The sequence below is a fragment of the Gekko japonicus genome, unplaced genomic scaffold, assembly GCF_001447785.1.
Source record: "Gekko japonicus isolate JY-2015 unplaced genomic scaffold, Gekko_japonicus_V1.1 scaffold2173, whole genome shotgun sequence".
Classification (NCBI taxonomy): Eukaryota; Metazoa; Chordata; class Lepidosauria; order Squamata; family Gekkonidae; genus Gekko; species Gekko japonicus.
The window spans coordinates 4,320-57,025 of NW_015172070.1; the positions used below are offsets into that span (position 1 = coordinate 4,320).

A 52,706-nucleotide genomic window follows, 5' to 3' on the forward strand; every position below is an offset into this window, starting at 1 on the left:
GAGGGAGGGGGGGGGTCCCGTCTCCTCTCCTCTCTCCCAACTGGGCAACAGTCTCGCAACCCCCCTGCTAGCAGCAGGTTTGGCCTCGGCCTTAAAGGGCCGGAGGGGGGGAGGGAGGGGGGGTGTCCCGTCTCCTCTCCTCTCTCCCAACTGGGCAACAGTCTCGCAACCCCCCTGCTAGCAGCAGGTTTGGCCTCGGCCTTAAAGGGCCCTGGGGGGCTGCCGCCAGGTCCCTCTTCAGCCCCGCGGGATGGGGGACATTGGAGGGAGGGGTGCCCGCGAGGGAGCCCTTGGGGCAGGGGTGTGTGGCGGCATCAGCAGCAACGGCTGCGTGGGGAGGACGGGAAAGGTTCCCCACCTCCCTGAGCCCCGGGGTGGTAGCCTTATACTCCTAGGGGCAAAATCAACCTCTCCCGTCTGATGTCCGAAAGGCCTTGCCGCTGGGACATCAGACGCAAGACGTCATTCTGTCTCCCCCAGCTCTCGGAAGGGGCTCTTTAAACAGTTTATGGCTAATACCCGGGGTGGTGGCCTTATACTCCTAGGGGCAAAATCCACCTCTCGCGTCAGATGTCCGAGCGGGCCAGCCGGCCCAGGGTGAGGGGAGAATGAGAGAGATGAACTACAAGTCTGGGAGAAAAGCAAAATGAAAGAAAGCTCGCTTTCGGATTTAAAATCTCTCTCCACCCTCCCAGCTCAAGTCGCTTAAAGAAAGAAATAAACCACAGGGCGGACTCTTTCTTTCTTTCTTTTCTTGCTTGCTTTCCATCATTCCGGGAAAAGCTTCCCCTGTTGTCGAATTCCGAGGGATCAGGCGGCTGTCCAAGTCTATAAGGGCACAATAAATCTCCGGCTAGAAGTCCACCCCCTCGCGGCAGCTTCGGAGTCAGACCCGAACCCTAAACGTGTTCGATCTTCCCCAGCCACCGCTCCTGGCGGCTGCTCATGAGGTCAGAAGTCCCGTCTCCCCACCCCGCCTTTTCTAAGTCGCAGAGAGGCCACCGGGCTGGGCTGCCTTGGGAGATATCTGACCGCCCCCTTTGGAAACAATGCCGGGTTAGACCCATCCACCTTGAGCTGAACCCAGCAGAGCTCTTCTTACCCTCTTTCCAAAGGGTTATCATCTACACGCAAGTGTTAAGATTAATGATGAATGGTGAGAATGAAGGAGAGAACCCCCATGTTCCAAAACAGTCTACCCCATGAATGCTCGTTGTCAGGAACAACCGGGGCGGGGGGACCCGCGGGGCGGGGAGAAGGGATTCCTGCCCTGCTTGTCAGCTTTTGGGAGGCATCTGGCCGGCCACGCCCGGAAAGGATGCCGCGGCGCTGACTTGAATCCTTTGGGTTTTTCTTTTAACACGAAGGACGGGAACGGAGAGCTTCCTAGGGGGAACCTTGCGCGCGTTTAAAGACCGATGATTCCTTGCAGCATGAATTGTTCGGGGGCTGCCCTTCCTGAACTGGTAAAGCCTTTGCTTTTCGGGATTTGGATGCGAGGAGAGGTATGCAGCGCTTCAGTCCCTGCAGTGCAGGCAAGGCTCTGCTGTCCCGGAGGGCTGGATTCCTCCCACCGGGCATCAGCTGAGAGGAAGGGCCGGGCGTCGAACAGAACAGGACTGCGCACCGCAAATCGGATTCCCTGCGGAAGGCTCGGCTTGAAAGGTAATGGCTTGCGCGCGCATTCAGCCAGGGCTAGCCGCTCTAATTTAATTCTAACATGCGCATTTGGGGTTATTTCGTCTAGGCATAACTTTTTTTAAAAAACCCAAAAAAACACGCCAGCTGCAGTTGGTGCTTGCCTGTCTGTGTTTGCAAAATCCAAAACAAACTCTTCTCTTAGGACCAGCCAAAATAACACAAAACTGCCTGCAGTTGTTTTGAGTTCTTCATGGGGAGGGAGAAACCTAGGGACCTGAGAAATCCTGGGAGGTGGGTGGAATGGGGGGTGTCTCCCTGTCCTTTTTTTAAAAAAAAACATCCAGCCTGACAAAGAATGTTGGAGAAGCTGGAAGTTTGTGCAAGGGTTTGTGTGATGTCTGAGTTCTCTAGAACTCTCTTGCTTTCTCTAGAGCAGGGGTGGCCAAACTGTGGCTCAAGAGCCCCATGCGGCTCTTTCACACATATTGTGCGGCTCCAGGCAGGGCACAGCTGGGGAAGCGAAGGGGAGGCATACTTTCTCTCCCTCCCTCCCTCCCATCTATTTGCTTTCTTTGTTTCTCTCTCTCCCTCTTTCCACCTCCTTCATTCTTTCTTTCCACCTCTCTTTCTCTCTCAGACAAATATCATTAGCAAACAAATAAATATAATTGGACAGATAAATATCATTATCAATATCTGTTTTTATTCCTTTCATTTCTGGCAGTCTCGTTTAATGTTAATAAAAAACAAATCTGCATATTTGAAAATATTTGTTCATACCTTGCGGCTCTCAAACATCTGACGTTTATTCTGTGTGGCTCTTAAGTTGAGCAAGTTTGGCCACCCCTGCTCTAGAACTCTTGGTAATCAAAGAGGCGAGGGAACCTTTAGACACCTCAAACATCTGATTTCCCCCCCCCCCTTTGAAAAACATTCAGATTAAGGAAGAGTTCTGCGGAACTTGAGAGTCTTCACATTTTCTTCTGCAATTTTTGGTAGATCCTAATAAAAGTTACTACAAGACCTTTTTATTGTTTCTGTGAAAATTCAAAGCAAGTCTTTCCACCACCCATGACGGATAAATAGGGTTGTCAGCTCTGGGCTGGAAAATACCTGGAGATTTTGGGGGTGGAGCCCGGGAAGGGGAGGGTTTGGGACAGGGCAGGGACCTCAGTGGGGCACAGTGCCATAGAGTCCACCCTCCAAAGCAGCTATTTTCTCCAGAGGAACTGATCTGTGTCATCTGGAGATCAATTGTAAAAGTGGGAGATCTCCAGGCCTCACCTGGAGGTTGGCAGCCCTACTAATAAATGCATGGGGAAAGCACCCAACTATATATCCTATTTTTACCCCACCTTTCCCCCGTGGAGCTCAGGGCAACACAAAGTGTTCTCTCATTTCATTCTCACAACCACCCTGTGAGGTCAGACAGGCTGACACCATGTGACTGGCTCCAGATCATTCAATGAGTTCCTCGCTAAGCAGGAATTCGAACCCAGGATCCCCAGGATTCTAGGACGATCCTCGAAGCAAACTCTCAGTACCCAAGCTTGACAACATTCAGGTGACTGTCTCTTTTGACTTTCTCAGTGCGGCTGTTTCCAATACCTTAAAAAGGAACAATCAAGATGAGAGTGCCCCAGAGCACGCACAGAACGTGCTTTCCATTCCAGTGCTGGAAGTGGACTCAAGATGTGGCAAGAGTGTTTCAGAGCATGAGCTCCTTGCTTCAGGTAGCTTGTTTAAAACTCTCACAACCTGTTTACGGTGCCAAGCTCCTTTTGCACAAAGGCTGAGCATGTTTAGAAATAAGAGATCATTATCAGAAGGATTTATATGAAGAAATGAAGCCATAGGAGAAGGTTACAGAAACGGCCCTGCGTTCCAATGCCACAGCAACCACTCTGGCTTTCAAGGGGAAATATGCAGGAAGGCAGGACTTTTGACATTTAATGCATAACTGTGTTAACTTGCTCCTAAATAGTCTTCATTAAGTCCCTGGCAGGAACAGACAAAGCACCGCATTCTTTCCTTGCGGTGGAAACTGTCCCGTGGTGGTCGCATGATCAAGGGTGTGTGTGTGTGTCAAAACTGCACCTAACCCATTTCCAAACAGCGGGAGCCTTTGTGCAAGAGACAACGGCATCTTTCAAATGTATGGTGTGTGTTCCTCTTTGCTGTGCCCACGCTGTCTGAATACCGTGGAATAGCATGCCAAGTTCCCTGGTGTGCATTCTCACAGGGATCTCGGCTGTGTCGCACAAGGCAGCCCAGCAGAAGGAACTCACATGAGCAGGGATGGCAGCGTCAGCATCTGATCAGCGTCTGGGGAAGCAAGTCTAAGCCCTCTGAAGTAGAGAGAACTCTTTTGAGTGGCTGAAAGCTGTTTCAACAGGGAAACCAGAGCAAGCCCTGAAAAATTATAGGATCAGGCAGACTTAACATGCCTGAAGTCAGGCTGAGACTGGTTTTCTTCCACATAGGGAACCCTGTTCTTTGGCCACTGAGTGCCCCCCCCCCTCAAAAGTGTGTGTTAATTTCTTATTCGGCACAGACGTCTGCAAGCAGGCTACATATGGAACTCCAAGTCAAGTTTGTAACACCCAAATCATCCAACCCCATGACGTATTGCCTCTGGCACAAAGTTTTGGGTTTTGTGTATTATACTTTAACAAATGAAGCTTACAGGTAAATACCGAGAAATAAACTGGGATATTTGTACACACACACACACCGCTTTGGTCCAAGCCAATCATTCATGCACCCATGAGATGTCCTACTAGCACATTTGGGCCAAAGCTTTGTACATTTGTGCAAATTGCTAAATGTGATGTCTGCATGCCAATTAGGGAAGGGCAATTTGCAGCTCAAGTTTGCAGGAGTTCAGGGAAGGGGCTATAGGCCAAAGGTAGAACATCTACTTGGTGTGCAGAAGGTTCCAGTTTCAAGACCAGGTAGCCGGTAATGTGCAAGGCCTCTGCCTAAGACCCTGGAGAGCCACTCGCTTTGATAGACTATTAGTCTGACTCAGTAAAAGACATTACATTGTTATGCTTGCCCCACTTCTTCAAGTGCCAAGAAGTTCCAGAGGCTTAACCTGTACTAGTTTCCATTGGAGAAGAGAGTACAGGAGGCATAGTACCTTTTGCTTTGTTTACAGATATGCGGGCAGAGCAGAGCTAGAGGCACCAGATGCCCAGAGTTCCCATGTTTCAGCCAATTTCCAGCAGTGTCTTTCTGCCTTCTCTCTTCAGCTGAGCAGGGGAAGCCACTTCCTCCAAGCCCTTGGGTACTCAGGGCTTCAGGAGTGGTCAGAAGCATTACCATGCCATCTTCTGGACCCAGAGTTCCCTAACACATGCAACAGGTAAATACCGAGAAATAAACTGGGAGATTTGTACACACACACACGCTTTGGTCCAAGCCAATTATTCATGCACCCAAGAGATGTCCTACTAGCACATTTGGGCAAAAGCTTTGTACATTTGTGCAAATTGCTAAATGTGATGTCTGCATGCCAATTAGGGAAGGGCAATTTGCAGCTCAAGTTTGCAGGAGTTCAGGGAAGGGGCTATAGGCCAAAGGTAGAACATCTACTTGGTGTGCAGAAGGTCCCAGTTTCAAGACCAGGTAGCCGGTAATGTGCAAGGCCTAAGACCCTGGAGAGCCACTCGCTTTGATAGACTATTAGTCTGACTCAGTAGGAGACAGGTGCGTGTGTTCCATTACATTGTTATGCTTGCCCCACTTCTTCAAGTGGCAAGAAGTTCCAGAGGCTTAACCTGTACTAGTTTCCTTTGGAGAAGAGTGTACAGGAGGCACAGTACCTTTTGCTTTGTTTACAGATATGCGGGCAGAGCAGAGATAGAGGCACCAGATGCCCAGAGAGTTCCCGTGTTTCAGCCAATTTCCAGCGGTGTCTTTCTGCTCCTGTCATTTCTTTAAATACAGACACCCCTGCCTTCTCTCTTCAGCTGAGCAAGGGATGCCACTTCCTCCAAGCCCTTGGATACTCAGGGCTTCAAGAGTGGTCAGAAGCATTACCATGCCATGTTCTGGACCCAGAGTTCCCTAACACATGCCACTTTAGGCCAAGCATTCACAACCTCCTTAATACATTTTCTTTGTAAATATACCCTGCCTTTGTTCTCTGTCCCCCTCTGCTGGCCAGAAATTAAATATGATTTACTAAGCAGCAGAGAAAGGCAGCAACAAGCCTGCCATGCTTCTTTCACAAAACTCGGTAGAGGTTTTTCTCATCTGTTGGTCTTGGGTGTCTCTGAGCATTCTGGGCTGCTGCAGGTTGTGTTAATTCACTAGAGAACTCTGCATGTTGAGACCTGGAGCTACAGTTTGTAGCCATTTACTGTTGTATTTGTTGGGGCTCAGCTGGCTGATCTCTGGGTACTTGGGGGAAATAACCCTCCCACTGTTTGGTCTTTAAATAATTAATATTTTTTTAGTTACTTGACCAGTTGCCTTTGAAATATAACACAGGAGTCTTTTCTTAATTAACATTAACTTTTTACTTTGATTTTAGTCCGTATAACAAGGCAGTATAAAACTTTCTTATGGCATTGACCCATTTTCCAAAATACATGAACAGCAATTATTGGACCAGGATACTAGAACAGGGGTCCACGACGTGGTGCCCATGGGCACCATATCACCCACTGCCACCTTCCCTGGCACCCGCCAAGTGTTTTTTAGAAAACGGACGGGGCAGGTAAAGCTTCTGATGGGCTGTGCAGATTTTTTGGGGGAAATGTTGCTTTGGCGGCCGCTGCCACCCCCAGCACAAGGATCTGCACTGTGTGACTGAAGCTAAACTGTGGCAATCATTTTGTGGCAGTGCCGCCCATACCACGTCAGAACTCCAAAGGTACACACAGGCTCAAAGAGGTTGGGGATCTGCAGTCCTGAACACGCCCAAAACGGAGGCTGTGTTTTTCATGTAAACCATTCGTCCCTCCCTGCAGACCTGGAGAACACCGACTCCAAATATTCTGCAACCACTACAGTCACTTCGTCCTCATGATGGAAGAAGCTGCGCTGGTTAAACCATCATCGGTTATGCGTTGAGGGCCCACCCACGGCACACCTCCAAGACACACCAGCATTATGCTGGCCCAGGGCTTTTTGGCCATCCTAAGAGCGGCTTACAGTTTGCTCTCTAAAATTCAGCCAGATGATCCCAAATCCCTTCCTGACCTCTTCCAAATGGCCTGACCCCGCAGTGATAGGGCCCCACGTTCTGCCATCACACACACACACACCATTCCCAATGCGGCAGCTTTTCTCTCTGCCTCCCTCCTCCCCACTTCTCCTGAAACACTTATCTGTCTCCTTCCTGCTCCCAAGCCCTAATGGCTACACAGTAACTCTCAGAGATAAATACACACATGAAGCTGCCTTATACTGATTCAGACTCTTGGTCCATCGAGGTCAGTGTTGTCTCCTCTGACTGACAGTGGTTCTCCAGGGTCTCAGGGAGAGGTCTTTCTCATCACCTACATCACCTACAGCTGCGGTGGCTCAAGCGGTTAAGACGCTGAGCTGCAGGCTGTGGAAGGTCAGTAGTTCAGCAGTTCGAGACCCAAGTGTGCCGCATGACGGAGTGAGCTCCTGTCTCTAGTTCCAGCTCCTGCCAACCTAGCAGTTCGAAAGCAAGAAACTGCAAGTAGATAGATAGGTACCACTTCAGTGGGAAGGTAACAGCGTTCCGAGCGCTTTGGTGTTTAGTCATGCTGGCCACATGACGACGGAAACGTTTTCGGACAGCGCTGGCTCTTCGGCTTTGAAACGGAGATGAGCACCGCAACCCTAGAGTCGGATTCGACTGGCTTTCGAGCAAGGGAACCTTTACCTTTTTACTGCCTTAACTGGAGATGCCAGGGAGTGGACCTGGGACCTTCTGCATGCGAAGGAGATGCTCTACCACTGAGCTACATCCCCTTCCCCTAAATGCAAGGAACAAATGGTTGCTACTGGTCCAGTGGGCATGCAGGGTCCCCGTGGGGACATCTTGCTAAGCAAGTCACCACTTACTACTTTTATCTGAACCACTCTGATTCTCCTCCTCAGCCAGATGGGCAGCCTGTCTCACCCAAGGCCGTCTCCACAAACACTCTGCACCTCTTGCAGCCCATTTTAAACCACAGCAGCGACTGTGTTGGTCACCTAGACGATCGGCTCCTCCATCTGCCTTACTGGGGATTTTCTGGGAGATTTCTTCCACACGACACACGAGGGCCCGATAAAATGCAAAACATTTATTGGTGTGTGTTGTACAAAAAGGCTTCCAGTCATAAAATGTAAATTACAAATAATTCTTTTAAAAATACAAGACATTTGGCATGCATATTCATAAGGTCTTTAAAAAAACCACCCTGCTGAAAACTGAAAAAGTCTAGGTCGCAATCCTTACGGAGCGGTGCGGTCACCGGCTTCTTCTGTGCCGCTTTCCTAACTATGTTCTTAGATGGTGAGAGTGGCTGGCAGCCACACATCAGTGCTCTAGACACAGCTGCCCCTTCGTTAAAAAGAAAATTAGTGACAGATGCATCGTATACACAGAAGTATACTTGCAACTGGAAATGAAGTTGTGTTGGAAGTGTGCATCACAATCCCCCCCCCCCCAGCTTATTGCTTGTAAATTTAGTGTAACTCAACAAGGTGACTCTGTTCCAGTGTTTCTCGTGCAAAACCAAGGGCTAAAGCGGTATAGCTCTGCTACCAAATTCCCCTCAGCCAGAGTCTGTGGGATCCACAGATTTACAGAGAGTGGGAGTCCATCTTAGTGGATCTCACCCAGAATCTGGACATGGCAGAAGTCTTAGGCATCAACAGGAAGGTGAGATCCCAGGGCAGGGCTGTGTCAATGTGTCACCTCAACAGGAGGCCCAGTGCTTTTGTGCAGCAATCAACAGCTTGTTCTCTAGACTTTAGCGTTTCAGCAAGGTGTTTTTACCTTTACATGTAAATCATATGTAAGAGAAAATGTACATTTAAAAAGAAAAAAAGATGTAAAGCTAGGCATATTTCAAAGGGCAAAGAAAATTCTGTTTCTCAGGTCACAACCAAAAACACATCTGCTGCCCCCCCCCATCTACTTCAAACATATGCCCTTGAACTGGCAAGAAAAGTAGCCCTGTTTACATTTAAGATTAAAAACAAAACAGATGGGGAGAAGAGACTGGCATCCTACTGCCTTCCCAGGGGCACGCTGAGACAGGGGAAGAGGTTATCTGCTGGCTGCGGGGTGGCTTGAAGGGAACTGGGATATAACACTCCACAGACCATAACAAAGGGACTTTCTCTCCCAGCTACGTGTACACCGTGAAACTGCATATGTTTGAACTGGGCCCAGGGGTGCCTGTATAAGTCTGCGATGTGTGTGTGAGGGGGAGATGACGGCAAAGAGCAGCACTTGGCTTTATTTAAACTAGCAGTCAAAGACTTGCCCTGTTGATGCAAAGGCTGGTAGAAGAGTGGGGCAGATGATCTGTGGGATAAAAGGCAAGGGGGTGTGTGAATCCTGGCCAGGATTGAAGAAGTGGGACTTGATGCTGTATTCATCTGGGACTTCCGGCTCAGAAAACGGGGACATGAAGCCTGGCTGAAAGATCCCAACAGCCAAAATGCCGGCAGGCCTCCAATTAAACTGAAGATGTGACAGGATCCTGTCAACACTCGGAAGGCATCTCACAGTTTGAAACATCACTCGTAAGATTTCTGAATGGGAAAAGGCTTAAGAACGCAAAGCACTGGATCACAGCGCAGTTCACAAGTTACAGCGCACACAAGTACATCCTGCGCACACACATCTGTTTGTAAGAAAGAGGCAATGCTTGTTCACTTTACACATGAAACTGAGGACCAGTACCTGCATAAATGTGTGGCTTGGGGCTTGTCCATGTGACAAACACAAGAATGACTCAATGAGTGTATAAAGTATGCTGCACACAGACTGTACATGCGTTTACAGTAACTTGTGAGCAAGGCTACTGATTTCAGTGTGATTGAGACGTGCCCCTTCTAAGGTGTGGCGATGGAACGCGTGGAAAGGATGGAAGACGCTGCAGAGACCGTGGGCCCATGCAGCCAGGCAACTCACACTCTCCTTCGCTTTGGACTGGATCTGGGCCTCTTGTCTTGACTGGGGAACCACAATAATAGGTCTCCTCGGTATTCTCAGACCTCTACATGGTGGTTCCCCCTTTTTTTTCCAGTTAATGACTGGGAATTCGACAACAGGGGAAGCTTTTCCTGGGATGATGGAAAGCAAGCAATAAAAGTGAAACTATTCTGCAACTAAAGGGCAGCAAATTTTAAAATGCATGTATACGTGTCCTGCTGTCTCCGATCTCCTCTCCCCAGGGCAGGCCACGGTTGCAGGCTGCAGAGAACTGCACGCTCAATGACGGAGGTGGGCATGGTCAGAATTCTGGTTCAGGGAAAGGGAACGGCTCAGACTGCATTCACTCAGCTGCCTGCTTAAGTCAGCCTATTTTAAGTAGTACGTTTGCACTGAACGGCACATTCACATCTTCAGGACAATAAGAAAAAAAAAGAATCACAGGAGTATAGGAATTACTGGCTAGAATCAAGGAACCCAGGCCTCTGCAAATCTTATAGGAGACGTGGGATCGGAGACGGAGGCAACCGGGCAACCGGCAGGAACAACACAGGAAATACAGCCTCCCCCTGCCGTTGGGTGGGTTGTGAAGAGGTAGGCGAAGCAGTTTTTGGTTGTGCCCAAGAAACGCAATTTTAAGTAAAGAGATAAGCATGATCAACTACATATTCAGCCAACTATTCCAGCTGAGTGGGAAGATTATATAAGGGAGAGACAAAAGTTACTGACTTTTGTTCCAGGTCTTTCGCACAAATGGCTCAATCAATAAAAGAGAGAGAGAGAGAGAGAGAATGCATCAGGGTCTCTAAATCTAAACACTTTTACAGTAATTCAGCATTGGTAATCATCAACCCACCAGGCGGCATTGAAACATTTGTGGAAATTAGCACCTTTGATAGCTTCTTTTAAAATAGAAAGGGTCGACAGTATGTCTCCAATTTGTTCCCACCCAGCTTGTGCTGCAGCAAAGCCATTAGAAGTACTTGGGTCATTCTAAGTCGGTCTAAATATTCTGCGATCATAATATCGAACCACCACCCACCCCCAGCCACACAGTAAAGTCAGAGACATCCATGTGCCGCAGAAGCAGTGTGCTCGGCATCACACGGAAGTCAAATGCATTGGCAGAACTTGTCCCATTTACATCACAACAAAACAAGAGCTGCTGCCTCTGGTCTGCCTGCAGAACTTGTCACATCCCTGTAAACAGGTGTACTTGCACAAATGACTAGCTCTTTGGGAATATACTACAAGCTTCTTTTAGGGCCCATTCAAAAGGTGCACATATCCCTGAACGCAAAATCACAGGGTGACTTTCAGCGTCTGAAAACAGATCTGACATACTGCCACCGCGCACTGTTCTGCAGAGACAAGTCGAGAGCCAGAGGACGATGTGGTGTTGGGCAAAGAGTGACGTACACATGTGTGAAGCACGGCTCACGCGCGATGACATTTGCACAAGGGTATTTAAAAAAAAAAAGCAGTAGTGACCAGAAGCAGCCCAGACTGAGCTTCGATGCCAGCATCCAAAAAGAAGAGGGACGGTGCCAGGCACAAAACTTAAAGATCTTCCTGCCAACTGAGTAAATTCAACCATCTGTCTCCCATGGCAACTGACTGTTTAACTGGAGACCACGCAACTATCCAGAGTTCATATTTGTGAGTGGGAATGAGAGCGGCAACATCTCCCCTATCAGAATCTGAAAGAATCAGATTTGGAAGGGGTGACTTCAGCTTCAGTGGGTTGATGGACTTGGGTTTTTCAGCTAGAAAAAAATGGTCAGGAGTCAACGTTGGCAGACTGAATTCCGACACCGGATTCTTTTTCAATAGTCTTTCTCCTATCTTTTTGGCAGCCACTAATTTGGTTTTAAAAGCCCGCTTTGTTTTCCTTCCTTTCTTGTAAGCAGGGCAGCGGTTGCTGCCATGCTAAAACGAGACACAAAATTTTACAAACAGGCCCAAAAGCTTACATCCCCAAGCGGGATCCCCCAGGAATTCAGGGGCCATGGCAAAGACCTGCCCAGAAGAGGGTCCCATAATCCAGTTTACAGAAAAAAAGCTTTTAAGGACTCCACATGTAGTTAGTTGTCAAACGTGTTTCAACACCCACTTTGGGTGCGGGATTTTTGAGACATTCAATCTGTGTCCAGTCAGGGAGTGCCTGCTTGAAGCACACTGTAGCATCTGTCAGGAGATCACTCTGTAGTGCTTCCAGATTAAAATCCACTAAAAATGAAAAGAAGCCCTCGCAGCCAGGTAAATCTGCCAAAGTGTATATCTACTGCAGTATGCAAAGGCAGGGGGGCACAGCTACAACCACAGGATCCAGTGCTCCCCTGCCCAGGCATTCCTCTGCTGCTTCACCCACCCATGGCACAGGCAGCACTGGAGGAATGTGTTGGTCTGAAACGGGGGGGGGAGGGTGGTGGGGGAGGGGGGGGGGGGGGGGGGGGGGGCACCCAGAATGATGAAAATCGCAGCACTGGTAAGGTACAGAAGTTATGCAACAGGTAACAATATAGTTGATTTTTGTCAAGGGAATCTATTCAGGCCTGAGCCAGACACACACACACACACACACGTGGCAGGTAGGTTCTTCTTGTGAGACACGGGCATCAGGGTTTACCTGTTGAAGAACTACGGCATCTTCAATCAGTGTTGCATCTTGCAGGACGAGGGCACCAACAGAAAGCAACAGCTTCAGGGTGAGAGACCCACCTGCTTATCTTAGACACGCCACTTCCGCAGTGTTGGTTTGCACAGAGTTCCTATCAGTCTCTTCCCTCAAAGTGCCTGGCTGGCCGGGGCTAGAGAGATGGAAGGCTGGAATAGAGAGACCCTGGGCCCGATCCAGCACAAGTGCCTGATTATGCCACACACTTTGGGTATGCGTAGCCGAACACAGCAAAAGAGCCGCAGGCAAAGAGACGTGGGGGATGCTGAAGCATCCATTCATTGCCGGGCTTAAGCGGCACAGCATGAGCATGCGCTTATGGGATCTTCTGGCTTCTAGGTAAAATATGGAAGGTCTGGAAAATGGGGAAAGGGGGGGGGGGAAGAGACGAAGGAAGAGAAAAACTCTGGGAACCACAGCAGTTCTGGCCAATTAACATTTTTTTTAAAAATTAAGACCACAGAAACAATTCCGCTTTTTTTAAAAAAAAAAACCTTATGAGATATATAAAAATAGTTTTCAGTGGCTCTGGACAAAAAACAACAACAAATAAAAAGAGCAAATGAAAAGAGGAAAGAAGAAAAACGGCTAACAAAGGTGTTTCCTTTCACATGACTGTGCACCCTCTGGAGGTCGTCCTGGGATCCCCCTAAAACAAAAAGGAAAAGGAACCAAGTATGGAAAAGGATCCTGAACGTCAGCTGCTCCCCTGTCTTAGGGGGTAGGCTCAAGGCACTTCTCACTAGGGTAAGGCAGTTGCTAAACCTGAGAGCTGCTCAACCGCTTTTTGCTGTTCTAGCTAAACCCCCCCCATTGAATGGTACAAGCCAGAACCCCATCTGCATGCCAGGACTTAACAGGCCCTGCTGTGTACAGTCTACTGATTCCGTCTGTACTTGAAACGCCAACATTTCTGTTTCTGCCAGGACCTCAGTACAGAATACTGGGCTTGGGGGTGCTCAGCTTAACAAAGTTCACAATAGGCAGAAGCCCTGGTGGAGATGCAGCCTGAGGCTGCACAGGTATACACAGGCGTAGCAAAGAGCTGTGCCCTGAACTTCTCTGATACAGGCCGGGACCAAGAGGCACAGGAAGGCACTGCATAGCAAAGGCAAAAAAGGTAATACCAAATATTAAGGTAGAAATCTGCAATTGCAGGCATACCAAGGCTCATTCCTGTAATACTGGCTGCCTCTGTTAAAGGGGGAAAAGAGACACATGTTTGTCCCCCTTTCCCACCTCCACAGCTGTGGAAATATGTTCTGGGAAACCCAGAACCTTGGCTTTTTAGAGGCTGGTCACCGCAAGGCAGGCAAAAATAGTTTGCACCTTTTGGCATCGGACAAAGAACGCTCAGAGGATGGCCGCTGTTTTGGCCGGGAAGAGCAAAACACCCTTAGTGCTACCTGCTGGTGAAAGAGGTCTTCCTCTCCAAACTCCGCTTCATCTTCTTCCTCGTTCTCACGCAGGACACTGGACTGTGTCAAGCTCCTCACAGCCACTTCCTAAGAATGGGAGAGACACAACTTACGGTGCCATGCAATGACAAGCACACTCAACAAATCTGCAGTGATATGGCAAAAACGTCTGGACTCTCACAAGCTGGCTGACCCAGGAAAACGAAAGGAACTGCGGCATTTAGTTTTTATTCTCTCACACCAAGGTGACATTTTCCAACTACTTCTACGTCTGGAGCCCCTCCATAAGGATCAGATTCAACAGGAAAACTTTCTTCATTATTCTGGACACAGCAGTGGAGTAAGGCTAGATCTTACACAAGCAGGTTCTAGTTAGAGCCAATAGTTTTCAGAACAAGGAAGATAACACACCTTAAACTAGTGATCAGAAGCTATAGACGATGGTTTCAGATTGGCAGGAGGACTCTCTCTGGCCCTGCCCCAACAGTACCAGCTTGCCTCCCCTTCCCCTCTTTCTCTGCCTCATCCCAACTCCGACTCCCAAACCTGCATCGTACTTGACCATCCCCAAGCTGGCTTCTGCCTCAAGTCTCCCAAAACTGTACAGACACTAATTTCTGCAGTTAAGACAAAGGAGTCAAAAAAAAAAAATCTGGACAAACAGCATCACCTGTTGGGAATTTCCACACTTTTACAGCACAGAAGAAAAAAAAACTAAGACAAAATTAGACAAGGGAATGGTTATGGAGCTGCTTTAAGGATACACAGATCCATTCCCTTCTGTTCCTGTTCAGAGACATGTGGACACCCAGAGTTCATCAGCAACTCTGTCGTGTTCGGTCCCCTTTGCTCTCAGGTTGCTTTACTGTATCAACCTACCTCTCCATCAGAGTTCACCAGGTACGTGCGGATGTTAGCTCCGGTGCCCCAGCTCCCCTGGCTTTTCCACACAAGGACCGATGGCGGACTGTGGGCCACTCCAGCATCGGCAGCCCAGATCTAGAAAGGGGGAAAGACAGGCATCTCCCGAGAGTGCTCAACAGGGCGCTCTTTCTGTAGTTTTCCAGAACGACTGCAAAGACCTGCTCTCACTGTCTGGGGCAGGCAACGCCAGTCAAAGCCAGGCCATCTCCCCTTGCTGCAAGGATTAGCCGCTCAGGCCAGAATGCCAAACGCCTTATGAAGACAGGGCTTCTGCAGTCTCTCTCAACTGGGGGGGGGGGGGGTTTTACAAATATAGATCCTATCACCTGCAGGCAAGGTGAGGACCAGGGCTTTCTCCTGAGACTGCTGCAGATTAAGTGGCACTGGAGCTGTGCAGGAACGACCAGGCGCTACACAAAGAGGTTCATGCGACATCAGGCACACAAGACCGAGGGAAACTGGTGTGTGTGCTTGCAAACCCCGTCCCCACTAGCCTAACACAGCAGCGGCCGTGGGTCACATCCCTTCACGTACATGATGAAGAGCGAATCCAAATCAACAGGCACCAAAACGCGCGTCTCAAAGAGTTGTGACTTACCGTGACAGTCTGTCCGGCCCGGAGGACATACTTTGGAGTAAACTTGTAAGCAATCTCTTCCCCGTCTCCAATCCTCCTCTTCAGTCTCCAGTTACCAAGAGACTGGTCCTGACACAGAAGAACACAAGACAAAATGGAATCTCTCAGCAGCAACAGCAGGTGATCCAGAGTTTCATGACTAGCCGTACTTGGCCGGACACCAGGATTCCACCTCACCAGTGCTTTGGCTGGCCTGACGCATCACTGCAGGCTTCAGCAACAGCAAGTGATACATTCCCAAGTTATTCTACTCTCTCTCTCTATCACCAGAGCAAGTGTACCTTGTCGGAGCGGTTCTTCAGCTGAACGTATTTCCCTTCCGGGTCTATGTCCTCGATGCTGATGCTCCCTTTGGCTGAGGCCTGCTGGGACACTTGGAAGGCACTGCTGGAGGTGCTGCTGCTGCTCCCGGTCCCGATCCCACTGGAGCCGCTGCGGGAGAGCTCCTCCGTCTCGATCCGCTTGCGCTTCCCCCGGGAGGAGCGAGCCATGGGAGTGCTGCTGCTGCTGCTGGAGGTGGCCCGGGAACGGGTGATGTGGGACGGAGGGCTAGGAGACAGCTTCAACCTAGGGCGGAAAGGTGGAGACCAAATCGCACACTAGAGACCAGACAACGGCATGGGATTGTCCCCGTGGGTTATGCACAACTGTCCTTTAGGCACTGCTGGGACAGTCGTGCCACAAATATGTTTGGTTTCTGATGCAGTTAAAAAATGCATTTATTGAGGGGCATTCAAGTCACGCTTCTTGACACGATCTTAGCTCCAGGAGCAGATAGGGTTTGGTTGGGTTCGGGCAAGAGATTCAACACACCTTCCTCACAGATACCACATCCAATTCCCTTCTCAAAATGTGACATAACCCCAAAGACATGACACCCCCCATCTTAATGAGAGCCAGTTTGGTGTAGTGGTTAAGTGTGCGGACTCTAATCTGGGAGAACTGGGTTTGATTCCCCACTCCTCCACTTGCACCTGCTGGATGACCTTGAAAAAGAGCAGTTTCTGTCAGAGCTCTCTCAGCCCCACCTACCTCACAGGGTGTCTGTGGTGGGGAGGGGAAGGGAAAGGAGTTTGTAAGCCGCTCTGAGACACCTTTGGGTAGTGAAGGGCGGGGTATAAATCCAATCTCTTCTCTTCTTCTTAATGGGGCCTACTGCAGGTGCCTGGTCCATGAATAGCCCATTTGTCATCCACAAGGGGAAGGGCCGTCTCGGTGGCTGCCCCTGCCCTCTGGAACCAGCTCCCCAAGGAGGTCCGTGCCCTGCAAGTTCTATTAAGGTTCCATAAGCCATGCAAGGCTGCCTTTGTTTGGTGCAGCATTTAATAAACTAAGAGAATGGGTGAGCTGGCTGGCTGTCCGGATAGGTTCCAGAGCTGATGACCGGTTGAATTTTAATTAGAAACTGTTTTATGGTATTGATTTGCATTTACTGGTTTTATTATCTACTGCCTATACTGTGAACTGCTCCTGAGTCCTCTGTTGAGGAAAGGGTGCGGGCTATAAAATAAATAAAAGCTCCAATTCTACAACACACAGCCTATCAGAGCCTTTTCTGAGAATTCAAATGTGATTGATTCTAACATTTGCTGTTGGTTTACTCTGTTTTAAACATTTTGTACAAAATTTTGTCTCGTTTAAAAGCCCACATGCGGTATAGACAGGCCGGTTAATAAATGGAATGGAAAACAAGGTGATCTCAGTAGAGGGGCAAATGTCACAAACAGAGGGCAGTTTTAAAGAAAGATCAAGTCAAAAGACTAAGCAAATCTAACTCTAACCAAATCTGCTCAGAAGATGTTACATCAATCCTGCTTCACCTATCAAGAGTTGGGAGTGATCCTCACTGAAGAGACTAATTATTTTTGACTGGAATTTGTTTGATGCTGGCGTCTCTTTGTAATATTCCCCTGCACCTTCACTTTCAGATTTTAATAGAAGTACACTGGCCTGATGAATAAACAGATCACACATCTGATGAAGTGGGGCTCTGGCTCAGGAAAGCTTTTTGCAAAATAAGTTTTGTTACTTTTCAAATGCCACTGGAATTTTGCTGCTGCAGACTAACACAGCTATCCATCTGCCTGTGCCTGCGTAACTTAACAAAGGAGGGCTCTGTGTGTAAGGTCATCTCTACAGCACTTTTAGTATACTGCGTGTCCATAAGCATTGTTTGATTCATGGACGGGCAAGAGCATCCACCTGTCTGAGCAGCCATTCTCAGGGAGGGAGGGAAGACTGCCTTGCCCACCCACCCCCACGAAGCCACAAGGCAAGGTCTAGCCATAACTTGCATTAACAAGCAATGCGCCCCCCCACACACACTTGTGGCTGCATTTTCAACTTTTGGACTCCCTTTAGCTACTGCTGAGCAAAAATATAAGACTGTCAAGGCTGAACCAACAGATCCCAAAAACTCTCTGAAGAGGTTGTTGCCAGGCTGACTGGGGGGGAAAATCCCTCAGTGGGGCTCCTCCCTACCTCTCCTCTTCTCCTTCCAGGAGCTTCCGGTAAGCACTGATCTCCATGTCCAGGGCCAGCTTGACGTCCAAGAGCTCCTGGTACTCCAAGAGCTGCTGCTGCATCTGGTCCCGCATTTCCATCATCTCTCTCTCCTTGGCATCCAGCATCTTCCTGAACTTCTCGCGCTCGTTGGCCATCAGCTCTTCCAGCTCCCGGATCCGTTCTTCTGCAGCATTAGCCTGCCCCAGGGGAAGAGGAGGAGAGAGCTCAATGAGAGGAGCTTGAGACCGGGGCCTAGGAAGGGCGAGTCCTGGACGGGACAGGCAGAACTAGCCTAAATTTTTACAGCAAGAGGCTTGGCGTTCAGAGCTCCATGGACTATGGGGGGAGGAGAAACGCGAGTGACTCAGCAGTCTGATGTAGAGCATCGGTGTGCGCATCTCTTGCAGAATTGTCAAGTGGTAAGACAGAAAAGGCATGCACAAAGGTTTTTTTTTTTTTTTTGAACACTCCAACAACAGTAGTGGGAAAACTCTGAGTAGCATGATCTGAGACCCTCCCTCTAATCTGGGGGAGCACTGGGATCATTACACAGTTATGGCTAAGATGTTATTATGGTCAGTTATGAAGAAGTTATGGACTTCCACAGCGTCCTGACCCTCCATTCTTCTGGACTTACCGTGGGACATGGAAGGGTAGAGGGTAGAGGAAGCAGGGCAGGGGGTAGAGGCTGTTACAGAAGCCGCTGGGCAGAAAGAAAGGTCTGTCTGTTTCCCCCTCACCTGCTTTTGCAGCCCGGAAAGCTGGTAGCTGAGAGAATCTATCCTCACGCGAGCCTCCTTCAGTTCTTCCCGTGCGGCGCTGGCAGCCTTGTCGTTTTGATCGGAGGAGAGCTTGGCATTCTCCAGCTGGAACGACGAGGACAACCAAAAAACCCCACAAGATTACTACCTGTCTACAGCCTCTAAAGAGGGGCAGAATAAATCTAAACGGGCCCCTAAAAAGGGAGGGCTCCCAAGTGTGGGTTGGGATTGAAGCAGATACATGGACACCCAAGAAGCTGTCTTATTCTGAATCAGACGCTCGGCTGGTCTATCAGGGTCAGCACTGTCCATTCAGACTGGCAGGAGCTCTCCAGGGCCTCAGGTCCAGGTCTTTCACATCATGTACGGCCTGGTCCTTTCCACTGGACATGCTGAGGATAGAGGCTGGGACCTTCTGTGTGCCAAGCAGATGCTCTACCAATGAGCCGCCTGCCCCAGAATGTGTTCACTCTGACCGGACTCCTAGTTCTGAACGACTGTCCTGCTCCCAGCAAGCACACTTCCAGGTGCACCCCTCTTGTTACTCTCCAGAGGATCCAAGGGGCTCCAAGATCTCCTCTTCCAGCAGCCCCGACAGAAAGCCGAGTGAGGCCAGGCCTGGGAGCTGCTACCTGGTTGTGGGCAGACGTGGTCAAGGCTTCCCTTGCCATTAGCGTTCAGCCAGGACTTAATGTCTGCAGTGCTTCTCCTGGGGAGAGCCACCTCTGCTGCCCAGGCTATTTTCCCTGGGCTGTGTGTCCACACTGCAGGGGCCAGGGGCGGAAGCCGGCGGGAAGGTTGGCAAGGCTAACATCTCAGAACTAGGAGGAGGAGGAGATTGGATTTATACCCCGCCCTTCACTACCCAAGGGAGTCTCAGAGCGGCTTACAAATTCCTTTCCCTTCCCCTCCCCACAACAGACACCCTGTGAGGCTGAGAGCGCTCTGACAGAACCTGTTCTTTTCCAAGAACAACTGTGCCAGAACTATGGCTTGTCATCCAGCAGGTGCAAGTGGAGGAGTGGGGAATCAAACCCAGTTCTCCCAGATTAGAGTCCGCGCACTTAACCACCACACCAAACTGGCTCTTGAGTGCTGAGAGTGCTTAAATCGTCCCCAAATCTCTTCGTTCCTGGGGGGAACAAGCAAGAGGATTTCTGAGCCATGAAGAAAACTCTGTGGAAGTACCAAACCTGGCAGGCAGGCAGATCAAATGGGCCAAGACACATCCAAGACCGCACTGGCCTGCACTTTTCCCATTCATGGTGCAAACAGCCTCCCAAGGAGCCATATTTTACAGCTGAAAGACTGACCTCTCTGAGGCGTCAACGGAATGGGAGGGAGGCTGGGCTCTTGGGAGGGGGATCCTGTGCCTGCAGCTCATTTGGACGACTCACCTTGGCCTGGTAGGTCTGCTCCAACTCCAGCTTGTAGAGCCGGACCTGCTCGTCATGCTGGCTGCGCAAGTCCTCCAGGGCCTGGGCCATCTTGGACTGGTACTCATGCTGGTGGCCGCTGTCTACTTCCACCAGCTGGCGCTCGTGCCACTTCCGGGTCTCCCTCACTTCCTGTACGAAACCAATTCAGTCACAGTCCCCAGTTAAGGCGGCTCGAAAAGACAAGCATGGAAATATGGCTGGACTCCAAAGTGGGGTGACAGAACCAAGCCAAGGACTGGCACAAGGGCATTTTAAGGGGACATGGGGGGGTCACCCCTTCTAAAGCTGGAATGCCAGTGTGTGCTTCCTTGCGTATTAGGACTGAATGGCCTGTCCTGAAAATTCAGCTTAAATATTTCCCTCCGAGAAGCTCAACCCCAACTTGAAACCCAATCCCAAGGGACTGTGGAACATCCACTCCTCTCCCTACCCGCTCCAATTTCATTCAACACAGCAGGCTGGGTGACAACCAAACCGAAGTCTCTCAGTGGCTGCGTAGCCCCCATTCTTCCTCATGTCAATGCAGGCCCCACAACGGGGACCCTCCATGCCCTGCTTGTGACTCTGGAAACCCCACCTGCCAAGGTGCCACGGAATAACCTGTTGGAAATACGTGTGTTGCAGGGTCTAAAATTCAGTCATTATAGGGTTAATGTGTGTTTACCTCGTGTGCTATTGTTTAGACTGACCTGGAAGGGAACCCTGCACAGAGCCAATGGAGAGAAAGCCTGGGAAACGGAAGCGTATTTACTAACAATCATTGGTTAATACATTCAGGTATCTAGGGGTCAAGAAGAAGAAGAATCTCCATTGTTGTAGACTGTGTGGTCAAAGTGTAAAGATGTAGTCTTAGGTATCTCTTTGTTTTGTAGATTTCCTGTGAACCCTTCCCTTAGAAATAAAGATTTTTACATAGAAGAAAATGCCTCCTCTCCAGTGAAACAAAGACCCATTGCAATCTCTGAATATTTAACTATTTTTACCCATTTTTACAACATAACCCCCCCCCCAAGATGGGATCAGCCCACCTCCTCAAAAATGCTCTTCCTGAAGTCAAGCTCCTCCTGCAGACTCTGGCAGCGATTCTCCAGGTCCACCCTCATCAGCGTCTCCTTCTCCAGCTGCTTCTTGGCCACCGCATGGGCATCTTCAGACTGGGTGGGAAGAGGTCAGAGTCAGAGAGGATTCCGCTTGTGTGACACACACACAGAAACACCAGGAATTTCATCAGCAAGCCAACTGTTTTTATCCTGACTCGAGCTGCATCTCTCTCCAAGCGCTGAGATTCCATCTGTTAAGTTCATCAGAATGGGCACACCCAGACAGCAGAACCATTCCCAGGAACCACGCCAGGCACCTGCACTTCAGGGGTGTCACATAAAGCTAAGTGCCTGTCAGTTCTGATGAGACAAAAGACAATATGCTCTATAGCTCCTTCCCACTCCAGACTCTGTCCCCATCTCAGTCTTCCCAATCCACTGTGTACTGTGATATAGTAAAAACTGAAATATTTTGATTTTTTAAGTATGGGGTTTTTTATTTACTCATTCTTAACTGCAAGAAGCCCTAATTAAGTAGTGACCTTGCCATGCATGTTTCTCAAATCCCTAGGCTGCTAGAGGCTGCAAGTGTAATGGAATAATAACTGTACAATTAAGCCCTATTAGTACAGTTCCTGTACACAGAGATCAATCTCAGCAAAAGCACTGAGCTAATCCTAGCCCTCCCAACTTTCACCTACTGGAAGACTCCCAAAATCTCTCCCCATAAGCTATTCTCAACCACCCCTTTTTATAACAAGCAGCTTGATTTTCACACACACACACACACACACACACACACACACACACACACACACACCATATATAATAAGATGGCTTGAAACACAGGGGAAAGAATTCAAGCCCACCTGAAAAGGTACATCACATATGCCAACTTGAACTTACACACAAGATGTACTGGAGCTTAAAGGACTTTTGATTTTTGTGCATTCATGTATATAAAAAGCCAACATCAACCAGCTAGAGAATATGGGTACTCAGCACATGTAGTCCCTAAATTGGGCAATTACACAGCATTACGGCCAGAAGGTGCACAAAAGCAGGGCAGGCTTTCTCCAGGTACCACTGGGGATTGCAGGTGCATGCAGCACTTTTTTATATTATGCATTGCTGCTTGTCATTACTGCTCAAACTTGTGCCTACACACAAGCCTTGCAAGCAGCCCTCTAACCCAGGTATGTCCAACAGGTAGATCACGATCTACCAGTAGATCACGGAGGGGTCAGAGGTAGATCACCAGCCCCACTTGGTCTCCTGGTTTAGGTAAAAAATGTTTGCAGTTCTTTCTGGATCTTCGTCTCTCTGTTTTGTTTTTGCTTATTTTGCTTACCAGTAAATGACAGAAGGTGCATTATAAATGGGGGGGTGGGGGACCGAACCCAACTTTAGTGGGTTAAAATCTAATTTGAAACTAATTTGAAACTTTATTTTCATGGTGGTAGATCACCAGCACTTTTGGCTGGAAAAAACAGATCACTACCTGTTCGAAGTTGGACATGCCTGCTCTAACCCATTACTGTAATTTCCAGTGCCAAAGATCACCTTCTAAGACTATTCTGCATGCTTTAATAATGCCTCAGTGTATGAAGAGCTGCAAACTGCTACGGGGTGAGGGGTCTGTCCGTAAAAAACACACACACACTCAAATTATGTATGGATGAAAACCAGAGGAAAAAATATTCCCCCTAAATAAGTGAGGAATCCATGGTACACTAGCACCATCTACTGGCCATCAGTGAAAGCATCAAAATGTATTTAAAGGTGAATTTTCCACAAAAATTTACAGGCTACTTTTCAACAATTCCATTTTTTGGGGGGGGGGGGCTCCATCAAAAAAAGAACAGAAATGCAATAACCAATCCTACAGCAGCAAATGGTTCTAAGTCTGCACAATCAGGACCCAAAGAGATATAACGTGAAAAGTACATTCGACTCTGACCCAGACAGAGAAGGGCTACCCCCCCACGAGAATGCCAAGCCAAAGAAAGAGCTAGCCCACATAAACTCCCCCGAACGTGAGCCCCACATCTCATCTGAGCGCTCTGAAACAGCATCACAGGGAGAAGGAGCACTATGAATCCCAGTCAAGACTGGGCCACATGCTGGGCTGAAGCTTCTGCCCTTTCCCAGAAGAGGTGTCGGCGAGACACGGATGCTCAAGTAGGAAAGCTATATGCCTTGGCTTCATGCAATCCCAAGGACTCAACTTTAAACCTAACAGCAATAAACTGGTTGCATGTTTCCTGAAAACCTCCCCTGAATTCTGCATTGTAAATCCAACACGCTAGCCTGCCAAGAGAACACCAGTTCTGTTTTCTAAACGACCTAAATGAGAAAACTGTAACGCTTCCGGAACCATGAACAGGGATTCTGGTGATTTTCATCCTGCAAAAAAACAGGTGCATTTCATCATGGCCGTACATGTTACGCCTCCGACACAGGTTCTACACTAAGCCTAACTAGATGAAGGAACAAGGCAACTCCATTACTGACAGGAAAAATGCAGCGCAGTAGAATCCAGCAGCTAAAGAGCAGTAAGCACAACCTTCCTCCCCACAAGCACTGTATCTAGCCTATTAAAACTGTCCTTTCCAAACCTAACCAGTGCCCCAGCATTTCCCTGAGTCACATCACCCACCACGATCAAAGCCTCTGCCAGCACCATTGTCGTTTTACCTTAGCCAGCTGGGAACGCAGATCTGCCACCTCTGCCTCCAGGTTGCGCTTCTCAGTCAGGGTGGCCGTGAGCTCCGCTTCGCTTCTATGGAAGAGGACTTCGAGCTCTTTGATGCGACCCTGAGACGTGGACCACTCGCCATCCTTCTTTTTATAGCTAGGGAAACCGACAAGAGGGAAATCAGCATCTATCTTCTCTATCAGTGGCCTGGTAACAAACACCCCTGGGGTCTTGGGTAGATGCAGCTTCGAGCCACCAGCTGTCACACAGAGGCAAACGGTCACACCCATGCAAACACCCAGAAAGCAGGACTACTGTGTGTTCCTATTATCCATGGAATGAAGGGTTTCTCTCACAGCAGCAGATCAGATTATACAGCCCATGTTTTGCAAGCAAAGGCTTCGTTTACTTATGAACAAACCAGACCACCTTACCACATTTGACTGTTCTCATGGCCAAACACGTTTTTGTTTGTTGTTTTTGAGGAGAAACACACTCCCACCCAAGAATTCATCCCAATGTTTCTGTTATTGTGAGTGTTCTCTGTCCACAGAGTTATGAGGCCTGCTGCAGAATGACAGGTGGCAGAAGGCTGGAGATCGTAGCCCTCCTGCTCCCAGCACAAAGCACTCAAGCTCTTAGTTATGCTAACACGGATTACCTCATTCCCTGCCAGTACGTCACACCTACAGCCAAAAGCTGGAGAGGCTAAAGTGACAGGAAGGTCATCCAGAAAACGTGTGCTCGTTTATCCATTTATTGAACTTCCTTATATTTTGAATGCTCTAAGTCTGATCTCTGGAAAGACACCACCCATATTTAACCTTGCTGTCTCAAGTGTGGTACTGCAGGGTGGGCAGCAGAGCAACTCTCCACCCTGGAGCACGGTAGCGCTAAAGTGTGAAGTTGTGACAGACGGCCCCCCCACACTTGTACACAGAAGGGAGGTGGGAGGCACAGTAACTAGGCGGGTCCCCTAAACGGCAACACAGGGACAGAGCACTAAATGTATGACTCCATCTGGCAGGAGATGCTCCTAAGAGCCGTAGATGGAAACTGGAGGTTACCCAGGGCACCCCAGGGGAGTTACCGGAAGGGGTGCTTCACCAAGTGGAGACTTGGGGCAGCAGCGGGGTTCTTCTGACCTTCTGGGGGAGGAGGAATAAAGAAGGGCTCGACAGCCCACTCCTTCAGTTCTATTTAGAAGAATGATACGCTGCCTTTCTAGAGACTTGCTGGAGGAGACCCACAAGTAAAAACAATGAGAAAAATCATAAAACAATTTATGAGTATTTAAAGCAAGCCATTAAAAGAAGCTAGGAGCATGAAAGCAGCATAAAGTGATACTCTGAACAGTCTTTGGGCTAGAAGCAGACCATGGAAACAGCTAACAAGACAGAAACTCACAGTTCTGGGTAAAAAAAAAGTTTTGATCTGGTGACTAAAGTTTTGATCTGGCAATAAAGTGAGCGCCAGGAGGAAGAGGGCATTCCAAAAGGAAGGTGTCACCACCACTATAAAAGCCCTGACTCTAGTTGAGAGCTGCCTCATCTCTGCAGATGTGGAGTATGAAGAGAGCACGGATTAAGATGCGCTGGAGGAAATGGTCCTTTCAGACAAGAGGCTTCATACTGAAGTCCTCACAGCCCTTTGATGGGTTCAGTTGACTCAGACTACAGCTAACAAAGGCACCAGAACAGTCCAGAAATGAAGATCTTCAGATCCAGCAATGGTGCAAAGGACAACGTAGCTGCCGAGAGATACAGGCAACCAGGGTCCCCACAGTAGAGAGTCAGATTTCAAACAGTGAAACCCAGTGGAGGTTGAAGGGTTAAGAACCTTTCCCTCCACAAGTTGCGGGAGCCTGCAACAGTTAATTTATCTACTGATCCTCCTCTCCTCTGTTGCGGGTGACTGTTGCCAAATCCCTGATGAAGAATATAGGGTGGGGCCTGGTACTGTCATACATTTCACAGCGCTGCCTGCTTAATCCAACCAAGATCAATCCTGGGCCATGTAACCGAGTTGTGTACCCCTGCTACAGAGGAAGGGCTGCTGCTCTGCAAAGCTAAAACTGTCCTGGGGGGGGGTGTATCTCTGCCCCTTAGTTGCCAGCTGATCCATGCACATGCCAGCTGGGCCCCTGCTGGGTAGGAATGCAAAACCAAGGCAATGAGTCCTCCCTGGCCCTTTTCCAGCAGCTCTTCTGTGCTTCCTATCACGTATGGTATCACCCCAGACAAGGAGGACAGACTGTGGTCTGAGAGGATAGTATTTCAGAGTACCTGGAACAGTAACTAAATGGCCAATGCAAACTGCTGGAAGGCTACTGACCTGAGCCCGCCACCAGCACTGACTGTGACATTCTAGTTGCTGCTGACAGTGGCGGAATTTTTCCAAACAGAGTTTAAATTTGTGCTTGAGAGGACAAGGAAAAAGAAGTGAACATAGTGGCAGCAAGAGTGCAGCACTGGCACTGGGACGGGGGGAATGGCCAGGGCCTGGGGGAGGAAAGTGCCATTGAGGGATGATTTGTCAGTAAAAATCCTACTCAACCCAGCACCTGTACGATTTGCAAGCCACATTTAACATCATTTGAAGTTACTTAGGGGCTCAAAGAGTTAATCCCTGGTTTTCATTTCAGGGAAAACACTGCCCAACTTTGCAACAGTTTAGATAGCCAGAGTCTTAAACAGTTACAATCATCCCAGATCTTTGGTTGCAAATTCCTTTGAAGGAAGGTCCTGCAAGGTGAGAGAATTCTGAAATTCAGCCTTGATTGATCATGTTCAAGGACAAAACACGAAAGGGCGCACATGCTAAAACCAGATTTTTTTAAAAAAGCTTTTTGGAAACACGGCTCCTCTGGCATAAGCACCACGCAGATCCAGGCCGTGCAAGGCAGAGGGCAGAATATTTGGCATATTTCATATCAGTCTGCAAAATTAAATCCTCGGTATGCTAACTATGTCCTGACCTGGATAGCCCAGACTGGCCTGATCTTGTCCGATCTCACTAGCTAAACGGGGGCCAGCCCTGGTTAGTATTTGGATGGGAGCCCACCATGAAATCCCAGGGCTGCTAGGAAGAGGCTAGGGAAAGTTGAAGGCAGCAGGACAAGGGGAAGACCCAACGTGAGGTGGATTATAAAGAAAGCCACGACCCCCTCAGTTTGCAAGCCCCAAGCAAGGCTGTTAGCGATAGGATGTTTGGGAGGACATTAATCCATGGGGCCGCACCATATGTCAGAAGCGACCTGACGGCACTTTACACAGGCAAAGGCAGGCAGTGGCAAACCACCTCTGAACATCTCTTGCCTTGAAAACCCCATCAAGGGTCACTATAAGTCAGCTGTGACTTGCCAGCCAAAAGGGGGGGGGGTGAGCTAGCTATCTGGCAGGCAGTAGAAAAACGTACTGCACATTCAGACACAGCAGCAAGCCACCAAGTGCAAATGTATTAAACAGGACATCTCCGCTTTTAAAGAAACAAGGTGTCACAAACAGTGCCTGCAGCCCGAGCAGGCTGTCAAGAGCCACTTATCCGGAAAAACATCTTAACAGTCAGCGTGAATGCTCCTGGAAAAGAACAGGAAGGTAGGACTGAAGCAGTCTAAATGGATACAGTCGTTTGACGCTTGGCATCGCTGCTTGGAGGGGGGGTGTCCCCACTTATCTCCTGTGTCTTGCAAGGCTCTAGCTTCCAAGCAAGCTGTGGAGGCAAACTGAAGAGATCATAGCAACGCCAGCTTTATAACACGTATTTTGCACACAGACAACCAACGTGAGAATCAGTGCTAAGCCTATTTTCACATAAATATAATGGTATTTGGATGGGAGACCTCCAAGGAATGCCAGGGTAACGCAAAACCACTGCTGAACGTTTCTTGCTTTGAAAACCCAACAGGGTCGCAATAAGTCAGCTGTGACTTGATGGCAAAGCACGCACATGGAAAGATAATAATGGGAAGCCAGCACAGTGCTTATGAATAAGGAAGCTGAAGGTAAGTCTACATGCAAACGTGTGGAACAAAAACACTAACAGATGAGGAAACAGGGTGCTCCTAACAGCCAGACTGCTTAACTTCAGCTTCAGATTACTCATATAAATCAGCCCTCAGACTAGCTTTCCGCTTCAGATTACTCATATAAATCAGCCCTCAATGTAACGCTCTAGCAACAAGATGCCGCCAGCAAGAAATACTGATCAATACTTTAAAGACGACAAGGGTCATAAATGATATGAAATTGGGAGCAAGCAGGATACTGGCAAAGTTTGTGAATGATGCCAAATTATTCACAGTGCGGAAAACCAAAGAAGATGGTGAAGAACTTCAGGAGGATCTCTTTCAATTGGGTTGACTGGGGACAAATGAAGATCTCTGTAGGTAAGTGTAATGTGATGCCCCTTTGACAAAAAAACTCTTGACTTTAAATATATGGTGATGGGGTCTGAACAGGCCAAGAAGATCTTGAGGGTGAAGTGGACAGCTCAATGAAAACGGTGACTCAGTGATGAAAAATACAAACGCCATGCTGGGGATTATTAGAAAAGGAGTGAAGATGAAACGGCCAATACTGAAATGCCCTTGTATAGATTTATGATGTAGCCTCATTTGGAATACTGTGTAAAGTGCTGATTGCTGTATCAAAAAAGATATTGCAGAACTAGGAAAAAAAATGAGAAAAAGGGAAGCAAGATGATTCATAAGCTAGGACACCCTTCCTTTGAAGGCTTTTCAATTTACGGGGGGAAGGGGATGAAGGCAGGCAGGGGAGGGGGAGATAACATGACTAAGATGTTGATGAAATTAAATATGTGATACAGGAAGTGGACAGAGAGAACAAAAATCTTCCTCTTTCATCATATTAGAACACGGGGGCACCCAATGAAGTTGATGGGCAATAAAGACAGGATAGGGGGGGGAAAGGACTCATTCATTTAACAAGGAATTAAACTGTGAAATTCCCTGCCAGTGGTTGTAATGATGGCCACGAACACAGACGGGATTTAAATGGGGATTGGACAGGTTCACGGAAATGAAGGTCCATCAGTGGTTACTAGCTAAGATGATTAAAGAGAACTTTCACGCCCAGAGGCAGTAAAGCTCCTCTGAAAATCAGTGCCAGAGGGCACCACCAGGAGAACCACTCAACCTCTGTGCCCTGTTTCTTAGCTTTCTGACAACTGGCTCGCCACTGCAGAATGCTGGACTAGATGGACTTCTGGCTGAGTGACATGGGCACTTCTCCTGTTCTCAGGAACCGAAAGACACAGCTCTGTGCCCAGGAACTCAGAACCGGGCTATATGAACACCTGCTCTTTGAAAGGAGGGAATCTGATTCCAGGCGGCTATATGAACTCCTGCTCTTTGAAAGGAGGGAATCTGATTCCAGCCCCTTCCTGCGAGGTGACAGGGCTCCATTTTGCCATGATGTGGATGAATGTGAGAGGAGTTCACCGAACAACTTGAAGACATCCTAAGAGTACCCTTGCGGACCCCCCCAGGCATCCCCAGACCACAGAACCCAAATCCCTTTTGTACAGCTGGTTTATACAGGTCATCAGCAGGTTACTGCTGCATTCTGAAACGAAACTGCACCGATTATTCCCCCTTACCTCTTATTGAGTTCATCAAGCTCTGATCTCAGTTTTCCTATTTCAATCTGGAGCTTTGCCCTCTCTCTTGCCGTCTCATCCAGAACTCTACGGGCATCTGCCAACTCCGACTCATAGAGGGCCTTGATCCCAGTCACCTGCGTTTGTAAAAGCAAGAATCAACTGTCAGAACCAGCAACTTATGAGTCCTGAAGAACCAAGAACCAGCTTGTGTTCTACGGTAAGGTACTACTCGGCATGCAAAGTGGTAGGCGGGAGAGGTAGTTTCCTGATTCCGAAGAGCAGCACTGGGGTGGGGGTTTTCAGGACCCATCTACATGACAACTATTTACCAGACCAATGCAGATGGTATAGAGCAGGGGTGTCAAATATGTGGCCCGAGGGCTGGATCAGGCCCCCGGAGGGCTTCTATCAGGCCCGCAGTGGAACTGGCTGTCTTCTGGTTCTTCTTCCAGTTCTGCTGCTGCCGCGTCATCGTAGGTTTGCAGCTTACAGATACACACCTGAACAGCGTACTCAAGATAGCAACAGCACAGACATTTTGATGTAATAATTCAGAGCAAGAGGTGTCAGTTATCAGACACTGTTAAACAAAATATTGCAAGAGTGATAACGTTTTAAGCATGTTTTTATTCTAAGTAAAAAAAAAACCTTTGTGTTTGTGTCCTTTATAAAGTTTATATCTCCGCTACCTGGCATTACATTTTATGACACACATGGTTTGGCCCAACAAGGTCTCATTTATGTCAGATCCGGCCCTCATAACAAATGAGTTCGACACCCCTGGTATAGAGGATATGGCAGATGAGCTCAAGCCTGCCTGACTAATGCAGGAGGGGGGGCTTCAAATCTTCTCTTTTGACTGTTCTTTGGAGACACAACAATTTCCATCATGTGCTCCTAAATGCCTCTCAGTGTTGGCTTTTATGCAAACTGTGAGAGGCTGCCCTTACTCCTCCTGAAGAGATGAGAAGCTAAGCCAAAGCCACCAAGTCAACAGCTAGCAGCATTGTGTAGTGGTTGAAGGGCTGGACGAGGATTTCAGGGACCCAAGCGTGAGAGACCCTACACTGCCACAGAAGCCAGCTGAGTGACCTTGGGCCAGACACTCAATCTGTCTCACCTACTTTACTGGGCTGCTGTCAGCATAAAACAAAGAAGGAAAGAATATTGTTAAGCTGCTTCGGATCCCCATTGGGGAGGAAAGGGGATTATAAATGAAGTAAATAAATAACATGTTAGTACATAATTAATCAACAATAACAACATATGCTCCAAAGGGTTCCACAGTCTTCTGAATTTACTGGCAGGGCTAAGTCACTTCAATGACCCTTATCAGGAAAAAGTCGCTGACAATCCTTGAATAAACATTCTTATCAGTCTTGCTTCCTTTCTTCGCTTTTCCTAAGGCACTTCACATGAATTTTCTCAGAAAACATTGCACCACCACCGGAGAAGCCAGGAATTTCTCGAAGTAACACCAGTTCCCTTGGATCCCCATCTCCCACATAAGAGCACGCATATCTGTTCAAATCGATTCCAGAATTTCCAGTTGAGTCACAGATGTTCATGATGGCACACGCCTGAGCATCCAAAGCAAGCTAAAGTTAGAAAGGGCTGAGCTTTGAGCTAAAATGTGCAACTTGTCACTAAACATCGACCTCTTTACCAGAGTACCAAAAGGAAGCCTATGGAACGACAGGGTTTTTTTTTGTTTTTTTTTAAAGCTGTTATAAGAAAAGCAGGCCAAGTACAGACCAGACAGTGCTGGGAAAATGGATGGAAAGCCTTGTGGGCAAGAATAGTCAAACTGAAGAACAAGCTTTGATGAGCTTACAAAGGAAAGCCTGGCCTCACAGACAACCTTAAATCCTTCAGCATATAAACAGTGTTAGTAGCAGACATTGTAGCAGGGCTAATCTAGCAAACATAATGTGCAATCCGAAACAGAGTTAACCTTCTAATTCCATGGAAGTTAATGGGCTTAGAAGGGTGTAATTCTGTTTAGGATTACACTGGTAACATACTAACATTTTAATACTGATACATATTTAATACTAGTAACTTATGTGATTTTTTTGTGTCCGTAATCCTATGGTACTTTATTTATGTATAGTCTGCCTTTCTCATCTGGACTCAAGGTGGATTACACAGGGTATTGTTTTTACTTGTGCACTGCTAGAAGGAGTTGTCCAGGGAGGCAGCATACAAATTCTGTAAATAAAAATATCAGAATCTTTGAATGGAGGCTCTGAAACTTAGCATCTCTGGATAAGAGGATTCCCTTATGAGGCAGTAACTGGTTAAATGATAAGTAGCAGTGGGGAAGGAGCAAGAGGGCACTGTGTGCAACGAAGGAAAGCGAGCGATGGGCTGTACTGGAATGGATGCTGTTTAGTTAATCCATAAATGAACCTGAGTCAGAAGGGGGAAGGCAAAGCACAATGATTTGTAGAAAAACACCTGATTATTCGGGATGGCGAAATCCCAAGCAGGCTGCAAAGAGCTCCAAAAGGATCAATGTAAGAAAGCATCCAAAAAGATTCAATGTAAGAAAGAGCAGAGGGAAGCACATCAGGGCAAAAAAGAACCCCTTGCTTCACATATAGGCCAACAGCTTTGCTTCTAGACTCATAGACAGCAGCAGTGGCCAAGAGTGCTTCAGTGTAGGTCTTCTTTCAGTATATGAATTTTCCACATAGTGCAGGGGGTTGGACTAGATGATCCTCCTCAAGGGTCCGTTCCAGCTCTGTGTCTCTACTTGTCCCACCAGATTTTTGAGAAAGTAGCTTCTGCTTCCTGGCTTTAGTTGCTGCTTCTGGTTTGTTATATTGGTTTTAATGTTAATTTGAAGAGGTCACAATCTCTACTGTTTCAAATTGCAGGTTGATTTGAAAGCTGCCATTGAAATGCAGCCACACAAATTTGAGCAAATAAATTTGATCCGTTCAGGAAAAATCTCTTCAAGCTGTGCTCTCTGAAAAGGATCATGAATAAACAAACTTGATGATGAGAATTTAGTTAATGCAGGAATTTAAAAAAAGTGTGATTTATTTATAATGATTATTCTGTTAGGTGACCATGGGCTGGCTCCAGACTGCTTCCCATTAACAAAAGGGGTGGGGTAATTTCTACCAATTCCTGCTTCAGACCCCTGAGTTGCCTCTCACGCTGTTCCCTGCCCCCCAGGAGCAGCACTGGTGGCCTTGATGAAGGCAGAAAGGCAGGGTATACATTCTGTAAATAAGTCAGCAGACCGCAGGGGCATTACCTTGTGCCACTGATGAAAGTGCCTTTTGGGAGTGGAATACTTAGTCTGTACCAATGTTCCACCTAAGCTGTGAAGTCTTGTGAGCAAAAATTCTCCTTTGTGAGCTCCTGGCATAAGAACATAAGAGATGCCAATGTTGGATCAGGCCAAAGGCCCATCCAGTCCAACACTCTGTATCCCACAGTGGCCAGAAATACCAGTGCCATCAGGAGGTCCACCAGTGGGGCCAGGACATTAGAAGCCCTCCCACTGTTGACCCCCCCCAAGCACCAAGATGACAAAGCATCACTTGCCCCAGAGTCCCTATCTATACCTTGTGGCTAATAGCCATTGATGGACCTCTGCTCCATATGCTTATCTAATTCCCTTTTGAAGCCGTCCATGCTTGTAGCTGACACCACTTCCTGTGGCAGTGAGTTCCATGTGTTAATCACTCTTTGGGTGAAGAAGTACTTCCTTTTATCCGTTCTAACCCGACCGCTCAGCAATTTCATGGAGTGCCCACGGGTTCTTGTATTGTGAGAAAGGGAGAAAAGTACCTCTTTCTCTACCTGCTCTTTCCCATACATAATCTTATAAACCTCAATCATGTCACCCCTCAGTCGTCGTTTCTCCAAGCTAAAGAGCCCTAAGCGCCTTAACCTTTCCTCATAGGGAAAGTGTTCCAACCACAGCATTAAAGCTGTGAGTGAGCGACTTGGCTACTGCATAAATTAGCTTGCTCTGGAGCCATCCTGCCTGAGCGAAGGCAAAAAATGTGTGAGCTGGAGGCTAAGACACTGTGAGCTAGCTCATCCTAACTCAGCTGAGAGGGAACACTGGTCTGGACCCAATCCCATATTTAGTATAGTGTGAATAGTGTTGGGCACCCCATCTCGGAAAGGAAAAAGCTACAGAAATTGCCACTAAAATGATCCAGGGACTGGAGAATCTTGCCTTCAAGGTAAGGCTGAAGAGTTTGGGAGGAAAAGGCAACTAGGGGGCAAGAGATATCGTAGGTCTATGGCTCAACGACAGAGCATCTGCCTAGCAGGCAGAAGGATCCAGGTTCAATCCCTGGCATCTCCAGTGAAAAGGATCAGGTTGTTACGCGCTCCCAAGCGGCTTCTGGCAACCCTATGAATTATTGACCTCCCAAGCATCCTATTGTTTACAACCTTGCCTGGGTCTTGCAAACTGAAGACCATGGCTTCCTCTATCAGTTGTAGGTGATGTGAAAGACTTCTTCCTGAGAGAGCTATTGCCTGTGTAGATCTATCGAGCGGACCTGACTCAGTATACGGTAGCGTGATGAGTATACAATGCCATTAATAGTGCAGAACTAATAGAAAAACTATTTTACTCACAGTGAAGCTTATTAGAGAAAGAAAATGATGTTCCTTACACAATGCATAATTAACTGATGGAATTAATTATCACAGCATGAGATGTGAACTGTTTGCTTAGGCTATACTTTTTTTTTTTTTTGGAAGGGAAGGATTAGCTAAATTCCTGCAAGAGGTACTTCGCCAGAAGAAGCTGCCCAAGCAGTGTGTGAAAACAGAAAGCTGGACTGGTCTGATCCCATGTAAGGCAATGTGTCCTTTTTTACGACTTTGTTAGCCAGTCCCTCCAACTAAAAATAAACCCTGAATTGTCCACTCACACCACAAGAGTTAGACTCGCAGGAACTGTAAAGTAAGAACTCTTAATTACACCTCATGAATTCTTTATTGACTGGCTTTGCTCCTTCCCTGCTATGACTGCCAGACTAGCACACCGGTTGTGTGTTTCCTTCTGCACTGCAAAGACTATAAGGAAGCTCCCCCCCCCAAGCACAGGACCCCTTGCTGGACTAGGAACCTTCTCAAAAACACATGCTTCAAATGGCCAAAATCCAGCTGCTCCAATTCCCCACAACTTCTCAGCACGAATAGGATTACCACTCCTGGGTGCCACTTTTACATAAGACTGCAAATTCTCCTTTAAGGGCAGTTAGCCCCTGCTCCATTTGCTGTCTGCTGGATGGTTAGGACAACCTCCCGAGAACTGGCGCTTTGGCTGGGAGACCCTCTGAGTTTCCAGCTCCATGCCTCCACCCCAGAGCAAAAAATTCTGTCCCACGCCCTTCCTAATAACCAGTCTACAGAGATAACGGTCATTTCATATTTTCAAACAAGCCGCCTAGATTTTACACCAGGGAGCGCCCGAGACTGGCTGGCTAAGAGCCAAGCTCCATTCACTCTCCTACCGCAAACAACTAGAAACAAATCAGGGCCGGGTGAGTAAAGCAGGGATCTCAGCCGTGCTTCCTGCCAGTTACAACTTATGCATCTCCAAAGATTTGCCTGACAGATAAAATGCCTTTCTTGCACTAAGCTTGTGAGTTTGGCAGCCGTAGCTCCAATGCAGACACACCCTTGGGTGATCTGGAGCGCTCCACCCAGACCATAGCTATTTCAGCAACCCTTATTAGACTTTGTAGAAAGGTATCTTAGCTGCCTTATCACGCAAAGCCCAGGGAATGCATTTCACTGAAATCGGTGGAACTTCACTAAAGTCTGAGGGCAGAGGCCGAATGTCAAGATGCTGCCCCCCCAAAGCACGCTCCAGTTCACAACAATGCCACTGTTTCCAAACAGAAGAGGAGCTGCTATGCTATTTACTCAAAAGTGTGAAACTTAAATGGGATCGCCTCATTTCTCAGGAACTGCATTCTCCTCTGGTTCCAGACAGAAATGAAACAAGGAAGAGCACAGGCACACATAAGTACAAGCAGCAGGCCAGACCCAGAGATACTGGGTCTCAAAATGCAGGGCAGGCATTGGCTGTCTGAAGAGGAACACTACCTCATTTTCTAAGGGGGGGGGGATTTCCCAACTGATGATGTGTCCTCCCCTCTTCCTCCCCAATTGATTCATCAACTTTTTCTAAAGCCCTTCTAGGGACTCTCCACAGATCCTGCAGCGCTGCCCCCAGGAAATGGCATACAACTGAAGAGTCAGGCTAGTCCCACCAGGTTTCTGAGAAGTCACTACTGGCTACAAGGGAGAAACGCAACTTAATCAGCTTGTATTTACTGAGGAGAAATAAGGGCTTTCGGTAGGGGGGCCCAATTAAAGATGGGCATGCACAGCCACGCTTCTGCCTCATCCATGCATACACATCCTTCAGCCAAGCACCCCAAAGTCTTGCATGCGTCTGAGTGGATGATTTATATAGCTCTATGACAGTATCCTGGACTTAGCTTACTAAGTCTGGCAGTTGTTCCAGGTGTGGTGAAGAGGCACAGAATCCCCAAGTGTGGGTAAGCACATTCAGGAATATCAGCCTCTTATGCAATATGTTTGTGTGCGTGGGCAGCCAGGTGGAGACGTTTGTGTTTTTTAGAACAAAGGAGCCCCACCCTAATCCCCTCTTCCTCGGGGAGGTGGAAAGACCTTTTGTCCCAAAGGCAAATGCTCACTAAACTGCGAATGGCTGTTCACTCACAGAACAAAGTTTTGAGTCCAGTGGCACCTTTAAGGCCAACAAAGTTTAATTCTGGGTATACGCTTTTGTGTGCACAACAAACTTTGTTGGTCTTAAAGGTGCCACTGGACTCAAAACTTTGCTCTCCTGCTTCAGACCAACACGCCAGGAATACCCGCCTGAATCTATGTTCACTCACTGGTGCTACTTTACAGAAGTAAAGTCTAATATATGAAGTGGGGCGTACAACAGCACCAGCTAGGGCTGCCAACCTCCAGGTGGTGGCTGGAGATCTTCTGAAATTACAACTGATCTCCAGGTGGACTCTATGGCACTTTAGCCCATTGAAGTGCCTCCCCCCCCAACGCTGACCCTCCTCAGGCTCCACCCTCAAAATCTCCAGGTATTTCCCAACCCAAAGCTGGTAACCCTAGCGCCAGCAAATGCCACTACTAGAAAAGGGCATGTTTCTGTGCCCCCCCTTTCACATTCACAAAACCAAACATAACAACCTTTTCTGGCTCTTACAACCCAGACCCTATTCAAGGGGACATCTCTCACTGGTCTAGGAGCTGGACTGGTGGTTCCCCAAATTCTCCTCCTCCAAAAATTTGGGTCGCACCCCCCCCCCCATAAAAACACGCAAGAGCAGCCCTTGCTGGATCAGGCCAAGAGAATATCCATCCGTATCAGAACACAAGATCAGCAAGAGCCCCAGAGGAGACCCTTGCAGAGTAGATCCAATTGAGAAGGCTCCTCCCGCAAGGAAAACTCCTGGAGAATCCCTGCAGCGGAACCCTGCCCCGCACAAGTACAGAGCCAATCATCCCGCCGATCGGGAAGGAGCAAGCACCTCGTTCTTAATGGGAACCGCTATGAACTTCAATCCCCCCCCCCATACGAGCCTCCATGTGCAGAGACAGTCTACCAGCTAACAGAAGAGGAACAAGTAATAGCCGCTCTTCTCTGGGCAGAGAAACTGCGCGCCTGGAGATTCAGGGAGGGCATTTCTAAGCGGCTCTCTCTCTCTCTCGCTTGTGGACTAGCGCCTCGGCTGCACCACGACAACATCCCCCCCCCCAACCAGCCCTGCCAGGTGGGCACGCGGGCACGCACGCGGTGACCCACCTCGCGCGTGACCACCTCCTCCTTCTCGGAGACGCGCAAGAGCAAGCGGTCGTTCTCGAACTCGAGGGCGCGCACGCGCTCGATGTAGTGGGCCAGGCGGTCGTTGAGCTCTCTCAGGTCCTCTTTCTCCTGCAGCCGCGAGATGCGCGTCGGGGAGAGCGGCGTCGAGGGCAAGGAGCCGGGCGGCAAGCCGGAGCTGCGAGGAGTGCCCGACATGATGACGGCTGTAGCAGCAGCAGCAGCGGCGACGAAGGGCCGCTCATTCAATCCGCCCGGCACTCGGGCAAGTGGGCGGGCGGGAAGGAAAGAGGCACAAAATGGCGGCGACCGTTGGGCGCAAGCGGCGCCGACGCCTTGCGCGGGGCGCCATGGGAAATGGAGTCCGTCCCGCCCCTCCGACGTGCCGACCAATCGAACCCGGCAGAGCGCAAGGGTGTCCATACACACACCCTCTAAAGTACTGGGAAATGTAGTTTTTTCGGAGCATCCACCGCTTTGTGGCCCTGTTGTGTCGGCAGAATCTGAGCCTCTCGCTTTAAGACAGTGGATATCGTTGCTTTAGGCCTGCTAGGCCTTATATGAAGAAGCCTTCCTGGACATAAGGGACTAGGTTCCTTCTGAGGACAATAAATAAATAAGAAGAATGCAAGGAGCCGTTGTCAGACATAAACAAATCCCAAGAATAAAAGTAGTGAGAAACCTTTTGATAGAACCAACTAAAAATACACTGTAAGAAAAAATTGCAACCGTTCACGTTCTCCAGCGCTCTTTATCCGGTTGGATTCTGACACGGGGGAGAGTCATGCTTTGAGGCTTTTGCAGTGCAATCCTAAATGGAATTAAGCCACAGGCGGACATGCGAATTGGACAGTTTAATGGACAATAGGTCTATCAGCGGCCTACTAGCCATGGTGACTAAAGGGAACCTCCAAAATTGCAACTGTTCACGTTCTCCAGCACTCTTTATCCGGTTGGATTCTGATACAAAGGGGGGGGGGAGTCATGCTTTGAGGCTTTTGCAGTGGAATTAAGCCACAGGCGGACATGCGGATTAGACAGTTTCATGGACAATAGGTCTATCAGCGCCTACTAGCCATGGTGACTAAAGGGAACCTGGTCTGTTCCTGCAGTGCTCTTCTTAAACCCACTGAAATCGATGAGCTTAGAAGTCTGTAGCTGTGTTAAAGATGGCAAATACTGACAGCGTGCAGAACACATTGATGGAAAACACCTCCATTGGAAGGTGAGGTGGGAACCTCAGCGGCGGCGGCAGCAGCAGCGGAGTGGCGTGTAATGGTGGCGGTAGTCGAGGCGGTGAGCGGAAGAAAAAAGGAGACACGACATCTAGCAGTGAACTGGCAGCGAAGGCGGAGCCCGGAAGGCATGAGGACGCACCCACTGAAATCGATGGGCTTAGAAGTCTGTAGCGGTGTTAAAGATGGCTAATACTGAAAGGCTGCAGAACACATTGATGGAAAACACCTCTTTGTGCACACCCTCCCGGCAGAGTAAGGAACTCACTTTATTGAAAAACACAAAAGTGTTTTTGTTTTGTTTTGTAAGGAGCTAAAAGGTACAACGAGATTTCAGAAAACTGATCCAAAACAACTGTCCGTTTGCTTACGACTCCAAGTCCCTCAGTGAAAAGACGGCCATCAGGGCAATCCCGCTCTCCCCACTGAACACAATTCAATCCGTGCTTCTCAGTTGCCCATGGAACAGGCCTCAAGCTTAGGCACTAGTACCTCTTCCTTCACCCTGCCTTTTGCAGTTCCCTTCTGGGGCTCAGGATTTCTCTTACCACCAGGGTGGCCATCTTTGGATGACCAAGCAAAAAGGACGAGAGCCCTCAGAGAAGAGAGGACAACATTTGCACATGGTAATTTACATTCACGAGATGCAGACTTACACATCATTTCTGTCATGTAACTAGAAATACGCCCATAGATAGGGATAATACAAACTATGTAAGCCGCTCAGAGACCCATGGAAGGGGTTCGAGCGGGGTAGAAGTTAAAATAAATAAATAAATTTATGCACACCCTCCCAGCAGAGTAAGGAACTCACTTTATTGAAAAACACAAAAGTGTTTTTGTTTTGTTTTGTAAGGAGCTAAAAGGTATAACGAGATTTCAGAAAACTGATCTGAAACAACTGTCCCTTTGCTTAGGACTCCTAGTCCCTCAGTGAAAAGACGCCCATTGGGGCAATCCCCCTCTCCCCACTGAACACAATTCAATCCGCGACTCTCAGTTGCCCATGGAACAGGCCTCAAGCTTAGGCACGAGTACCTCTTCCTTCACCCTGCCTTTTGCAGTTCCGTTCTGGGGCTCAAGATTTCTCTTACCACCAGGGTGGCCATCTTTGGATGACCAAGCAAAAAGGACGAGAGCCCTCAGAGAAGAGAGGACAACATTTGCACATGGTAATTTACATTCACGAGATGCAAACGTATTCATCATTTCTGTCTAACTAGAAATACAGCTCATCATAAAGCCAACTTTGTCTAGGGCAACAAGCAGAGCTCCAGTCCCTTGGATAACAACCCAGCATTCAAATGTTTATGAAAAGCTACTGGGGGGGACGGCATCTGTCAATGTGATAAGAAGGAACCCAAAAGTTTCAGAGGACAGGGCTATAAAATAGAGACCCAGTCCCCCTACTGAGCACAGGCTCTGTACTACCTTCTTGCCTGTGTGGGCACTCTCTTGGGACTGCTGGCCAGTTTTGCCTGCATCTTGGTTACTTTTTGCATCTTTTCCACTGCTTTGACTGGTCCTGCCCAGGAAAAATGGGACAGAAGAAGAGTTGGATCATTTATACCCCGCCCTTCACTCGGAGTCTCAGAGTGGCTTACAAACTCCTTCCCCTCCCCACAACAGACACCCTCCTGTGAGGTAGGTGGGGCTGAAAGAGCTCTTTCCAGAACTGTTCTTGAGCGAACAGCTCTGACAAAGCTATGGCTTGCCCAAGGGCATCCAGCAGCTGCAAGTGGAGGAGTGGGGAATCAAACCTGTTTCTCCCAGATTAGAGTCCGGACACTTAACCACTACACCAAACTGGCTGGACACTTAACCACTACACCAAACAGAACCTCAAGAGCAGAAAGAAATCCCTCTCTTGGCACTTGTAGCCTTTTCGTTTGCACCTGCTGAGAAGTGGACAGCTGAAAGAGCACTGAATGGGATCCATTGACTTGGTCTTAAAAGTGCTTTCTCCAGCCAAGACGGTGCTTGTAGGCTTGGACCTTCAGGTCATCTCCCCAGAATCAGCCATAGGATGTGTTAGCAGTGCTTTTCTTCCCCTGTACTGAAATGGTTTTATTGTGTCTGTTCAAAAATGTACTTTCAAATCTCTTTTGTCTATTTTAGAAATATTCCTGAGGTTTCACGCACAAATTTATTTTCACACAATGTGCTGCTAGTCTTTATTGGACTAATAGTAGTGCCTGGAAACTGAATATGAAATGGACGTTGGGTCTTCCATACTCCGCCCCACTAAGTGGGCTTGCTTTATAAGTTGCTGCCTTGAGGGGAGAGGACTGCCTCCACCCTTGTGAACCTACCCAGCCACTGTGATCATATTCTGAGATCCTGCTTGGAGCCCCCCTGGCTTTGAGATTAGGCAGCTGGCATCCTGAGAGAGGGCCTTTTTGGTAGTGGCACCAAAACTCTGGAGCTCTCTCCTCAGCAAGATTCCTCTGTTGCCATCTTCTACCAGTGGGTGATTCCTCCCCCCCACCCCGGTTTGGTATTCCCTTAAGGATTCCTCCTCCTTATGTAATAATTGTTGTTTTTGTATATTTTAGCTCTGGTTCTAATTGTTTTAATGATGTGTTTTTGTTGGTTTAATGATTATTAAGATGTTATTCTATCAGGTATGTTTATGATTTGTTAGCCACCTTGGTAGCCCTTCTGAGAGCAGAAAGGCAGGATATTAATTTTGTTAATAATAATAATGTGAATATCTTTTTTGTTACACAATCTACTTTTATTGAGTTTATCCTAGGAATTTTCTAAATCCATAAGATGTTTGTTTTCTGTATCAGAGCCACTGCTGGCAACACTTTTTCTACTTTCACATTATTTCTGTACTTGCATCGATACCCATCAATTCCTTTCTGTTCCTACAGTTGTTGAATTTAAACAATTGCTGCTCTCCTGATATGGACCACTGCTATGGTTTTCTTAAGGTCAGAATCACATTTTCTTCTTCAGGCGTTTTCCTTCAGTGGACTTTTTAGGCTTAATCTGTCACCAAATGCCAATTCTGCACCACCCTTCCTTTCTTCCCTGGCCAAGCTTTTAGTTAACATCCTGTTTCTAAGATGTTCGGCTTGGGGGGAGGGGGGGACAGGGGACTCCTGTTTTTTTTATTTTTTCTGAACAACTGGGAAGTCTTCACCTCTCCACACTAAGGAGAAGCCCCTGTACTGTCCGCAGATGATCCTGTTTCCCATCTGAAATGATTAAATCTCAGGTATTCCGGAGAAAACACCTCATTTTTAATCGTTACATTATTTTCATGTCTGTACTTTTGTCCATTTTTAATACTTAAAAAACACTCAGAGGCTTTAGTCTTGAACTGGCCCACCTTCCCACTCCCATTGTGATTTGTGGATGATGTCTATCCCATTGGTAGGTCCCTAGGGTTTCACTGGTGGGCTAGTTCAGTATATGTTTGCAGATAGCAGCTCTGCATGCTTGCTTTTAAGGAGACTGTAACCTCTCCCCCAAGGATTCCCCTGACCAACAGATTAAAGTACCTGTAAGTCTTGAGATTCATTGAGGAGAATATGCCTTTGAGTATGTGCAAAAAGCTCAGAGGTTGTTTTTCTTTTATTTTCTTACAGCTGTGTAGCTCTTCGGCTTTGAAACGGAGATGAGCGTAGCAACCCTAGAGTCGGATTCGACTGGCTTTCGAGCAAGGGAACCTTTACTTTTACTTTAAGCTGTAGTGATGACTTTGAAAGGAGCGGGAGAGGAGTGGGCAATCATCAACCAACCATAGAAGCCAAACGGAGCCTCCAAGTCCAGAGGCAGTATACCTCCTAATGCCAGTTTCTAGAGGGCAACAGCTATAGCCCTGTTTGTGATCTTCTTACTGGGCCTTCTGGTTGACCGCACTTGGAAAGGGATTGCCAATCGGCCCGATTCAGGACAGCTCCGATTATAGACAGAAAAGACTTTAGCCTGGAAACTCTCCTCCCCGCCCATTTTCCGGGGAAGATTAGGAAAGGCGTGAACTACAACGCCCAGCATCTTACTGGGCTTTCTGGTTGACAGCACTTGAAAAGGGATTGCCAATCGGCCCGACTCAGAAAAAAAGACTTTAGGAAAGGCGTGAACTACAACGCCCAGCATGCTCCAGGACCGCCTGCGGCTGGGTCCTCGCCCACGCAACTTTTCTCTGCGCGATTCAAACTTTGGGCGACTTTTGAATTTTGGCGCCTGCGGCAGGCCGCGAAAACAACCACTGCTGGCTAGGAGCCAGTCTGGTGCTCCGGCCCGCCCATGCCTAGCCCAGTCCCAAGGCTCCTGCGTCGATCTCTGCGTCCTCTCCTTTGCACGATAACCGTCTAGCGGAGACCCTGGAAGGAAGCCAAAACGGAGCCGTGGACGAGAGCCAAGGATCTGGTCTGGAGAGGCCCCAAGTGACTTTCCCGATTTTTGGAACAGGATTGCTGATGGGAATGAATGAAGTCCCAAGCTGACAACGTGGAACATGCAGCTGTCGGTTCTCTGTCCAAACAAAATACATTGGGGGGGCGCGGGGGAGGGGGAGAACAGCATGCAAAAGTGGTGTTCGCTCTGTGATGTCGGGGCAGGCAGTTTCGTATTTGTAGTAGGGTTGCCAGATCCAGGTTGGGAAACTCCTGGAGATTTGGGGGTGGAGCCTAGGGAGGACGGGGTAACCCAGTGCCATAGAGTCCACTCCCCCGTGCATTTTCTCCAGGGTCTGGAGGTGAGCTGTAATTCCGGGGGGCCCCTAGGTCCAACCCGGAGACTGGTTTTGTAGAGAATAAATATGTACTGTCGGGGGAGAAATGCCCTTTTTTAGGAGGCAAAAGTGCGGGAGAAGGCCTTGAAAGGGTCCAGTTCCAGTGAGGGCTTCCGGGTAGGAATTCTGCCTGACACAGCCTAGCAGCAAGTGGGGTATGCAGTGGTACAAGCCGCTTGTTGCATTTTCCTGGCAAGGCTGCAGGCTCCTGGCATCATCCCCAAAACCCGAGTGGAATCAAGGATCCCATTCTTGCACATTTGACATTTGGTGCCTCTAGCAAGTGGGAAAAACAGCTGCTAGTCCAGCACCTGTTCGGGGTACAGGAGAGTTACTTTCTCTCTCCCCTACTACCCCCATTTTCTTTCCGGCAACAGCAAGGACGGGCAGAAACCTGCACACAGCTTCACACAAAGCACATTTGCTCTTGTCCATGCAGAACCTTTTGCAACAGCTTTGCCTGCCTTATAACAACTCTGCTTGCTTTGCTTAACCACTGCAAACCTGTGAAGCTGCCTTATACTGAATCAGGCCCTTGGTTTATTGTCTACTCAGACTGGCAGCGGTTCTCCATGGTCTCAGCCACGGGTCTCTCTCTCACACACACTCACCCCCACCTGATCTTTTTTAAAATGGAGATTCCAGGGACTGAACCTGGGACCTTCTGGATACAATGCAGATGCTCTACCACAGAGCCACAGCCTCCCCCCAAAAAAACACCATGTGACACCATTAATTTATTTAAAAAGGTAAAGGTTCCCTTGCTCAAAAGCCAGTTGAATCCGACTCTAGGGTTGCGGTGCTCATCTCTGTTTCAAAGCCGAAGAGCCAGCGCTGTCCGAAGACGTTTCCGTGGTCATGTGTCCGGCATGATTAAACACCAAGGTGCACGGAACGCTGTTACCTTCCCACCGAAGTGTTACCTATTTATCTACTTGCAATTTCTTGCTTTCAAACTGCTAGGTTGGCAGGAGCTGGAACTGGAGACGGGAGCTCACTCCTCTTCACCGTTCTATCCTCATGACAAGCCAAATTTCTGAGGCTGGTTAGGTTAAGAAGGAGTGAATGGCCCAAGGTCATCCAGTAAATTTTGTAGCAAGCAGGTACTCTCACTACTACAACATAAGCACACTTTATACTGGAAACCCACTGAACTGTGCACATCTATCTGTACGTGCTTCCCGTAACCACCAGGCACATTCCACACAATCCACTGTCTGCAGCCAAGCACTGTGCCACAATTGTGTTTGCTTCATTCCTCAGGTAGGTAATCATACTTGAAGGTTTTATATCCTTATGATTATCATCAGAGATCTATAGCTTAACCTAGTGTTGCCAAAATGGGGCCGTTAACCTGGTGTGCAATTCCAATTAACACACACAGGCGAGGCACTCAGTTGAATACAAAAAGACACTTTATCCCAGGGAATAAGGGGGGGATACAGAAAGGCAAATCAACTCCACCCGTTCTGCTCCCACTTCACTTTTATACTCCCACACAAACAACTTTTATTTACACATGCGCAAGCTGCATTTTGTTCTGTTCCCATGGCTAACGTCTGCGTGTCAGCAAGCAAGCAGGTAAGTTCTTACCTCATTTGAGATATGATACTGAAGACCCTTTGCTTCCCCCCTCCATATTCTCTCTATTCCTTTGTGCTCAGCATTTCTCAGAATGCTCCTGTCTTTTACATACATGAAAACTATCAAAGTTAACAGGGTCGGGGACAGAGGGTGGCTATCGGGGAGGAAACTATCAAAGTTAGCAAAGTCAGGCGGAGGCACCCAGCGCTCTAGCCGCCGCCTGCCACCGCCCACCAAAATCTAAATGGCATTTCTCTTGCCCATCACTAGATCAAAAGGTTCACAACCTTCTTTGAGCCTGTGAGCACCTTCTGAATTTTGTCACAGCATGGTGGGCACACCCACAAAATGGCTGCTGCAGGAGGTGGAGCCAGTCACAAAATGGCTGCTGTGGCTTACCTTCAGTCACACAGTGACGGTCCTTGTGCTGGGGTGGCAGCTGCCACCAAAGCAGTGTTTTAAAATCTATGCAGCCAGTCAAGTCTCCAGTGGCCAATCAGAAACCCTGCTGGGCAAAAGCCTCACCTGGTCGCACCCACTTTGTGAAATCACTTGGTGGGTGCCATGGCACCCACAGGCACCATGTTGGGGACCCCTGTCCTAGATAATATTACTCTCACACAGGCTTCAGGTGATGAGCTCACTTGCTCACAGACAGTCCTTCCCCTGAGTTTAAAAGAATTGCCCAGTAGCAACACTGGACTAGCCAATGAAAAAACAAGCTGTAATGTATCCGCCATTACCACGTGCGCGACCGTTGGGCCATGCGGTCAAGCACAAGCCCAGAGCTTCGTCCCTGCAGAACAATAGCGGAGCGGATCCTAGCCCGCACCAACCAGAGGGCCAGGTCCGCGGCCGAGAGCCAATGGGACTCTCGGCCACTGTAAATAACCTATAGGGTCACTAGGGGGTGTGTTTTGGTGGTGGGTTTCTGAGCATATATACCGGCCTGCGCGCCGGGGTTTCTTGTCTTTGTTCTTCACTAATAAAGTACTCTTTGCTGAATCACTCCACGTTTAGAGTACTTTTCACAAGCCCAGGGACCCAAATCAGCAACAGACCCAGATACTAGCTCTCTCTCCATATCCACTCCGGTAACACAGTTAACTGAGGTCAGCCATGCCATCAGAAACTTGTTCCGCTCATCTTCCAATGTGATATACACCATCATCTGTCATCTACAGACTTCTGCTGTCTACACGGGACCAATGGCTCTGCATAAAATTTAGCATCAAAATGACAACATTCATAAATGAAATGGGATAATATTTCAGTCTCACGATGCTCTCCTGCTGGCCTAAGAATCACGATGCTTAAAAGGGAGACTCCAGTGTGTAACTGCTAGTTTAGAATTCATCGAGTAATTTGATTCTCGGGCATTGTAAATGTTAATCAACTTAGCAAAACCAGGGAGACCATGTCATTTACCATTTACTCCTGTTGTGAATGATCACACTGCTTACCTGGATTATATTTGAATTTTCAGTATAATGTCATACCATGTGTCCCTTGCAGCTCATGGCTCTTTGACCCTGCTATTTTAGTTGTTTTCAATCACCTTGTATGTTGGCCAACTGAAGATCCACAAACGCACATCTGATGAAGTCCACAAAAGCTTATGCCACAATATGAATTTATCGGGCTTTTAAGGGTACACGACTCTTGTTTTTAAGTCTCTGAAGATGGAAAGATGCATGTCGTGGGATCCTTTAAGAACAGGACAGCTTGCTTAAGTGGACTGTATTTAACTCATTAGCTCCCTTCTAGGTGTGAAGGTTGATTATGGAACACAGAATGTAAAGTTTGCTCCTATTGAATACGTAACAGACCCGATGATTTCCTCATTCTCTTTCCCACTTGTTATTGTGCATTAAAACTGTGCCAGCGACCTGGCTTATCTCAGGGCTGCCTTCTAGTTCCATTTGCCAGCATCTAATGAATTCTGAAATAGTTTTGTCTTTTGAGAGTGAGATACTATAAAGACTGGAGCACACTGGATTAAAAAAGAGACAAAAACCAACCCACAACCAACCTCATAACCCCGACCTCACTTTAATAACTTATTTATTCCAGTCCAGCTATTTCAGACATTAGAGTGAGTTCAAAAGGTCCCAGTGGTTCTCTACTCACCTGACATTCTTGGCAAAGATCAAGTAAATCAGTAGTTCTCATACCCTCATCAAGAGACACACACACGTGTTCTTCATACATGATGGATGGATGCCGTCCACCAGTGCACTGCACACTTCCCCCTCTACCAGTTTTAAAGCTGGATTCAGGTTTGCCCGTCTCCCCAAAACAACTGATGAACAGACTGATGTTCACAATTAAGAAATAATGCTGACCAAACTACCAGGAAGGAGTGACCTACTCCCGTTTTAAAAGTGGGAGAGAAATTTTCTTTTTACAGCTTCTTCCCCACCCTACCCCAGAAGCAGAATCCACCAGTGAAGCACAAGGCTTCGCTTTAAAAAGCATTTTCCTTCAAGTTGCCTGACCGTTGGCAGCCCGTCAGGGGCCCACACTTGGGAGAAAAGCCCTCTTTGACTATCATTTGCATCTCTTCTTTGTTCTGGTCCTCGCCAGACACTCCTTGATGGTGAACGGTCCCCACAGGAGGGCACCCTTGTCTTGCTGGGAAACCTTCTGCAAAGACGGTGGCTGTCCAGGGAAGAGAGAGACTGAGATGGCACAGGAAACATACAGCAGCATCTAAGACATCAAAGTCCAGGAGTCTCCATACAGTTGCTGTAGAATAGCTTATGCATCCCTTAGGAGACTCAGGAAACAATTGTGGGGAAATCATTAGCCTTTCTTTCTTTCTAATAAAAGCTTTTACCTCATCGTGTTTTTTTCTCTCTGTGCTGATAGCTTCATTTCTGGTGCCCTTTCTAATCCAGGTTCTGTTTCTAGAACAGAACTTGGTAAATGCTTAGGGACGGTGGTCTACACTGCTGTGCATGGCTTGTTGTAAGTAGGATCCAACTGATGTAATTTCTCTACTGTTTTCATGTGTCGTGTGAATCCTTACGCTACGCGTCAGTTCTTTTTGGTGGTTCCAGACTTCTAAAATCCCAATGCACTGGTTATTGAATGTCCCATTCTGTTGACTGTACAGGTTCACTATGTGTGATCTGCCTTGAGGCCTTGTGAGAAAGGACAGCATGTATAATTACATAAATAAATAGCAAATGGGAAAGAAGTCATTCAGATATTTTCCACTGTGCAGAAGTTAGCTCTCATTAAAAGTTCAGTGCCCTCTGTCACAGCTAATACCGGCCACTTCCCAAGCCTGTTACCTCTTTCCATGTATGCAAACAAAGATCATGTGTTCAACTGCACACTCTTTGTTACCCTGCTAAAAAGAGAGACCAGTAGCTGTTTTAAGGGATAGGTAGCCAAGGGGTGACCCTAAGTGAACCCTGTTTCATTATCAGTTTCACATCTGTTTGCTTCACTTCGGTAGGTAGAAAAATAACAAACGCCACACGGGAATCACAATGTTATAGATAGATAGATCTCACTATATTGTTCATGCATTGGTACATACAAAAATGTGCAGGATCTGTATAAACAAGACCTCCCGTGGAGACAAAGACCCCAGCAGTTAAAAGTTCCCCGTTCCCTCACCCGAGTACTGTAACAAAAGCCAGCATGCAGAACACACTGCCCACCCCCCACCCCCAAACCCACGGCTGATAATAAACATAACTGGGTTTGTGTTTCAAGTTCTATGTGCAAGGTTGTTCCATATCTGTGGTTTCCGTTGACTATAATTCTTCTCCCCCTTCCCAGCTACTGCATTGCAAGATGAGGATTGCGAGCAGCAGCCCCCACATGTTAAACAAGCTCCCGTCTTTGCGATCGCTTCCTAGGGATCCAAGATAATGTGGATAAATGACCAATTCTTCCTTCATTTGCAGAGCACGTTATAATCTTGGGGGCAGGGTTGCCCTTCCAGACGTTCTGAGAGTCCATTCTGGCTTCCATTCTACAGATGGACCGATTCATACCAGCGGCACAACAGGAAGATGGCCCAAGATCTCTTACACATCCCTGTTGGTTTAGGTTTAGTCCCAGCCATACTGACCTTTTCCTCCTCCCACACAGAACTTGCACTGCCCGCTCACCCTCCAGCACTGGTGTGTTCCTCTCTTTAGCCTATCTGAGGGCATTTTGTGACACGGCAGCGGCAGCTCAGCGCAATGGCTGAACAGATCACCCAAGACCTGTGGCTGGATGTACGTTACCCTCTTGTTTGTCTCTACTTAGTCCTGGCCAATGTTCCCTCTAAGCTGTGATTTCTTGTGAGCAAAAATTCTACTTTGTGAGCTACTGGCTTTATAGTTGTGAGCGAGCGATTTTGGCTACTGCATGAATTAGTTTGCTCTGGAGCCGTCTTTCCTGAGCCAAGACAGAAATGTGTGAGCCGGAGGCTAAAAAACTGTGAGTTAGCTCACACTAACTCAGCTTAGAAGGAACACTGGTCCTGGCCACCCAACGTGTGACACTGGGGCCATCTCAAGTCATATGTGGAGACCGGAATGTCAGTTTCCCCCCGAAAGAAAACCACAGCCTTGCAGCACCTGAAAGATGATGAAATCACACATTACAAAGTCCTGCATGGACACAACAAGAATTTCTGATCAGACGTGTTCTGCAAATCCTGGACGCAGAACTTAATTCCCAGATGTGCAGTGACTCGATTCGGATCCGGATTGTCAGAAGAGAGTTTAAACCTCCCCCCACAAGAGTGCCATTTTTTTCAAACTGAAATGACCCGAGGGGTCCACTATGTGCCATGTTAGGGAAACTTGCACGTATTGATGGCTACATGTAAGTTTTCCCTAATGCAACAACAGCAGGAAAGGGAAAGGCCCTCTTCCTGTACACTATGGTGCAACACCAAATTGGGCCTGGAAATTAAGCTCTGAGCATGAAAGTGCCAAAGCACCTCTACGTGGGCGACACAAGGGCTTTGTAGCATGTGAATCAGTCCTGATTAGATTTTCATTCCAGCATAAGCTTCCTGGACTCATAGGATGAAATCAGTGGACTCTAGGCCACAAGCATTTATGCTGGAATAAAATCTCATTAACCTGTCAGTCACTGCAAGACTCCTGTTTATTTTCTGTTGCAGTCAACTAACACTGCAACCATCTGGAATGATCTTCCTCCAATCCAGGCACTCTATTGAGCCAAGCACACACAAAATAACCCTTGGAAGTCTCCATGCTGAACTGCTCCCCAGTTTGGTGTAGTGGTTTAGAGTGATGGACTCTAATCTGGAGAACTGGGTTTGATTCCCCTCTCCTCCACATGCAGCCAGCTGGGGGACCTTGGGCCAGTCACAAGTTCTCTCAGAGCTGTTCTCTCAAGAGCAGTCCTCGAAAGAGCTCTCTCAGCCCCACCTACCTCACAGGGTGTCTGTTGTGGGGAGAGGAAGGGAAGGAGATTGTAAACCACTCTGAGACTCTTGAGTGAACAGCGGGGGATAAATCCAATCTCTCCTTCTTCTAATTAGAACCTGGAAATACTTGAAATGGAGTGGCATGGGGGCTCAGGAGAGGGAGGTCTAGAAGTTGTCCGAAGAAACACAGAGCAGGAAGGCAAACGGAGGGCAAAAAGCATTGTGTGAGGATTGCCAACTTCCAGTTGGGGCCTGGATATCTCTTGGAATTACAACTGATCTCCAGGAGGGTGGACTTTGTGGCATTATTCCCTGCTGAAACCCCTCCTCTCCCCAAACCCCACCCTTCCCAGGTTCCACCATCTCAGTTTCCGGGAATTTACCAACCTAGAGTTGGCAACGTTAGAGGAGGCAAGTTGAGGAAGTAAACTAGCTGGGGGCGTGCCTTTGTGCCACTTCAAGGCAAGTCCTGTCAGGCTTCCAGAAGACCGGGGGTGTGTGTGTGTTTTGAGATGAGGAAGGGTCACAGGCTGCTAATAGGGATGGAATGGACAGGCAAAAGAGCTCAAATTCTCCTGCTGGTCAATGCCACCCGTTACGTGGTTCCTATCATGTGGCTTTGCCGTAATGATGACCCCTCTGCACGTCCATCTGTCCACCCACACACACTCTCGCAAACCCTCTGCCATGCACTATCCTTCCAGGACTGGGTTTCGATGAGGAGGGATGAGCACCGCAGGTGCATCTCGGAGTCATTTTATTACCATCGATCGAGCAGCTTTGCTGAGCTAAAAGCTGTTAGAACGCCCACACCTCCTTTCTTGAAGGTAAACATCAAATCTAATCAGACCTACACCGAATGCTCAGTTCTCTACCACCCCCGTTGACCTCGTATCTCATTAAAATAATAATTTCCTGTTGTCGGGAAGATGCCTGTCTTCCGTGGCAGTTGGTGTTTTTGTTTGAAACTGAAACAGATGCCTAAAAATATGGCAACTGAAACCTTGGGTAGCACCAACATACATTATCCACGAGAATAATCTTCCAGCAAATGCATGGATGTGTGTCCCACCCACAACATTTCCACAGAGAGACTCGTGGCGGGAGGCTCAGCAGATGGCTATGCTTGGGTTTCCTTTCTACAAGGGAAAAAGGATTTGGTGGGAGAGGAAGTGCCAATATTTTGCTATCGTTTCATGTGCGGCACATTTCCGAGGATCAGTTAGTGCTGCCGATATTCTGCTCTCGTTTCATTTGCTGCACATTTCTGAGTATCACTCAGTCATGCCGATATTCTGCCATCGTTTCACGTGCAGCACATTCCTGCGGTGCCAATATTCTGCTATCGTTTCATGGGCGGCACATTTCTGAATTTTACTTGGTGGCTCCTGGGTTCTCAATAGCTGTACTTGGGTTGTTGGTTTTGGTGGGAGGGTTTTTTGGGGGGGGTATTTTTGCATTTTGTGTCTGTGTGCATGTGAGCCCGTCCCTGGAAGTCATGACAGCCTCTGGTGACTCCTACTGGAACATGGAGGACATTCAGAGAAGTGGCTTGACAGCCTGCTTCTGCCTGTCGTCCTGAGCCCTGGTATTCCAAGGAGGTCTCCCATCCAAATACTCGCCGGGGTCGGCTCTGCTTAGCTTCCGAGATCTGACGAGATCAGGTTTGCCTGGGCTATCCAGGTCAGGGTGCCGTAGTTGGTATTTCTGTTACTAGGAGCTATATTCCTTGATAAGGATTGTGGGAAGGTGATAGCGGGGGAAGCGACATATGTGCAATACACATGTTGAGGGCTGGTCAAAGGCAGGGCAACTAGCCACTACCCTTGCTAGGAGACGTTGCGCAAGTCACACGCTTCGCTTCACTTGTTTCACAGGATGGTGAAGATGGCGGGTCCTGGAACCCCGCGGCAGTTTATACATACTTCTTTATAAACGATAGCTCAGTTTATACATACTTCTTTATAAATGATAGCTCTGCCTAGTAAAGCTGAACGCTGAACCCCTCATGCAGACAAATCTGTAGCCAATCTGAAGAAACAAACAAAAGCCGGCCATTGGCAGGGGGGACTTTCCCAGCACGGAAAGAACTCTGGGAATTGGAAGCATCTCAGGAGAACCAGCCTTGAATCTGGACCTTTCGTTTGACCCTGAGCACAAGGAAGGAGGAGTCTGTGTGGCTCCCTCCCCTCCTCGGTACAGCCTGCTGTAATAAGAAGACAAAGGGCGTGGTCCACCAGGTAGGCCTTGCGACAGTCCCATTCAACTCAGAGGGGCTCCTGCAATCCCAGTGGATCGTGCCCCCTCTGCTTATCAAAGAGCTCTGCTTTAAATAAACAAATAAATAAATAAATCTACACATATTTT

The 52,706-nt window shown here is 48.1% G+C and overlaps 1 protein-coding gene and 1 non-coding gene across 2 annotated transcripts; both read right to left on the bottom strand.

Annotated features, from left to right (window-relative positions):
* Window positions 1–7,524: 7,524 nt before the first annotated feature.
* Window positions 7,525–7,596, bottom strand: TRNAA-CGC. Its single transcript has one exon. It is a non-coding gene; the product is annotated as a tRNA-Ala (tRNA).
* Window positions 7,597–12,230: 4,634 nt separating this feature from the next.
* On the bottom strand, window positions 12,231–37,647 carry LMNB2 (lamin B2). Its single transcript, XM_015420850.1, has 12 exons — window positions 37,346–37,647; window positions 29,497–29,633; window positions 23,877–24,033; window positions 21,168–21,293; window positions 20,098–20,268; window positions 18,680–18,805; window positions 17,916–18,136; window positions 15,716–16,001; window positions 15,396–15,503; window positions 14,753–14,872; window positions 13,862–13,960; window positions 12,231–13,104 (listed from the first exon to the last, which is right to left on the bottom strand). Exons 1-12 carry the CDS (start codon window positions 37,559–37,561, stop codon window positions 13,063–13,065), a joined length of 1,809 nt encoding a protein of 602 aa, XP_015276336.1. The 5' UTR covers window positions 37,562–37,647; the 3' UTR covers window positions 12,231–13,062.
* Window positions 37,648–52,706: the final 15,059 nt, after the last annotated feature.

What these genes read in the sequence shown, in the direction of transcription:
- LMNB2 (XM_015420850.1), bottom strand. Translation starts at nt 37,561, where the DNA reads ATGTCGGGCACTCCTCGCAGCTCCGGCTTGCCGCCCGGCTCCTTGCCC. An exon ending in TGCGTTCCCAGCTGGCTAAG is followed by an intron (nt 21,294 to 23,876) that starts GTAAAACGACAA and finishes CTTCCCACCCAG; the next exon opens with TCTGAAGATGCCCATGCGGT. An exon ending in TTTCCGGGCTGCAAAAGCAG is followed by an intron (nt 18,137 to 18,679) that starts GTGAGGGGGAAA and finishes CCCCTGGGGCAG; the next exon opens with GCTAATGCTGCAGAAGAACG.